The 72,089-nt window shown below is 36.0% G+C and overlaps 2 protein-coding genes across 2 annotated transcripts; both read right to left on the bottom strand.

Moving 5' to 3' along the window:
- Positions 1–25,001: 25,001 nt before the first annotated feature.
- On the bottom strand, positions 25,002–52,886 carry LOC145601415 (mediator of RNA polymerase II transcription subunit 23-like). The gene is made up of 21 exons (XM_081657431.1): positions 52,724–52,886; positions 52,602–52,636; positions 51,243–51,342; positions 50,150–51,127; positions 47,916–48,150; positions 45,216–45,433; positions 44,727–44,934; positions 42,829–43,106; positions 41,890–41,973; positions 41,567–41,661; positions 39,711–39,873; positions 39,372–39,617; positions 38,735–38,905; positions 38,430–38,543; positions 38,194–38,319; positions 37,130–37,278; positions 34,580–34,820; positions 33,714–34,485; positions 31,088–31,269; positions 25,882–25,985; positions 25,002–25,606 (listed from the first exon to the last, which is right to left on the bottom strand). The coding sequence occupies exons 1-21, from the start codon at positions 52,814–52,816 to the stop codon at positions 25,402–25,404; spliced, it is 4,797 nt and encodes a 1,598-aa protein (XP_081513557.1). The 5' UTR covers positions 52,817–52,886; the 3' UTR covers positions 25,002–25,401.
- Positions 52,887–66,121: 13,235 nt separating this feature from the next.
- On the bottom strand, positions 66,122–69,272 carry LOC145600521 (uncharacterized). Its single transcript, XM_081656405.1, has 4 exons — positions 67,351–69,272; positions 66,954–67,265; positions 66,770–66,869; positions 66,122–66,691 (listed from the first exon to the last, which is right to left on the bottom strand). Exons 1-4 carry the CDS (start codon positions 69,270–69,272, stop codon positions 66,122–66,124), a joined length of 2,904 nt encoding a protein of 967 aa, XP_081512531.1.
- Positions 69,273–72,089: the final 2,817 nt, after the last annotated feature.

The raw sequence follows: 72,089 nt of genomic DNA, 5'->3' as shown, positions 1-72,089 counted from the left end.
GGTAAAAGCATAGTTTTAATTTCAGCCCAAACATTATTTTATTTTATTGTTTTATTATTTATTTTTGGCCCGAACCTTTTATTTATCTCTTTTTAATTATTTCTTATTTTAGCCCAATTTTAATAAATCTGAAAATGGCCCGAAATTATCAATCGGCATATAAAATGCTGAACGAATTTAGTGTTGCAAATGAATTTAGACGGAAAAAGGACAAAAATGTCCCGTGTCATGGCAAATAATCCCGCGTCACGGGAATCTTTGCCGTCTGACGATACAAAATCCCGTTACGCGGGGAAACCTGCAGTGACACGGGTGCATTATGTGTCCCTTCCGCGTAAACCCTAACGCGTATTCTTCTCCCGCTTTCCAAAATTATCCCGCGTCACACAAAAGTACACCGTGTCACGGGATTCTCTCCCGTCTGACGGTGGAGTTTCCCGTGTCACAGTACATTTTGCCGTGTCAAGGGATACTGTTCTGGGGTTTCTGTCATTTTAGGGTTCCGTGTGTTCCCTCAACACATTTTTCCTATAAATAACCCCTCATTTCTGATGTACGGGGCATCAATTAACTCTCTCAATTCTCTTCTATGCTCTAGCCTAAACACTAGCCTACCTTTCTCTCTTTCAAAATACCTTCCTTAAGCACTCCAAGGAGTCCGTACTTTACCCGGGGTTCTATCCTTAAACCACGGCGTGAAAGGTAGAACTGTTTGAAGGTTTGGCCCCAAATCAATTCTCGTTTAATTTAATTTAATTCCATTTTAATTGTTGTTTAATTAATTTTCCTTGAAGTTACTAACGCGTTTATTGTTTTTATAGTAGCAAGCAAACAAAATCAAAGTAAGGAATCATGTTCCTTTTATTTCTATTATTTTTCTAACGATTTTATATCGTTGGATTTATTGTTATATTGCTTCCAATATTAATGTTTATTCTATTATTATTTATTGATCACCATATTGCATGTTAAAGGGAATATGTAATTGAAAATCACGCCTAATAAGATAATTTGGACAACCGGTTTAGGTTCCTTTTTAATCTTGTTGTTAAATCGAAGTGATCACTAATATTATAGAATTATATGTTGCATTAATATTAAACCAATTTAGCTAAATAATAGTTTGGAGCGAATTAAATACTTTGTTTGCATGCCTTTGAGATCACAGGAATACTTTTCATAATAAGAATCGAGTAGAGGCCAATACGGGCGAATGTGACTCCATGACTCACTTCGTACCATCATCCCCGATCCTCCTTTCGTGGTTCCGAACCATATGGAGTTAGTAATCTCATGGATTATGAATGGGGTGTAACCTTCACGGGTCAATCGTTGTTGCCTTTCGTTGTCCCTTAATCGTGGTTGCCTTTAATGATCCGTGAACGGTTTACAAGTTCCTTAAAAAACTTGTTGGCGGCTCCCTACTTTATTTGTCCCTAATCGTTGTCCCTAATCGTATGTGTCAATTCCCACTTCCTATGAGTGCCAAGCATATTCACACCATGCTTTAACATAGGCGCGCTTCGAACGACGCCTACAATTTGGCGACTCCACTAGGGAGGATTCTTGGCTATTTATCGATTTGAGTGATCGGTATTTAATCGAGATGAGTGGATGACACTTGAAATATTCTTGAAAAAATATTCCTGTGATTAATTTGGCATTTTTGCATAAGCATAGATGTTTTAACGTCGAATTTAGATCTGTCCCGTAGGAAAAATTGAACAACTTGATTGCGTACGAAGAAAAACAGGGCACCAGTCAGACTTTCGGACTGTCGTGTCACGGCAGAGTTTGCCGTGTCACGGTACAGTGTACCGTCTGACGGTGCACTATACCGTGACACGGGAATTTATGCCGTGTCACGGCAGTCCTAAAATCAGTCCGGTGGCTTATTTTCTTTCCTCACAGTCGACTTCCTTCGATTTTTCTGAAAAACCGTATGTGTTCTACATACGTCTTAGCCCCGGGGGATTTAAGCTCTATGAACCCAAAAACGCTCATGGCAATAAGGGTTCATCCGAGTTATTAAATCCACCCAAACTATGGAGTCGAGTTCGATTTCATCACGAACTCGCGGAGCCGCCCGTTGGCATACACCCTCAAGGGAGGCTGCCTTGCTAACGCGTCCAAACTCTTAACCATGGTACCCTTTTGACACCCAAAGCTTGACCATAGTCGAACGTAGAACTTGACCATAGGTTGAGAACTTTTTGCATCATCGTGACTAAATGCTACGTGGCTTATTTGATACTAACTCACATGTGTTTGTTCATTTTGTTTTTGGACTAATCTATGACCGAGGGTTTTTTATTTCCACTTAGTAATTAGTACGGACCATAAAATTGATTAAAATCTGGAAAAATGTCACAAAAAGGCCTGGAACTGAGCACCGCGTCACAGCAAGTCTGCCGTGACACGGTGAACAGTGCCGTGACACGGGACTTTCTACCGTCTGACGGTGGACTGTACCGTGTCACGACAGTAAGCACCGTGACACGGTGCCCAGGAAAATGTCTCGTCAGTCCATTTTTGGTTCCGTGTGCGTACGTATGTGGTTTATGTGTCCAGTTTGGTGTCATGTATAGCTGTACGGTCATAACACGTGTCCATAACCTCACATAATCACTCACAAGTCGTGTCTAGTTCACACACTTTTCCTCGAGTCATACACTACTTTGTTCGTGACCGTACATTAGGAAAGTCTTGCGTCTTTTTTCCGTTTTTTTAGGAGTAAGTCGGATGGTATCCTCCCATACATGCTTTCTTTGTTTTTAAAACTTCTTATTTTCCGGATGGGTCAAGGATAAGTCTAGTCATTAAATGTGCGTTTATTTCAATGTCACAGCACTTGGTCAAGAAGCAGGGGTAGACTGTTACGGTTTGAGTCGCTACCTCAACAACCTAAGAGGCGTACGAGAAAACCACCACAAGCATCCCCACGAAATCCATCTCCCATTTACTTTCAACCAATGGCCACTAAAGAAGATATGGAAAACATTAACCATGCCATTGACAGGTTATCTGCTATGATGGAAGCACTCACTACCAGGGTTCACACGGTAGAACAGAACAATCAAAGCAATGCCGCTGTAGCTGCGATAGACAAAATCAGAGAACAAATGAGTAAGATCTCTGAGGAGTTCACCTATGTAGAACAACCTGCCACTTCTCTGAACATAAAGGACAGGCTCCGTGAGAAGTTTTCCACTGCTGACATTCCCAAGTTCAAGCCTATTGATAACCCTATGTTTCACTTGAAAGCCTTTTCTGCAACTATGGCTCTTAAGGGGTTAGATGTGACACTCTTCCCTACTGTGTTCCCTCTTTCCCTGGAGCATGCCTGTCAACAATGGTTCTACTCTCTGGAATCCAAGCACGTTGCAACTTGGGAGGATGTTACTGAAAGTTTCATGAACCGTTACAAGTGTAACATCCAAACCAAAACTTCTGAACGTGAACTCTCCATCCTCAAACAGAAAGAGAATGAAGGCTTCACTACTTATTTAAGCAGGTGGAGGGAAACGGCTGCACTGTTGGTGGATCCTCCCAAGGAAAAAGAGATGGTTCGCCTGTGTATTGCAAATTTGACTCACAAGTATAAGCAACACTTGAAATTCCTGCCACTGAACACTTTTGAAGCTGTGTACGATATTGGTATCAATATCGAAGATGAACTAATGAAGACTGCTGGTAGCAACAACAATAGTAACAACAACACTTGGAAAAACAAGAAGAACGATAGTCCTTCTTCTTCGTCTTCCAAGCCCAATAATGCTACCAACAATGTCAATATCAATGATGTGCTGGCTCTTAATGCTGCCCCTCAGAGATTCCAAAGGCCAAGGAGGGTTTACACGCCTTTGGGAATGACTTATGATGCTGCTTTTGATCGCTTGCATAGTTAAGGATTGATTATGCCAATTGGACCTTTTCCAGAACCTCGACCAGAGAACAGAACTGCTAGCTATGACCTCAATGCTCATTGCAAATTCCATCAAGGCAAAGGTCATACTACTGAAAAGTGTTGGTAGTTGAAGGATGCGATCCAGGACTTGATTGATGCTAATCAACTTCCTGTCCCTCCAGGGGGCAAGAAGCCTAACATTCAAACAAGTCCTCTTTCTGATGCTTTGGCTATCATGGGAGATGAAGTCTCCTTTGATCCGTCAATACTCATCCAACCTGTGGATGAACCATTACCAGAAGTTGTTTATATTTCAAGCTGTGAAGAAGTTAACGGGATTTGGGATAGCGATGATGAAGACGTCTATCTCAAAGATATAGTTTGTTCATCTCTTGGCGCTGTTAATCTAAAAGATAGCGAAGATGTTTGGGGAGACCCTGAAGTCAAGGTTCTCACTAGAACTGGAAGGTTACAGCAACCCACTTCACCTACACCTCCACCGCAAGCACAACCAATAGTCGATCCCATCGACCCTGTAAGCAACGATGTGATCAAGGAATTGCAGAAAACCAAGGTGGAAATGAACGTTTGGAAGCTGTTGGCTACGTCTCATGAGCATCGGAAGGCTGTGATGAATGCTCTTGTGAAGATAGGAGTTGATAGTGACATGACTCCTCAAGGACTAGTTAGCTTTCTCACTACTGAATTGCCATGTCCTAGTAACTTGATTTCCTTTTCTGACAAGGATTTGCTCCCGGAAGGGGATCAACATAACAAAGCCCTACACCTTACTGTGGTGTGTAGGCAAATGAATATTCCCATGAGCCTAGTTGATAATGGCTCAGCAATCAATGTATGCCCGTTGCGCATTGCAAAGAAGTTGGGCATAAAAGATGAAGAATTAATTCCCTCTGCTCAGGGAATCCGAGCTTATGATAATACTCGCCGTCAAGCCGTGGGTACTATCATGTTGAATATCACTACTGGAGCCATTAAACGTCGCACCAAGTTTCAGTTGGTGGACATCAAGGCTTCTTTCAATCTATTGTTAGGTCGCCCTTGGCTTCATGAGTTGAAGGCGATCCCATCATCACTACACCAGAAAGTCAAGGCTATAGTTGGAGGGGTTCCAATCACCATTGATGCCTCTCCCATGCGTATTCAAGTCATTGATACCCCCGTCGTTCATGTCGAGCATGATGAGGAAGATGAGGACCTCTGGGGGTTTTCTCTAGAAGATGTGCTTATGATCGAGGAAGATGAGAAGTGCCACCTCGAGTTTGACCCCTTTTCTAAAGACAACATCAATGCGATTATGAAGAAACAAGGGCATTTCCCTAGGATGACCCTTGGCATCAAAAAGAGGATAGCTGAACTTTGGGGCCATCCAGGCTCATTAAAGAAGGACACCTTTGGCCTGGGATTCATACCAACAAAGGAAGATATGAAGAAAGCTGTGATCAAGATGGTTGCTCGGAAAGCAGCTCGAAAAGAGAACAAGGAGATGGCTATAAATCTCTATCCTCTCACGCTCAATGGTCAATTCGTCAAGGAAGGAGAGAACTTCCCGTGCTACGAATTTCCTGAACCTCTCATCTACAAGGGGAAACGTGAACCAGGTTTTTAGGTGTTCATGGATTGTGACTTCATTGACGAAGGTGATGTCCCCTCGACAGCTGAAGAACCAACCAGCCCAGATTCCGATGATATGAGCATTAGTCTTCTTTTCGGGTTGGAAAAGCATGAACCTAGGCCCACCAATAATGACGACTCAGCGCTCATTCAAGCGGTCGTATCAAGCAAAGATTTTGATCCTTCGGAGTTAATTGCCCCAGTTGATGGTGTTCTGAAAGGATGGAGCAAGACAGTGAAGGTTACCATGCCAAATGGAGGAAAACTTGAAGTAACCGTTGGCGAAGGCCCCATGTTTGATGAACCTGAATCGTCTCGGTCCGAGTTCAAGTTTGAGTCTGTTAATGAACCCTTAGGATCTAAGGCCGACCCCCTTTCTGCTATCGAGTCCTTTTCTATAGTTCCCTCTAGTGTTGAGCCTCTTGTTGAGTCTTCCCTTTCTAATTCTGGCGAGGTCGCAGCTGACCTTTTCCTCCTTGATGTAATAACCAATGATTTCAATCAAATGAGAACCTTTGCTTACGATTAATATTGCTTTGCTAATGATAAAAATGACAAAGAAATAATAAAAGCAATGGAAGAACATGATAATAAAACGGCAATTATCGAAGATACAGAAACAATCAATATTTCCAAATGATACGACTTCCAAAGAAGTAAAAATTGGATTAACACTAAGTCAAGAAGAACGCAAAGAGTTAATTAACTTACTTAGTGAATTTGTTGATGTATTTGCTTGGTCTTACCAAGACATGCCAGGTATTGACAGGGATATTGCACAACATACGATACCACTCATTCCAAGTATGAAGCCCGTCAAGCAAAAGTTGCGTCATATGAAGCTGGATGTGGCTCTCAAGATCAAAGAAGAAATCAGAAAGCAACTAGCTGCAGGTTTCATCAAGGTATCTAAGTATCCGGAATGGATAGCTAATGTGGTTCCAGTCCCAAAGAAAGATGGAAGGGTCAGAATGTGTGTTGATTACAGGGATCTCAACAAAGCAAGTCCCAAAGATAGGTTCCCTCTACCTCACATTGACATTCTGGTCGACAACACAACAAACCATGCACTTTTTTCCTTCATGGATGGTTACGCTGGATATAACCAAGTGCTTATGGCCGAGGAAGACATGGAGAAAACCACATTCATTACACAGTGGGGAACATATTGCTATACGGTAATGCCATTCGGGTTGAAAAACGCGGGTGCCACCTACCAAAGAGCAGCCACAGCATTGTTACATGATATGATGCACAAAGAGGTGGAAGTCTATGTTGATGATATGATCGTCAAATCAAAAGATCGCCCAGGCCACATCATTGCACTTCGCAAGTTCTATGAAAGACTCCGCAAGTACAACATGAGATTAAATCCAGCAAAGTGTGCATTCGGAGTTACATCAGGTAAATTGCTTGGCTATGTGATCAGTTCTCGAGGGATTGAAATAGATCCCACGAAAGTCAAAGCAATCATGGCCATGCCACCACCCAAGTCTGAGAAGGAGATTCGAGGCTTTATTGGAAGATTGCAATACATAAGTAGGTTCATATCCAAACTCACGGCGATATGCGAACCTATATTCAAAAAGCTCAAGAAGAATGTTCCAGTGACATGGGATGACGATTGCCAAAAAGCTTTCGACAAGATCAAAGAGTACCTGTCAAACCCACCTGTGCTAGCACCAGCAATGCCTGACTTTCCTCTTCGACTCTACCTTACGGTCACAAGAGAAACGATGGGGGCAATGCTAGCACAAGAGATTGAAAGAAAGGAGAATGCAATCTACTATTTGAGCAAGAAGCTTCAAGGATATGAGACACGATACACATTACCTGAGAAGTTGTGTCTCGCACTTGTGTGGGCTGCACAGAAATTAAGGCATTACATGCTTACTCATACAGTACATGTCGTGTCCAAGATGGATCCTCTCAAATACTTGTTCGAAAAAGCAACACTCAATGGTAGGTTGTCAAGATGGATAGTCAACCTTGCTCAGTTTGACTTAAAATTCGTACCACAAAAGGCCATCAAGGGTTCTGCAGTTTCTGACTTCCTAGCGGACTTTCCACTTGAAGAAGTTGAGAAAGAAGAAGATGAGTATGATTTCCCTGACGAAGACCTACTTATGACTGAAGACGATAGATGGACGCTGTATTTCGATGGAGCTTCAAACCAAAGAGGGTGTGGTGTAGGGGTCTTGCTCGTATCACCCAGTGAAGAGCACATCCCAATTTCCATGAAACTCGACTTTGATGTCACCAACAATGCCGCAGAGTATGAAGCATGCATGTTGGGATTAGAAACAGCGGTGGCCTTGGGAATTAAGAAGCTCAGAATTTACGGTGATTCATCACTAATCATTAACCAGATCTCTAAGAGATGGAAGGTGAGAAGTGAAAGTCTCGCTACGTATCAAGCTCATCTGGAAACTCTCACGGAGCAACTAGATGAAGTGGAATATACGTACTTGCCTAGAGAAGAAAATCAATTTGCTGACGCACTGGCAAAGTTAGCATCAATGGTGCGCATTCCAACAGACACAATCAGGATGCCACTAACTATAGAGCGAAGATATGAGCCAGTCAATGTTCATGCACTTGATGATGAACAAGAATCACAAGAAGAAGATGAAGAACCATGGTATATGGATATCCTTAACTATGTGAACAAGGGTGAATACCCTCCTAATACTGATAAAAGGGAACGCCATGCTTTGAGGCTCCTAGCCTCACAGTATGTGCTTATCAGGGGAGAACTCCACAAAAGGACTGTGCTAGGGAGAAATCTCTTGTGCATAGCTGGGAAAGAAACACATAAGACCATTGAGAACCTTCATGCCGGAATATGTGGAACACATATGAACGCTAAGATGTTAGTCCAAAAGATTCAACGACAAGGATATTATTGGACTACCATGGAGAGAGATTGTCACGAATACGTCAAGAAATGTATGAAGTGTCAAGTCTACGCAAATCTACAGCACGTTCCACCTTCGCTTCTTTACACATACACTTCCCCATGGCCTTTCTCTGCTTGGGGTATTGACATCATCGGCAAAATAACGCCGCCAGGGCAAGGAGGACATGAATTCATCCTCGTAGCAATCGACTATTTCACTAAATGGGTCGAAGCTGCCTCATATGCTAAGTTAACGGCAAAACATGTGGCTCAATTCATTGAGAAAAATATCATATGCCGCTATGGGGTACCTCACGAAATGATCAGTGACAATGGGACACACTTCCAAGCCGAGTGTGCAGAGTTACTAAAGAAATATCACATCAAGCATCACAGATCATCACCCTACAGACCACAAACAAATGGCGCAGTCGAATCGGCTAACAAAAATGTGAAAACTATCATCGAAAAGATAACGGAAAATTATAAGGATTGGCCGAGCAAGCTACATTTCGCCCTTTGGGGTTATCGAACTTCTGTTCGTACATCAACGGGGGCTACCCCATTCTCTTTGTTCGTACATCAACGGGGGCTACCCCATTCTCTTTGGCTACATCAACGGAAAATTATAAGGATTGGCCGAGCAAGCTTGAAATCCCCTCTCTACGAATTGCATTGGAAAGCCAATTAGATGAATTCGACTGGATTAGAGCGAGATATGATGAACTAGTCTTACTTGACGAAAAACGCTTGGCAGATTTGCATCATGTCCAAACCTACCAACAGCGTATGGCACGACATTTTAATAAAAAAAGTCAAGACTAGGAATATCAAGGAAGGTGATTTGGTACTTAAAGCACTTCGCAAAAACGTGCTCGATCCAAGAGGGAAATTTAGACCGAACTGGTCAGGTCCATATATTGTCAAATCTATTTTGTCTGGCGGAGCAGCACAATTGGTAGACATGGATGGTAATGGGTTCCACAACTTAACCAATTTGGATCAACTCAAGAAGTTTTATGCTTAGTTGCATGGGTTCATGACCCAATAGAGCTACGTTTGGCCTGATTCCTTTTTAAGGATACGTAGGCAACCCCTCAAGGGGGCCCGGCCACTTTAAAAACAAAAATCCCTTCTTCGTCGATTAAATATGGCGCACAAGGCAGAAAAACGCAACAAAATTACAACGGAGAATCCACCGTGACACGGTGAAATCTACCGTGACACGGCAGAACCCACCGTGACACGGCAGAAATTACCGAGTCACGGCAGAAAATACCGAGTCACGGAAAAAAATACCGCGTCACGGCAGACCTATCTTTGATTATCAACGCTGCTCCACTCAAACTGCAACCGCGACACACCAATTTTTACCGTGACACACCATGGTATACCGTGACACGACAGATTTTTTCCGTGACACGGAAATGCAGATGTTGTAAATTTTATTATTTTTGTGGCTTCTCGAATACTCTATTTGATAATTATTATTATTCTTCCATTGCGTTCGACTTCTAGACTCGGATTGAAAAAAAAAAAAAAAAAAAAAAAAAAAAAAGGGTCATTGTAATTTTTAATTAAGGCAAAAATAAATATGCTATTATTATTGAAATAAATGTGACTACAATTATTGGCATCATACGCCTTATTTAAAAATTAAACTTAAAATCATAAAAGCAAAGCAATATTGGTCTAATCCTTCTTCACTTTCGAAGCTTCATCTTTCTTGTCCACCAAGTCGGCCTTCACCATTAGTGTGTCCCTTGTAGCCCGAACCGTCACACCTCTTGTCGAACTCTCACCCCTTTCATCCCTCTTATAGTTCTTAGGTTGCTTCCCTATAAACCATCTTTTCTTTACCCTTTCCTTTCATATAAGTCTTTTTCTTAGGCATTATAGGAGTTTTAAACTCAATTCCTTGTGTTCTCGGACCAAGACGATCTTTAGGGGGTGCCTTCTTACTTCCAAGTCGTTCCTTCATATCAAATTTACGTGATCCAAACCTCTCCCTTCTACTTCGAGGATTCAACCATGCTTTGTATGCACTAGATAAGGGGGGAGGAGCTTGATCACTCGCAGAAATGGTCCACATAGGTCTTGCAATCCAATAGAGCTCATACTTGTGAACATTACTTTCATGCAATGATACTTCACGAGGACTATCATTATAGCGTGGAATTACTTGTTCAAGTCCATATTGTCGCATCACTCGAGAAGGACAATAAAAAGTCAACTTTGATATACTAGGAATACGGCAATACGGTGTATCATGCGTCCCAACCATCCTAGTAAGTCTCCACCAAGGCACCACCCATCGAATGGAAAATTCTCTCTTTGCAAAGAACACCTTCCAGTCATCATACGACATGTTTGCAGAGTAATTTTTCTTCCTTCGGACTAGATCATTGGGACCATATTTTTCAATATCGTCGGGGGCTTTAAAGAGTTCTAAACGCTCCATAAACCAAATCTGCAAAAAAAAAAAAAAAAAAAAAAGGAGTCAGTTCCGTTAAAAAAAAAAAGCAGATTTTCCACTGTGACACGACAGACTGCACCGTGTCACGGGAGAGCTTTACCGTGACACGGTGTCTGCCAAGTGTCACGGGAATTAATCCGAGGTCGTCTTTACCTGCAGCAGTACTAGAGAGCCCTTCCTGATGGCTTTCCGGTCAGATTTTGCTTCGTCAAGGCCGCGCAAAGTTTCTCCAAGGCAAGTAGGCATAGGGGATCTTCCAGATTCAACATGTTCAAGCACAGACGCTAAACAAGCATGTCCTACCCTACCGTTTGCAAATAAAAGCTTGCTAAACATGCAAAAAATATAAGCCCTTCTACGGTATACATGATATGACTCAGAGACAGGACGATTAAAATATAAATTTGCAAGCTTTTCTAGATCTACTTCATTACCGCACACAATCCTATTCAAATCAGGATCTCTCAAATTCAGATGACGTTCAAAATCCTGGTAATAGTATTCGCGCGGAGTAGCCAGGGCAACAAGATTCCTAGCAGGAAAGCCAAAGATGGCACGAAATTCCTCTGGCAGAGGGCAGAGTTCATCATAATCAAACTTAAAGCAATGAGTTTCTGGACTCCAGTAATCTAAGGCTGCCCTTAGAAAATCATGCTCAATCGCGACATGTCTCAGGGCTAATAAACCTCTCACATAAAACAACTCCAATTCTCTTTTGTCAGCAGCAGTCAAAGAATATGACCAATCACGCAATATGTTATCAAAATTCTGAGACATTATTATTGAAATATAAAATTCTAATTATTTTGTATTTTGTAATTATGCATATCATGAATTATGGGTCGTATTTTATAGGCGAAAAGGGGTCGGAACGTGGAAATATTTATCAATTTACACGCGTATAAAACGCGGCTGCATTATTTTTTATCCCCGTGACACGGGAATATCCACCGTGACACGGGAACCCTTACCGTGTCACGGGACATTTTACCGTGACACGGTACAATATTACTTGTCACGGTGCGCACACGCTTTCTATTTTTTATCCCTGACCTATTTTTCCGGATATTTTTGTTTACCGTTTATCTTCCACTCTTATTTCGAGAGTTTTATTCCCAATAAAATTCTCCCTTTTATTTTTATATTTATTCTTATTTTTTATTTACTCCATTTTTATTTTATTTGCTCTTTTTTATTTTTATTTTATTTATTTTTGGGGAAGTTGTTAAACTTGCTCCATTTCATTTCTCATTTTATTTTTGGGGAAGTTATTAAACTCGCTCCATTTTTATTCCGGGAAAGTTGTAAAATTAGCCTTTTTATTCCTTTTTTCTTTTGTTTTTTTTTCTTTTGGGAGAAGGTCGGTACCCTCCACTTACGAAAAATAACGGTTTTTTTTTTTCGCGTCGTTAATAAACACACAGTCGCACTGACAGGGTAAAGTCGTATCACCTAATCAAAAGTAATTACCTAAGTCCTCTAACTAAAGTAGATAGGGAAGTAGGGTCGAATCCACAGGGAAACTGGTCTTTCTATTCCTAATTAATTAATTATAATCTAAATTATTAAAGTAACCAATTGTTGTTGTTTAAAGGAATTATACTACGAAGAATATGAGTAGGGAGAAATAAAAGTAGGGGAAAATCAATGAATAAAGGACCTAGGGCATAGGTTCACCAATAAATAATATTTCAGGGTAAAACATATTAATCAATCATCAATGTATCAATTAATCAGATCATAAAGGGCTTTCGCTACGTATTACAATCACAGAGTTAATTTACCGGTATTAAATCTCATCTCTCGAATCTCGACTTAACCATTTATAAATTAAACTGCCTACTGAAACTAGGCCTTAATATTAATTCTCATCTCTCGAATCTCGAATCAAAATTGCGTAACTCATACAATTAAACCAGCGCTAATCTAGTTGCAGAGCATTAAATCAATCAATAGGAAATTAATTTAGCATTGACAATTAACAATAATAAATTACCTCTTCATATTATTTATGGATCCCCACAAACCCTAGAAAGAAAACTACTCACACATATTTAAAACTAAACTAAACAAAGTGGTTAAATTAAGCATGATTAAAAGCAAGAATAAGAACTTAAAGAAAATAATAATATACTTCAACTTATGATCACAAAACATGAAATTAACTACTACTAAAGAACGAAACTGATGAAGGAAACAAACAAAATTGACGAAGGAACGAAATAAAACTAATGGAATCTTAAAATTAAAACAGGAGAATTTAGAAAAAGTCAACAAGTAAAATTAATTATCCAAACTAATGATGAAAGTTGTGGGAAACGAAACTGCACTAATACTAAAACAAAAGTAATAAAAGCTGACAAAAACTAAAACTCAAGAAAACTACCTCACTTTCCTACGTACTACTACTCTATCCTTTTATAAGGAATGATGGCTAATCCCACTCACAATCAAACTCCTATCAACCAAATTTTAATCAAATTAAGACGCGTGAATTTGGAGTAAGGCCCAAGGATTTGCAGCAGCCCAATCTATACACTTGCATCCCAGTATCCCACGACCAACTTCGGCAAGCTGGGTCTTGATTTGCGGGAATTGGGCTTCGGTTTTGAGCTTTATTAACTTGAGTATACTTTGGACCTCTTTTATTTAATTGAGCCCTTAATTACCGTACTAAATTTATTTAGTACAATCTTGAGCTTTATATATTCGGTCATAAAATACGATCCGACTCTAATATCTTCGTAGTGGCTCAATAAGCTCGGGAATCGTAATAAATCTGCAGATTCCTACAAAATGATACCAACTCTACAAAAACACTAGAAAACGTATATTAGTAATACAAATGGCTCCGTAGAGCTCAAATAAGCACAATTATGACCGTGGGACGGGGAATAAAAATATATATAAAATAGACTTATCACACACACAATCAGTCTCAAGCACACACTAACATACACATTAAATAAAATCAAAAGCATAGAGTGTGAATAAAATATACAAAGTAAGTCATAGTACATAGATAGTGTCAAGTGTCATCAAACAAAGTACAAATATAAACCCTCGGTCAAAAATCTCTAGAACTACTATCAGTATCATCTCCAGCCTGAGTATCCTGAGTATACGGGGGTTGAGAACCAAAGAGTCCCTCCATCATCCGAGTGCGAGGAGTAGTGTCCCTACTAGTCCCAATAGCTCTAGTAGAAGACATGGTAAAAGCAGGGCCCGTCCAGCTGGTAAACGGCGTAGACTGACTCCAAGAAGTAGGAAGCGTCGGTGAAGTCATCGTCCTAGACAGTGGAACTGAAAACAAGCCAGGCACCGGTAAAGGTATCGCCCCGGACAATGGAGCTAAATATATGCCCCGATCCACAGGAGTGATGACTGGAGTGAACTCAGACTATGAAGGCTGCGAAAATGAATGCTGCTGCCACTGACCCTGAAAATCCTGGAATGGCTGGGAAGGCTGAGGCTGCTGCCACCGAGCCTCACGAGACGGCTGAGAAAGCGGAGTCTCTCGCTGAGACTGAGAATGCCGACGAACCTGTGGAGATCGTCTGCCATGACTAGGCTCCCCCTCGTCCGAGTCTCTATGCCTCGAGCGCGATCATGACCTCCGTCGCTCCTGAAAAACACGAAATCAAAGATGTCAATGATGCAAGATAGAACAAATGGTAAAAGTAAAAAGATGGACATACCTCAAGAACATCACTAGAACCGCCTCGACAACTCGCGCCACGCCGAAGCTTGATGATGCAATACTTCAAGGCGTCAACCAGCTTCATGAATCCCATCATCTCCGAGTGAGTAGGCTGAGAACAAAGCAAAAAAAAATCAGAAATAAGAGGTATTAAATAAGGGTGAACAATATGTCAGAAGCTTACCGGCTCAAACACGTCAGGCAAAGACTCCTGCGCCTGTCTATAACCCTCTGGCGCGTCAGCAATGTGGTCCTCAGTAATACCAATAGGTCCCGGGTAACGGACAGATTGAGGTGGCACCTCAATCCTCCCCACAGGGCGAACAGTCGTTTGAAAATACGAATAATCAGGTTATTCGACGATTTAAACAGAGACTAGTGATAAAATTCTAAAAAGAAACCATACCTCGGGAAGGCGGGGTGGAGGAGCCAAAAGGGGAAGCACGTCCCGCGAGTAATCACCCTCCATGTGCACGAGACCCTGCCAAGGGAAAGTGAACCGCTCTCCTCTGTTTATCAAATCCCTGAGCAGGCGTGAGTCCAACATCGACTCTGGTGGAGGCAAAGGCACTACAAAGCGATCATCACTATGCTGGCGAACGACACGCTCTCCAAGATACCAAACAAAGCGACCAGTACCAACAAAAACAGTACGGCGCGTCGAAAGCTGCAAGGCCTCGGGAAGGTCAGTCATCCTAGCCCAAGGCCGATACTGGACGTCAATAGCCACCTGAAAACCATAAAAGTTGCAATGAGATGTTGAAAATAACGTCAAGACAAGTCATGGATCGCTCCACGACGTCGACGAGGGGCCAATCCCGGGAAATACTCATAGAACCAAAGCTGCAATGAAAAAGTAATCTCTGAGCACATGAGTCAAACAGATTGGAACAAAACAAGAAAAGGGAAGATCATCACCTCTACGACTCTCCATAAGCCGTAAACAGTCACGAGGGACTGGTCATTCAGCTGCCTACAGCCATGACGTAGCGACAAGAGAAGATCCGCATATCCAACGCTAGCCCAGCTAAGGGATCCTATCTCGTTAATCCTGACTAAAGAAGGAAGATAGCAAACAAGCACGCGTGAACTCCTATCAGGAGTAAGAGTCATAGAAATCAAAATCAAAATGAAGATCCGCACTCGCTGCTCGGGAGACGTCTACTCCATGTCAAAACCCTAGGCCAGAACGGAAGCCAGCTCTGATCGCCCGCTCCTCTGACCACCTCGAGGTACCGGCCGAGTCCTAATATACTGAACGACCTGGCCCAACAGATCTGCCACCTCAGGCGCCCCCCAGCTAAGGTCTGGAAATTGTCGCACGGCCTGGTCGGTGAAGCGCAGACCGGTAATCATGCTGAAGTCCAGTGGGTTCACTGTCATCTCCCCCCAAGAAAAATGAAAAGTGTTGGTAGTATCCCAGAAATACTCCAACAATGCACGAACAACTGTCGGGCCGCTACCCCAGGGGCTGCGAAACCCTACGACCGCAGAATAGAAGTCCACTAAACCAGCAGATATCCACAAGGCATTCGTATCAGGATCCCTCGTGATAATCTCATGCAGTCGAGGAATCAAATCTCCAGCTTCGGATCCATGATGGCGAAGCGTGCCATCGACTATGCCGGCAAGTGGACGGTGAGAAACGTGGTTCTCACGACAGAAAACCAACTGATCGGGTGTCCATGGAGGTGGAACCCATCTACCCCTACTCGAAGAAGCGCGCGGCTCGGTATCTAGGGCATCGTCCTCCGCACCCTCAGGAACTGTGGGAGTGTCCTCCCAAAAAGCCTGACGCAGGCCACGTGTGGAAAGATCGCAATCCCGCCGTCTAGGCATGCTATTTCAAAAATAGAAATCTAAATGCTTAGCATCATTTCCTAAGTTATCTATTTATTTATTTATTCAAAAAGGCTTATCAATTATCTCCAGTTGCATTTTCTGTTATACGCTAAATTTTCACCTCAAGGCTAAAAATTAGCAAAATAATGGAATTATTATTAGTATTAAGTTTCTCCATGACAAACTAATACTACAGTTCTCCTAGCCGCATGATACTATGTTCTCCATGACAATATAGTACATACACAAAAATATACTTCGAAATTGCACAAAAACAATAGATCAACACATTGTGCCATATTCTACAAGATCTACCACCAATATTTCACCATTTCAAGTGCAAAGAAATAACATGAACAACAAGGACATCATTTCACAAGGAGTAGTGCTCAAAAATGGTGTTTTGTTCAATTCTCCACCAAATCATGCAATTTTTGTCTCCAAATTCTCACAAAAGCATACACATACATATACAAGTAAATTCATGGCAAAAATTTGAACATAAAAACTCAAAATCAAAAATCCCAAATTGATTTTTAAGGGTTTTTACATGAAATTATTCATTTGAAGCAAATTGAGGCAAAAATAAAAAGAAACTTACATGGATCCTTGTGGAGAATAGAAAATGAGGGAAGTAGCAAAAAATTAGAGCAAGATTGATGGAGATTTGAGCTCGGAAAGCTCGAAGAACCGCAACACCCTGCCGCGACACGGTCAGAAACGCCGTGACACGGTTTGCAGCTTCCGTGTCACGGTGACGCTGGCAATCGACGGAGCTCCGGCAAAAGCGGCGGTGGCTTCCCCTGGCGGCGACAATAGTAAGGAGCTTCGAACAGCAGCTGCAGCAGTACACAACAAATAAAACAAGGCAGTGCGCAGCAGCTAAAAACGCCGTGTCACGGTTTCAGGACCCGTGCAACGGTGACAGATGCCGTGCGCCGGTGAAATAAACCGGGGCGCGGGATTTTTGGAAGAATGAAAATGAAAAATGGGGAAGTATGAGCAGCAGAAATGGCGAATTGGTGAAGCAGAAAGTTGATTTTAAAGGTGAAATGTTACCGTTACGCACTCCGTTTCCCGTGCCTCGGTGACCGTTACCAGGTAACGGATACTATCTGACGTAGCGCGCAGGAATCTGCAGGTCAAACGCACAAAATTCGATGCCAATTGACCAGTTTGAATGGCAAAATTTGCCCCGTGACACGATTTAATTTCCCGTCTGACGGGATAAGTTACCGTGTCACGACATGCTGCCACGTGGCACGGTGACTCTGCGCTTGTCCTGCACACTCTTCGAAGCCGTCAGCGAATATTCTTGGCATTTTTGACTAGTTTGAACAATTTTTCCGAGGTTTTTGGACAGTTATTTTCTCACGGAAAAAGCGCCGAAGGTTCTAACTGATATTTAAAGGGGACCAAAATTACTATTTTACCCCTAGCAAGCGTCAAAGTCTATTTTTCGACATTTCTAACACCTAATATGGTCGAAAAGTCGACTTGAAGGTAAATCATCTACGGCCCACGTTCGGGGACAATCGAACCACTATTATTCCGGCGCAAGGTTCTCGATACACAGAGACTTGTAATTTCAATAGACAATTTTTCCTCAAGCATGGAAAATTGTCGGTCGTTGTCACCTCTCAACACAAAGAAGTCAACGATTATTTCATTCATAGACTTTCCTCAAGCATGGAAAGTATTCATTCATCGACTTTCCTCAAGCATGGAAAGTATTCATTCATCGACTTTCCTCAAGTATGGAAAGTATTCATCTATCGACTTTCCTCAAGCATGGAAAGTATTCATGTGTCGGTTTTCCTCAAGCATGGAAAGCATTATCACTGGATTTCTTCAAGCATAGAAAACCGCCAAAATCATCTGTCGATTTTCCTCAAGCATGGAAAATGTTATCCTGTAGATTTCTTCAGGCATAGAAAGCTACCAAAATCATCATTCGGCTTTCCTCAGGCATGGAAAGCATTTCAGCGAAACATCATCCGGTGGATTCTTTCAAACATAGGAAAATACCAAGCATCATTTGTCACCGATACACTGGTGTCAGATACGTATTCTATCCCTTTACACTTTTATCTGTAGAACTAACATTTTTCTGCAGGTATCGGCGTATACAGAGTGATTTAGGATCGCAGAACGTCTTAAATCATTCTCTGTCCCTATCAACTACTTTGACTATCGTTTTCGAAACTTACGTTTCTACAAACTCAGTCAAAGTGGGGCTTCTGTAGACACCTAAAAATGTCTCCCCAAAACCAAACCCGATGATGAACAACCTTTCACCGTCACTATTGGTCGGGTTCAGTATTTAATCCCAGGAGTGCTTAAAAATCATATTTAATTAAATTCGTATTTCTGAATAGTCCATGGATCAGTCTTGATGTTTGGTAAAAGCATAGTTTTAATTTCAGCCCAAACCTTTTTTTATTTTATTGTTTTATTATTTATTTTTGGCCCGAACCTTTTATTTATCTCTTTTTAATTATTTCTTATTTTAGCCCAATTTTAATAAATCTGAAAATGGCCCGAAATTATCAATCGGCATTTAAAATGCTGAACGAATTTAGGGTTGCAAATGAATTTAGACGGAAAAAAGGACAAAAATGTCCCGTGTCACGGCAAATAATCCTGCGTCACGGGAATCTTTTCCGTCTGACGGTACAAAATCCCGTGACACGGGGAAACCTGCAGTGACACGGGTGCATTATGTGTCCCTTCCGCGTAAACCCTAACGCGTATTCTTCCCCCGCTTTCCAAAATTATCCCGCGTCACACAAAAGTACACCGTGTCACGGGATTCTCTCCCGTCTGACGGTGGAGTTTCCCGTGTCACGGTACATTTTGCCGTGACACGAGATACTGTTCTAGGGATTCTGTCATTTTAGGGTTCCGTGTGTTCCCTCAACACATTTTTCCTATAAATAACCCCTCATTTCTGATGTACGGGGCATCAATTAACTCTCTCATTTCTCTTCTATGCTCTAGCCTAAACACTAGCCTACCTTTCTCTCTTTCAAAATACCTTCCTTAAGCACTCCAAGGAGTCCGTACTTTACCCGGGGTTCTATCCTTAAACCACGGCGTGAAAGGTAGAACTGTTTGAGGGTTTGGCCCCAAATCAATTCTCGTTTAATTTAATTTAATTCCATTTTAATTGTTGTTTAATTAATTTTCCTTGAAGTTACTAACGCGTTTATTGTTTTTATAGTAGCAAGCAAACAAAATCAAAGTAAGGAATCATGTTCCTTTTAATTCTATTATTTTTCTAACGATTTTATATCGTTGGATTTATTGTTATATTGCTTCCAATATTAATGTTTATTCTATTATTATTTATTGATCACCATATTGCATGTTAAAGGGAATATGTAATTGAAAATCACGCCTAATAAGATAATTTGGACAACCGGTTTAGGTTCCTTTTTAATCTTGTTGTTAAATCGAAGTGATCACTAATACTATAGAATTATATGTTGCATTAATATTAAACCAATTTAGCTAAATAATAGTTTGGAGCGAATCAAATACTTTGTTTGCATGCCTTTGAGATCACAGGAATACTTTTCATAATAAGAATCGAGTAGAGGTCAATACGGGCGAATGTGACTCCATGACTCACTTCGTACCATCATCCCTGATCCTCCTTTCGTGGTTCCGAACCATATGGAGTTAGTAATCTCATGGATTATGAATGGGGTGTAACCTTCACGGGTTAATCATTGTTGCCTTTCGTTGTCCCTTAATCGTGGTTGCCTTTAATTATCCGTGAACGGTTTACAAGTTCCTTAAAAAACTTGTTGGCGGCTCCCTACTTTATTTGTCCCTAATCGTTGTCCCTAATCGTATGTGTCAATTCCCACTTCCTATGAGTGCCAAGCATATTCACACCATGCTTTAACGTAGGCGCGCTTCGAACGACGCCTACAATTACCAAGTTCAAAGTCTGAAATATTATCTTTAGTAACCTTTTTTTTTTAGCATAATTATCTTTTGCCCGAGAAAATAAACTTCATTTCTGACCAAAATAATCTTAAACCTGATAAAAGAAATGTAAAATGTAATGACACATACATCTTAGTCCTCATTTCAATAATCTTATTTCTTATTGAAGCAATAGTATTCCTAACTGATGTAATTTAAATACTGACAAGAAGAACTTAATTTCTGACCAAAAATAACACATTAAAATTGTAAGCTGAATAAAACAAACTTATCCCTGACAATAATTATGTTATTCCTGATAATAGTAACCTTATTTCTGAGCATAATTATCTTTTCCCTGACAAAAATAATTTCATTTCCGACCAAAATAATCTTAATCTTGATGAAAGCAATGTAAAATGTAATGACGCATATCTTAGGCCTAATTTAAATAATCTTATTTCTGAGCATAATTATCTTTAGCCTGACAAAAATAACTTCATTTCTGACCAAAATAATCTTAATCCTGATAAAAGATATAATCTTAATCTTGATAAAAGATATATCTTATTTCAGATTGAAGCAATATAATTCATTACTGATGTAATTTCAATACTGACAAGTACTTAATTTCTGACCAGAAATATCACATTAAAATTGTAAGATGAATAAAACAATCTTATTCCTGACAATAATTATGTTATCCCTGTTAATAGTAATCTTATTTATGAGTCTAATTATCTTTTTCCTAACAAAAAGAAGTTCATTTCTGACCAATATAATCTTAATCCTGATAAAAGAAATGTAAATTGCAATTACACATATATCTTATTCCTGATTTAAGTAATCTTATTTCTAATTGAAGATATATTATTCATTAGTGATGTAATTTCAATACTGACAAGAAGAACTTAATTTTTGACCAAAATCATCTAAATCCTGACGAACATATACTATTATCAAAATAAAATAATATAATTCAAGACAATATAATATATATAATGCTAATTTGTGATAGAAAGAATATAATTCCTAACCAAATAATTGTAAATCCTAACAAAAATAATGTATTATCAAATTACAGCAATATAATTACAACAACAATAAGCTATTTCTACACAAGAATATTCTACTCAAAAACCTTAAATGCTATGTTTACTAACAACAATTTGCATTTTATCGAACACCTGGTGTGCATCTGGTAATCTAAACAAGATTTTTTCCGAATTTAAAAGTACTTATTTCGAATTGCACACCTAGCAAATCGACTTCGTTTAGAACCTGGTTTAGGACCATGCTTCTTCAATGGAGGCTGTGAATGATCCCTACCGAACGAAATAATAAATTAATAAAAAAGAATTTTTTAAAAAAAGTATAACCTAAAAATAACTGAAAAATAATTAACCTTTCAGCCATTGCAACTATCTTCTTCTGTGTTGGTGATTGTTTAGTTCGTTTCATATAAACTTTTAAAGGCGAAGAATCATTTAGAGGGGGAAGGTCAACCATTAATGGAGTTGAAAAGGACGAATATTAGGGTTTATATAAAAGAAATAAAAATTAAGTACATGCAAATAAAATAAAAGCTAGAAAATAAAGGAGTGATGCGAAATATTCGGGAAAATGGAGGTAATTCGATAGTAATGGAGTGTAACTGCAGAAAACGTGGGGAAGAAGAAGAAGGAGAAAGGCTGAACGTTGGAATGAATTTTGATTTTTTTTTTTGAAAAAAAAAATGAAAAAAAATCATTGATATTTAATGTTTAGGCTGTGCGCGGGCTGAACTGTTAATAAACGGGCCAAGCGTGGGCCGATTAATAGAACAGACTCACATGAGTCCGTTCTACATAATATTTTTCGATTTTTTTTTGTTTATTTTCTGTTTCATTCTTAATAAGATCTCTCTTTCCCTTTATAATTGATTCTTTTATTTCTTTTTCAATCATAATTGTTTTTTTCATATTCTTCTCTCTCCTCTGTTCTTTGATTTTTTCCCATTGATTTGCTGCATTTAACGTGATTGAAATCATCGAAATTCTCGAAGAGATCAATCAAGGTTAGTTATTCTGAATTCATTGTGATCAATATTGATTTAGTTTTTGTTTTTGAGATGAATTTGTGGATTTAATCCTTGTTTAATTTTATTTGAATTTCTTGAAGCTAATCCTATCGTTTTCAATCCATTATGATCGATTTCAAGCCATTATGATCGATTAATTGATATATTTGATTGTTCTCATTAATTTGATCGTCCCTATTAATTGGAATGAATTTTTATTAATTGATTGTTTCAAAATTAGCTCGCTATATGTGCCACGACTATACTTTTGAACATTTGGTAAAAAAAAATTGAACGATTGCAAATTTTGAACATTTAGTAAAAAATCCGAACTGAACATCGAAAAATTTTGTACATTTAGTAAAAATATTTAAACAATCGCAATGTACCACGCCTATACTTTTGAACATTTAGTAAAAAAAAATCTGAACAATTGTAAATTTTAAACTTTAGTAAAAATAATCTAAACTGGACATTAGATTTTTTGAACATTTAGTAAAAGTATCTGAACAATCACAATGTACCACTCCTATACATTTGAACATTTAGTAAAAAAATCTGAACGATTACAAATTTTGAACATTTAGTAAAAAAAATCCGAACTGAATATCGAAAATTTTGGACTTTTAGTAAAAATATCTAAAAAATTGCCATATATCATGCCTATACTTTTGAACCTTTGGTAAAAAAATATGAACGATTGCAAATTTTGAACATTTAGTAAAAAAAATCCGAACTGAATATCGAAAATTTTGAACATCTATTAAAGATATATGAACAATCACAATATATCACGCCTTTACTTTTGAACATTAAGTAAAAAAATCTAAAAAATTTAAAATTTTGTACTTTTAGTAAAAATTTCAAAACATCGAAAATTTTGAACATTTAGTAAAAATATCAGAACAACCACAATGTACCACTACACGCCTTGAAATCGATCGGATTAGCTTGAACAATTCATCTTCATCTCTACTTGTAGAATAATTTGTCGGGTCTCTAAAAAATGTGAAAAATGTTTTTCAATCATACACAAATTGCAAAAATTTAACTAATTAAGAAATTGAATTAACGGTTAATTGCAAATTCAAAGAAATTTTACGTTCAGAAATTTTATTTACCTTTCTGCATGGGTTTCTTGCTTTTCTTCCATGGCGATTCTCGAATTTGCAGAGGAAAAAGAAGTTTTTCAGCAATTGAAAGAGTAAATGTTCATAATAATTCTTCTTTCAGTTTTTTTGTTTCAAATAATATGTTTGTTGGAGTGGAAAGAAAGAAACGAGAGTTTGGCCGTGTAAATGTATTCTATTTGTGTTAGTGGATTGTATTTGTGCTGGTGGTCCACCTATTTTAGATGGACCAGGGTCTACAATAAACCTATTGTTATAACTACACATCACAAATTTACAATTAATGGGCCGTTTGGTTCACCCGGGGTAAACGGAATGGAATGAACAAAGGGAATGAAAGAGAATGGAATGAAAATACCTAATAATCTCTATGTTGTTTGTTTTAAAAACAAAGGGAAACAATCTCATAAGCCCACCACCACACAACCACCTTACAACCACCTAATTAATTCACTTTCCACCAAACCACTAGCCGCACCTTCTCCGCCCTTTGCCGCACCTTCGAAAAACCCTATAAACATCCCTCCCTCGAAAAACATTCTTCACTCCCTGAAAAACCCGCCGTCCGACCCTTCCCCACCCTCGAAACCCTAGGCGCTAGGGTTTCGAGGGTGGGGGAGGGATGGCCGACTGTTTTACAGTGAGGGAGAAAGTTTTTTTTATGGTTTTTACAAGGGTGGGATAGGGTGTCGGGAGTGCAGAGGGGCGGCAAGGGGAAGGAAGGCGCGGCGATGGGTGGGGGAGAGGATGCGAGCGGTGACGTGGCTGGCCGTGGTGTGGTGGTGTAGTTTCTACCCTCGAAACCCGAGGCGCTAGGGTTTCAAGGGTGGGGGAGGGATGGTCGGTCGTTTTACCATGAGGGAGAGAGTTTTTTTTATGGTTTTTACAGGGGTGGGATAGGATTTCGGGAGTGCAGAGGGGCGGCGAGGGGAAGGGAGGCGCGGCGAGGGGTGGGGTAGAGGAGGCGAGTGGTGACGTGGCTGGCCGTGGTGTGGTGGTGTGGGTTTCTGGTGATTTGGGTAGGTAGAAGGGTGTGGTATGGTAGTGTAGTGGTGGCCAAGGAATGGGAATGGAAAAATCTAGGGGGAGTGGGGAATGAACTAGAGGAATTTGGGGGAATGAAGAGGGTAAAGGAAATGGGAAAAATGGTCTAACAAAAAAACATTAAAGGGAATGAAGGCAGTTGATTCCCATGCCCTTTGATGATTAACCCCAACCAAATGGCCCCTAAGCTTATTTGTATTCTAAACATCCAGATATAGATTCATAATAATCAACAATAAAATCTACATATCCAAATTAACTCTATTACCTCTATTCTTTAAAAATTGTTACACATAATAGTGACAAACATAGTAAGGAACAAGTTATAACTAAAAAAAAATAATTATGTGATGAGGAAAGAGATAAAGCAAGAACATTACCATAAGCAACTATGTAGCTATTAATTTGAAACTTTTGAATTAGGACAATGTAGCAATTAATACAAAATACAAGATGTACATACATTGATTAATATTCCTAAATATAAACAAACAAACAAACAAACTAAAGTACATTATCATATGTACACCGTTCATTTGAGAAAGGTGTCGGTTCCCTTATTCCATCCATAACCTCATTTAGGGAATACCGCTATAAGATTAGATAACAAAAATATAGCTCAGCCAAAGAAGTTGGAGTGCTGTATCAATTTCAAATTTGAATGGGACAAGTTTTGAGTGCTGGCATCAGTTATCTCATGCATGTATCAGAAAATGGACATAGGTGATAAAATGTCACAATCCGTACAAGGCTAATCATGAAATGTAAAAGAAAGCTCACGACATCGGATTCTGGACAAGCTTTGGATGAGTAGAGGCATAGATGGAAGTATTTACATCTGTTGTTAGGTGTGATAGAAGGTGCTGTACATCTGGTCGCAAACTTTCCAATGCTCTACCAAACAGTACCAAAACCTCTGCTCTAGGCTTACTTGTGGATTGTACTGGCCCACCCTGCCCTTCATAATGCACAACATGGTGCCTGAAACCAAAAAGAGCAGTAAGTGGTTAGGAAGACAAATGTCAGGTAAGCAACCATTACAACAGATTGTTCATTTCATCTTAATAAATAGAATTGCAGGAAATCTAAACTATGACAAGTTCCATATTCCAATAAGTTCCAAAAACTAGAAATGTTGTAATAAAATTCGATAAATTCATTTAGTTCAATTCACAAATAAGTTCTGATCATTTCAAATAATTTGCTATTAATTATGATTAGCCGTATTCTGGTGAATAATGAAGCCCTATTCTTACAGGAAGTCAATCAGGTCGATTATCTCTGAAGCCTGAGCAGGCACGGATGGTTGTGCAGTCTTTCCAAAGACATCCACCATTGCACCAAGTAGAAGAGAGAGAGTCTGCAAGATTAGATTGACATATACAACAAAAGTTAGAACATAAAGGGTAATTAAGAAAACAGGTCACAAAAATCTATACGTATACTTTTCTTTCTATTTTTTTCTAGCTAAAAAACTTGCACTCAAAAACATATCACCTAGCTTGGGATGCCATTTTGGATAAAGAGTATAACCTTTGCTGTAGTGATCAAGGATGACTTATACATCATCGTCTCATCATTAATAATGATAAGCAAAAAGAACTTGTCATTCATTCTTTAAGGTATTCTTCAAAATTTGGAGCAAAAAAAATAAAAAATAATAAAAAAAATGTTTCAGAGAAAAGCACATGTAGCATATTTCCAATACCATTCCATGTCTATTACCCTCTCTTCTGCAAAAATGAGTAGTATTCAGATGTAGATAGGGAGCAGGAATAAATGTGTGTTGTTGGGCCTATTGGCCTCGGACTTATAGAGAAGGGGGGATGGTATCCTGGTGGTTATGGTGGCAAGAAGAAAAGAGGATGGTAATATATAAATATCACACTCAAAAGACGACAAAGTTGCTCCATAGTCTAATCTCACATATTTATCTTTTTATCTACTCCTCTTTTCCTTCTATTTTCTCTAAAGGGGTAGAATTACTTTTTTAAATTGTTGGTTGAAAAGAGTTGATGAGAGAGAAAAGTGGCGGGGATAAATGTAGTGATTGTTAGTGAGGGTAAAGCTATAGTTCCCCACAACAAAATATAGTATGAGTCAAACTTAAATGGACAGTCTGAAAAGGAAAATAGGTTAAGGGACAAAGGGAGTATAAGAGAAGTGTCACATAAGAGTGCCTATGTTACAAAATATTATTTACAAAAATAAATTTGTTGAGATACGACTCATAATCGAGCAATCACGCACACAAGATTAAGCATGTGTGGGTGTTTACAAGGAGACACGCCCATGCGTCATCAGATAGTTCACATTATGAAGTTCCTGCCTACTCATTTTCAGAGACACACGCTCGTGTCACTCATAGTCGTTAGTGCTCTATCGAGAAGAAGTCTTTTGTAAGCTTTTATCTCGACCTTTTAGAAGGGGCACACTTGTTTGGAGTGAAGACGGTTTTAATACAAACAAGCGAAGTGTATTTTTTATGGAATATATGGTATGTCGCTTTGGTACTCAGAGGGGGGGAAGCAATGAAGTGGTGAGTTTGGATGGAAAGGATTTGACCATGAGTGTATTTTTTAAGTATCTTGGGTCGATCATCTAGAAAAATGGTAATATTGATCAAGACGTGGCACATAGGATTAAGTCGGGGTGACTTAAATGGAGAGCGGCCACCAGAGTGTTATGTGACCGAAGCATTCCCTTATAATTGAAGGTAAAATTCTACCCGTGTTGCTCTATGGTACAGAATTTTGGGCTTCTAAGAAGGAGCACATTAAAAAGATGGAAGTTACGAAATTGCACATGTTAAGGTGGATATGTGGGAACGCTCTAAGATATAGAATAAGAAATGAGGTTATTCGCAAGAAAGTAGGTGTGGCAGGCATTAAAATAAACTAAGGGAAAATCACTTGCATTGCTTTGGGCATGTAAGACGGAGACCCGAGGGTACACCGGTTCGAAGAGTGGAAGAGTGGGACTATGAAGGGGTAAAACGAGGGATAGGGAGACCGAAAATGACTTGGTTGGAAGGAGTTATGAAAAATTAGAAGTATATGGATTTGCATGAGGATGAAGCATTGGATCGTAAGGGATGGAGGAGGAAGATTTATGTCGACTACATGGAATAATCAAATTTGGTTCATGTTAACCGACCCCACTTATGGGATTAAGGCTTTGATCGATTGATTGATTAATTGATTGAAATTTCTCCATATGACGCCTATTAGAACTATACTGGTAAGCTATGTTACTTGGACTCGGGTACCTATGTCCGACACGGATACGTGTCCAAGTGTCCGATCCGATTAAATTTTGAAAAATTTCCATGATTTTGAACTAAAATGAAGTGTCCAAGTGTCCCACCCATGTCCGAGGGTCCGACACGGGTACGTGAGGTGAAATGAAGAGTTTGAGTAACATAGCTGGTGAGGTACTTTAAGGTTCATTAGGATTTCCTAATGTTATATAAGGAACTGTTGGGTAGACAATTAGATGTGCAAATTTTAAGCCTTGTCAATTCAAGCCTCCACTTTAGATATATTGTGAGAGGGGGAGTGTAGTACATCCATCGTATAAGAGAAAAGCAAGTAAACAAATACATTAATAAGGAAAAAATGTTAAATTGTTATGGTTTAATTTTTTACATTTATTTGTCAATTTACTTTCTCTAATCCCTTCCTTATAAAGCGTGTTAAGAATATTTGTCACAACTATAAAGAAAAGGGGAAGTACTTTTTACTATTTAAGTTTTTGGATAATATGCAAAAAACACCTCTTTACAAAATGCATTTTTTTTTTTTTTGTAAGAAACCACCTTATAATTTTTTTTTTAACAACACTCCTTAGGTCTTTAAGACCATATCGTTTTTATTGATTCAATAAAGGCTTATGACAAGATGCCAAGAGAGGTACTTTGGTGGAAAATTTTAAAGAAAAGGTATCCTGCGAAGGTAATTGAACCTGGTTAAGGATATGTAGTGGGATGTGTCAACAAATGTGAGGACATGTGGGAGGTTGATAAAATATTTTCCCATCACAATTGGAATGCATCAAGGGTTTGCATTAAGCCCTTTTATTTTTGCAACAGTTCTAAATGAAGTAAACCGGCTAATTCAAGATGAGGTCTCATCGTGTATGTTGTTTGCGGATGATATCGTTTAGGTGGATGAAACTATAGATGGAGTTAATGCCAAATTGGAGCAATGGAGGCAAAGATTGGAATATCAAGGGTTTTAAGCTAAGTGAGAGTAAGACTGAATATTTGGTATGGAGCTTTGGTACACAGAAGGAGACAATCGATGATGTAGTGAGTTTGGACGAAAAGGATTTGTTTGTAATTGTTTTAAATACCTTGGGTCGATCATCCAGAAGAATAGTGACATTGATCTAAAATGTAGCCCATAGGATTAAGTCGTGGTGGTTACAATGGAGAGCGGCCAAGCAAGTGTTATGTGACCGAAGCATTCCTTTACAATGTAATGGGAAATTCTATAGTAATTCCATAAGATTAGTGTTGCTTTATGGTGTCGAACGTTGGCTTCTAAGAAGGAAAATAAAAATATAGAGGTTACAGAATTGCGCATGTTAAGATTGATGTGCGGGAACACACCTTATGCCAGAATGCGAGCATTGACCTTGTCTTCTGGCATTGACTTTGTCACGTGTGGGTCATGTGATCTCATAAAACCACTTCCTTTATACTACCTCCGTTACACATTATTTGCAACGATTTGACATAATGTAGAGAGGAAAAATGTCTTATCGTTGCAAATAATATATAACAGGTAGTATTTTTTTTTCCTCTTTTCCCTCACTACCACCACCTCACCGCCACCATCACCAACTCCACCTCTCTGCTATCCTCACCAACACCAATTCACTGCCACCACCCCCTGCCATCCTCACTAACACCATCTCACCCAATAAATCCACTCCCATGAAAATTCCACCCCTATTAATTCTCCCCCATCCACCCGAAAACCCCACCCCACCTCCACATCCCCTACCTCCATTGAAGCACAATAAAGCAAGCACATACAAAAAAAAAAAAAAAAAAGTTTTCAATTAAATACCCAAATTATAATGATAATTGCACCCATTAATTTTCCCAAAAAAATTGATGATTTCACCACCAATTACAAAGTTGAATTGTGAAGAGAGGGATAATCAAAAGTTTTAGTGGCTACATGGTACCATGGTTTGAAAATGCGGTTTCGGGAACGATCGCGATAACGGTAACGTATCGTGGAACGAAATTGATGCGGATGTGGTCACTTAATTTTAGTTTTATGATTTTATATGTTTATTAATATTATTACTCATAACTTTTAAAAAAAATAAATTTTTATATCATTTTCGTCTAATAAAAAATATATTTTTTATTTTAATAATTAATTATTATTATCTTCTAAAATAAATTGTTTTGTACAGTAAATATTGGGTAACAACCGTAACACTTAAAAGGGTAAAGACAATTTTAGTTAAAGTTAGTCAAAAGGACAAAAGGTCAAAAGCAAAACAAGTGGTATTGAAAATGACACATTGACACCTGTCCTATACCCATTTCCCTACCCCCCACCTTCACTCAATACCACCCATTTCCTGTTCCTGCCCCTCTCTCTCTCCTCCCCCTCTTTCCTACTTCACTTTGGTTTACGATGAAGTCAAAGAAAATTTCGCAAATTCAAGCGATTTTTCGGGCGATTCATGATTAAATCGTTGTACTGGCCGATTCGCTCCGAAAACTGCGGTGTATTTTAAAAACCCGCATCAAAACGCTAAATCTTGGTTCGGAAAAATTGAAAACCGCTACAACTCGCCGATACTTGATGGTGCGGCCGCATTTTTGAACCCTGCATGGTACCATAGAACCGCCAACGATGGTGGGCCACGACATGATTTCATGCTGGAAGAATAGAGGAGAAAGAAAGCGCAATTGGAGGGGAAAGTGGGGTGGTATTGAGTGAACATGTGAGAGGCACGTTGGGTAGTTAACACCGACAAACAAGGTCAAACCCTAAAATCTGGCGCAAATTTTTTTTACACGCTGCTATTGCAAAAAATAATGTGTCACCCTCAAGTGCTGCAGTTTAATGAAACGGAGGAAGTACATTCTTTTAATTTTATATAGAAAAACCAAATTATGATTAAAAATATATAGAGCGACACGAAAGGCAAGATGACGGCAAGATGACTGTTTCTCAACATGTTAAAACCAAGTTATACAACAACAACAGACTCCTAACTACTTGATTCCTAAATTTGTACTAGCCTGTATAGTTCCTCCCCCTTACTAATCCGGCTACGAAGTTAGAAATTGTAAATAAATAAAATAAAAAAATCAGAGAAAACTATATTTAGGGTCATAGGGAGCACCTGCTAGGCAAGATATATTATTTTCATGGAAAGGAAAAGGTGATGACACGAAATAGGATATACAAAAGTGCATAAAGTCCGTACCTTGTTAAAGAGAGTATGAGCATTTGCAAGTCTTGGGAGCAATGGACCCATTATACGGAAAACTATCCTAAGCATAGCCACTGAAGTTATTGGCCTGAGTTGCTTTATGATTACATGGGCTCCTTCAAGCCATTCTTGTGGAAGGTTGCTAAAGAATGAGTGGAGCAAACCGACAACATTGCCTGGAAATATTCAAAATCAAACAATATAAGAATCCTACATATTATATTATATGAAATACAGCACAGAACTGCAAAATTTATAATTTTGAGGTTTGGTAAACTATAGTTTCAGCAGCCTCTACATTGTGTCATGTAACTCATGTTAACTAAATTTCAATTACTTTTCATAGTACATTGCGCTTTGACTTAGAAACATAATGCAACCACAGAAAAATCTTAAGTTTATTGGACAATCTATTTTTTTTTTTTTTTCACAGAAAATATCTATCATTGATTGTACAATATTGTTTTTTTTTTCCTTTGATACCATGATATTGTAAACCACTCTTGTTGCTGCCTAAGCTTAACAAGTAAAAGGCTGCAATGCTATCTGTCTGTAAATAAAAAATACCTTCACTACTCATTTACAAGACATCATTAATTTTGAATGTTTACTGTACGTCCATTTGCCAAATTGTGTCTATTATCTACACTTCAAAGTGTGTGTGTCTATATATATCTACACTTCAAATTCTAGTTTGTCGATGTTGACAGTAGGGCTGGTTATTAGGGAATTTTAAATTAAATGCACCAAATAAATACAATGGAATATAAAGGGGATAATTTCTATTCCCCTATTGAAACCACCTAATCAAACAAGCCCTCAGATGTTTTTGAGTGATTTTCGCATTACTTTATCAAGAAATGGTAGTCACATAACCTCCAGATATTACCATTAGATCATCAAAACGGAACGGAGTGTTATGGATTGTAAGCACTAATGAGGTGCATTAGAGGGGGGGAAAAAAAAAAAAAAAAAAAAAAAAAAAAAAAAGGAAAGAAAAAAAAACCCCCCTTGATTAAGATCTGTTCATCCCTTCAAATTCCTATTTTTCTATTAGATTGCAACCAAGCTCCTAGATATACAACTTAAGATGAGGATAAAGAAGGCAGATGGACAAACTAACTAACTAAAATAACTTATAAGCTTAATAGTAACCCAACCCACCCTCTCAACAGTGTTAAAGTTAATTTGATACATTGACGATATTGTCCATTCATAATCTTTATATTCTTTCTTAATATGTGAGCCAAGGAGCTTGGATGCAAGTTTTTTGAATTGGAGGAAGTATATAAGAGAAGCTCAAAAAAAAAATAGGTTAAATAACAGAATTTAAGTATTCTACAATTGCACCACCCAATAACATTACAATCCTTCTTATCGGTCTTTTCTAGATTTACTTACCAGTTCAGAGTAACGAAATAAATGTCATAAGGATAGAGAATGACGTGCTAGGACCTAATTACAGAGCTGATATAATTTGGCTGTATATAAAACCCGACCATATCAACTAAATTAAGACGAAATTATTCAAGCTTAGAATTTTGACATGTTAAACTATGATACTGAGCCAATATATTTGCAAACAACAAAAAGTAATGATATGGCAGTAAAATCCCAAAAGAATCCACAAATGCAAGCTAAATATAATAATGGAAAATTTGTCTGAAAGGTATCCACAAATGCAAGTTAAATATAATAATGGAAAGTTCGTCTGAAAGGTCCTTTTAAGTGGTTGACTTTGTGAGAAAGGTCCTTGTATAAAAAAGGGTGGCAAAAAAGGTCTTTATATCCCATCCCAATTAGGTTGTAAGGAGGGATCTTTGACCGAATTCCGGCAATTGACTTTATTTTCCAGCCATTGACCATCAGTCCATCAAGTGTCCAGCACATGACATACCCCCCCCCCCTCCCCTGTTTTTGTCTTTTTCTCCCTTTCCCCTCCAAATTCCAACTGACCCTAAATCTTTCCCACCCTATTTCTCCTTTCTCTCTCTTATATAATCTGATGTAACTTGCAAAAGTCCATAAATGGCGGTGTAATAACTCAACTGGGCAATTGGAAGCCCACAAGTACACCATTTCAACGGTTTGTGTGGGGATGAAATGCTATAATTTAAAAACAACTTTTTATATTTGTAATTGGAAAATTAGAAATTGAAAAAACCATTAATCGGCATTAACAATTACATTAGTATAATTAACAAAGGGGTTTTGACCTCACTTAATGCGACTTCCCTTCAATTTGAATGGGAAGGACTAGATTTGAACTTTGTTGTAGTGAACAAGCTGCTTTGTGAAAACTAGGGTTCACAAATTAGAGAGAGAAAGGAAATAAGGGGATAAGAATCAGGGTCAACTGGAATAGGAGGGTTAAGGGAGAAAAAGAAAAAAAAAATAGGGGGGGGGGGGGGGGGGGTTTACAGTCACATGATGGTCAACACCTGGAAAATAAAGTCAATCTCCAAAATCCGGTCAAAAGGTCCCTCCTTACAGCCTAAATGGAATATAATTATATAAGGACCTTTTTCACAAAGTCGACCACTTAAAAGCACCTTTTTCATAAATGTTCGTAATTTTTTTTAACTGAATAAGCAGGAAAAAAAACAATAATAAATAATACCTATGGCTGTGGAGGTGTTGTCTTGAGCAGCCCATGTCGGATCAAGTAAAGCATAATTAACAGCTGAATCCAGCTCACTAGGGGACCTCTTCCCATCATTGAGCCACCAGGTCTCTTTAACAAGACGTGACACCTCAAGATAGAGTTGTACATGAAAATCTTGTGGAAGCTGAGCCAGTAGAAGACCACAAGCTTGAATCAATAAACACGATAGCTGTTGACACGTATAGCCACTACGAGAAACAAAATTGGACGTATTCAGTCCAGAAACTGGTGCGGTAGATCTGGTTGCATTCATAGAATCTGTGCTTCCACCAGAAGGTGATGTTGGTAACACAGAGGTTTGCCCCGAACTATTTGAAGTTCCATGCAACCCATGGCTAGACTGAATAAGCGTAGATTGGATATGGACAACGATTTGAACAAGTGATGCCACAATTTGGGAAGCAGAAACTGGAAGAGAAAGCAATTCTATTACAGCTGTTTCAAGCACCAGCTGTGTGTGTGTCCCAGGATCTTGGATCTGATAGAAAGCCTTCTGAACCTCAGAAACATTTGTTTGCCCAGATTGATTTGCAACAGGATTTTTATTCGGCGGACAGCGCGCTGAAAGGTATGAAGCATCTAAGATTGATCCTGATTTTGAGCTGCTACTAAGGGGAGGAATGACGTTATTCACTAGACCCAACAGCAGGGAAGCAAAGTAATCCGGAGGAGGGCATGAAGTATTTGTTAGGGAAATGTGTTGTGGAAACGACTCTGAAAATGGAATCTAAACCAAGATTTGCATCACAAAAGATATCAGCCACCAAGATGACAAGAATCACAATGAAATTACAGATCATGAAAACAAAGCCCTTTATTACCTTGGGTAAATCAAGCAAATTCAATATGCGGACAATTAGCTTTCCTGGAAGATGACCATAAAAATATGCTAATATGTCACGGACAAAAGTAAACCTTAAAGGATGGTAAGCTAGCAATTGTTTATACATCGCCAGAACTCTCTCGGCATGATCCATAGCATCATTTTCAATGAGTCGGTAAACAACCAAAGGAATAACAGGAAGCAAACGGGCAGCAATATCATCAAAAATCACAGGAAACCTACAAGATAAGTGAAAGAGTGATATGCTTCAGTCAATACATTATCACATAGTTAACATAAGTCAATTACATTACACCCAATGTCAGTCAAGTATTCGAAGTAAAATGGAATAGGAGTAACCCTATACTATAATTCAAAAGCTAACCTTCAAACTTCAAAGGCAAAAGCTGTTCAAGCTTCAAGAATATTATTAACTCGCTAAAAAAGGATAAAAGCATTATTAAATAAATAAATACATAAAATATGTCTTTTTACCTAAAGTACCCGTGTCAGACCTTGGAGCTTGGACAGTCCCATGCTTCAACATGGGTAGGCCATTTCAACATCATTTTAAACCAAACATAGAAAATTTTCATTAAACAGTCGAGTCAGCCACGTACGTGCTCCCTAGTCTAAGTAACATAGCCCCCCTGACAACCCACATCCCTGCTCTCCTTCATCAAACAACCACCCTCAGGTGCTGCACCCTATAATTTGTCTTCATCTTCCCCCACCCCCCCCCCCCCCACCCCCTCCCCACCCCTCCCTGCCTTCCCCATAAAAATTATTCAATAATTACTCCTTTCACTTTATTGCACAAATACTGAAGATATCCATTTTTAGAAAGGGCTACTCTAGATATCAAATAAGACCTAAGGCTACAATGCAAGGACAATGTAGAATATTCCTTGATATAACCCGCCTTGAAGCATCTGCCAAGGAGCGTAGCCAAAAATTAAAAGCTAACGGGGCCAAGGCTATTATTTTTGATGGCCAAAATATTTTTCGTGTTAGCATTGACAATATAAATTTTTCTATACAAAAATTCAAAGTTAATCATTTTACCTCAGCATTAAAACAAATTAGAGACAAATACGAAGTACTTTGTAGTAAAAGTTAAAAACAACTCTAAATCAATAACAATTAATAAAAATAAGTAGAAGCACAAACTAACAATATATAACATTTAAATTTTAGAAAGTTACGTGTTATTTGAATGTATGTCACAACATCATACAAAAGCAAACACGACTCTAATTCATTAACAATTAACAAAAACAAGTAGAAACACAAACTAGCGATATTGAACATTTAGATCTTACTTCCTCCGTTCTTTTTTACTTGACCCGCTTTGACTTTTACACTATTCACCACCCCTTCTTTGACTGTCTTTTGTGAATGATACATAAGGAAAAATATATTCATGTGAGATCTTTTATGTCTCAATAAGTACTATCATAATATACAACTTTAATAATTTTTACTTATGTAGAACTTAAGTTATTGATCGCTAAAGTTTTGCATTGGCAAGCGTGATAAAAGAAATAGGTCAAGTAAAAAAGAACAGAGGAAGTAGAAAATACATGTTTTTTGGAATGTATGTCACAACATCATACACAAGATAAGTCATGATGATCATCAATTAATAAAATTTAGACAAAGTATTATTGAATTTGAAGCATTGAATCTTCATCGTATAAGAAAAAATAAAGAGAAAAATAAAGTGTAGAAGGAAATAGAAGGGGAAAAAATTAAGAAGAGAGATTGTAAAAGAAAAAAACACCCAAATTATACAAGAAAAAATAAAAGAGAAAAAATACATAAATAAAGAAGTGGGAATATAAAAGAAAAAGAAAAAGAAATAAAGTGGGAGATCTAGGAGAATCGAACAAGTGACCATTTCTAACCATGTGTGGTATCATGTAGTACCTTTTCACCACTAAAGCAAGACCATTTATGTGATACTGGTCTTCACTTAATAATACATATACAATAAATCTACAGGGGCCAAATTAAAAAAATTATGGGCCGTGAAGCTAGGCTATCGGCCCCTACCAGCCCCCCTTGTAGCTCTGCCCAGGTTGTGGCTGCCACTGAAGATGACAGCCAATGAAGCTACTTCCACCTAGTCTCTACAACAAAAACCCCACTAGATTTGCCACATGCCCATAGTCATATGAAAGAATAATATTGATGGGTGAATGGTTTTTTCCGGTCAACCCCTTGATCTTTAAATCCTTAACTTCATTTCATATCATGGTGCTTAATCCAAGCTAGACAACCATTTTAGAATATTGTATACATTATGTTTTGAAGTGTTAATGTAGAAAACATAGAAATACTTTGCCACTTCAAGTAGAAGTGGCCAATTTACAGGGCATTCTAGATCCTCAATAGGCTGCCCTTCTAAGATGGCTACCATGAATTAATGCAGTTGAATATAACAAATAATGGCAACTGTCTTCCAAGTCTATATCCTAAACATTTATCCAAAAGAGATCTACCACAAGTCCACACCAATAAAGCATAATTTAGAAAAAAAAAATACCTTTCTTTCCAAGAGAGATGATTTCCTAATGCCTTATGCAGATCCACACGTTTAAATATTCCAGAATATAGCCAATGCTCAGGAGGTCCACGGGTCAAATAGAATAATTTCAATCTTTGCTGAAGCTCTTGCCTGTCAAGTAGACTGATCTGCAAACCATTTTTGCAAGACAACTCAATCATCAGATAACGATAAAAAAAATTTAAGACTAGGACTGCCCTTAGGAATAACTATAACAGTAAAAGAAAAGAAGGTTTAAAGAGCAACGTATGGTATATGCTACGGAAGTAAGAATAGAAAGATAGAAAGGTTTTTCTCTAGTAAGAGCTAGGGGAAGAAAGCCTATCAGTCCTGTCACCATCCCAATGGTTGTTATGTTTAAAAGCTAATAGGATATGAGTTAGGCTCCATGTAAGAGACTAACTGCATTGAGGAATCGTAAATAATGTAAAAATTGACAGCTCCTGGAGCCATAGCAGTTTTATATTTCAGTCCATCATCAAATCAAATAATTACTCTTACATCAGCAACAAGACTTATCCCTTTCAAGCAAGCTAGATTTTCATTATACCTTGTAACCTATATTAATGCACAGAAGTTTTAGTACTTGGCATAACTGTGTCTTTTCCTGTAATTTATGTGCTGTTTCAAATGAATGATATCCATTTGATCTTAAGAGATTATTGGTCATTAACCTTGGGTATTGTGCAAGGAATTACTGACACTATCTCTAGGAAACAATATGAACTTATTGAACTCGAGAACACCACTTCTTAAAGCACTAAATCTTCAAAGTCATAAGGTATAATCATAAAATCCTACATTCAATTCTCACGCTCTTGCATATGAGCAGCTATAGTCATACGGAAGAATAAACCACGGAATTTGGAATAACTATCCTTATTTCTAAAATTACAAGCTTCCTTGTAAAATAGTCTAGAAAATACCAAGACTGAAACCCACTTGAATTTGAAAACCAGAGGTCATTTGGGAAAGAAACTTGTAATAAAAAATAATGATAATAATAATATTAATAAAAAAAATAAAAAGTAAATAAAACTCACTGCAATATGTAACGCATGTGTATCATCATCACGATCAATCAATGCAAGGACTAAAATATCCAAAGGAAGCAATTCGTGAGTCCAAATAAAGAATGCCAAATTTGTAGATGCTTTCATAAGAAGATCCTGCAACGATAACCAAGATGAAATAAAAAAATAAATGAATGAATTTTCCAATTGTGAGTCAGTGAAAAGTTTCAAGATATTTATATGCTGGCAACAGCCAGCAACATCACCTGCAAAGGATGTCCACGCTGAAGTTCTACATGAATGTGATGAAGCAGAACATCAACCATGGTGTAAATATTAGCAGTGACTTCTTCAGGGGAAAAATCTCTCAACACACGTGCCTGTGCTTGATTGGATTGAAGCCTCAAATTAGAATATATCAAACAAGATTGCATAGCTTACATACACAAAAATCATTCCATCCATAATCATGTAACCATTTATAAATTGCTTTTTTTTAAAAAAAAAAAAAGAAATTCTTTTTTTATAAATAAGAAGAAAAAAATAAATACGAGCAGAAAAGGGTAGGTACCAAATTTGCGCTATTTATACTTTCAGGATGTCCATGCATAAGTATCCAAGCACCAGCACAAAGATATTGCCGGTGTTGAGGAAAGCTATGACCTAGGTAAGTCGATACATAAGAAGGATCAGCTGACGGGGATAGAAGTTGGGTGCATTGATTGATAACCGTAGTCTCTGCCTGTCACAAAAAACAACATATAGGATTAGATATCAAATCAATTATACAACTATTTTGGGCATTGGTATCCCTAAATGTCACATAAGCTCAACATACAAGTTTTATAGAGCAATTAAAAGCAATCAAGTGCCCAGCATACAATTGGGCTTCCCCCAATTATACGACTACTTTAGGTACTGGTTTGTCCATATTGCGTATAGTGTAATTAGTAAATTCTTCAGCAAAAAAATAATTAAATATATAAATAAATAATAGGTACTGATTTTAAAGTCCCTTGCTTAAGAATATCATTAAAAATTATCACAGAACACAAAGTCACAGACATATTAGATTGTAAAATCACTGAAATGGCACAACAGAGTGATTACTACAAAAGGTGTAAGCAGCCTTAAAAATCTGTAATTCAAACTTGCGGCTTTGAAGCACTGCAAGAAAATAATAATTAAAAAGGAAAATGTTAAAAAACCTGCTGCCATGCTTGAATAGCCAGTCCCCTTTTATCTGAACGGCCAGCTAAAGTTTCACGTAGAACAGGAGGAAAATAACGCAGAGTTTTGTCAGACCAAGTATGTTGACTACTCGACAATATTTGCTCCAACATCGCAGGAAGATAAAGTAAATGCTCAGACTCAGCTATTCCACGCGTCTTAATAATAATAGCAAGAGAAATGACAGCAATTCGATTCAAAGTTTCAGTGAATTCAGTAGGACCCTGCAATTTTAAAAAATGATAAAATAAAAGAATTATACCCAGAGTAAAATAAAACTGAATGAAAACAAGTAAGCATTATAAAAACCTTAACACCTTTCCTTCCTTCTTCACTGAAAAGAAATCTCTCAGGGATAAGATCAAGTTCATGCATAGATTTTCAGCCAGTCTAAATAAACGATGATCACCGCGTTTCCCTTTCAAGGCAGCAACAATTTTTGTGACATCATACATTAAGCTCTTGTTCTTTCCTTCATACCTACAATTCAAGTTATGCATCAATTTCCTTCATTCTGAAGTAGAAAATAAATAAATAAATAAAAGAGGGGGGCACAAACCAGGTGAGAACTGCTACTCAATGATAGAGAGTAAACAAGTTCAAACTATGACACAGTATTATAATAAGTAATAATTATTTCCTATTAAAACAGCTAGGGCAACTAACCCAACCAAAAAAAAAAAAGGATAATAGAGCAACTAAAAGCCCAATGTCACATAGGCTCCCTTCATCACTCTCATAGAAATATTTGATTGAAGGAGTAATTCTCCAATAGATTACACAACCCCTCACCATATACAACAGCACATAAAGACCGTACTTGTACCAAGAAACAAATTTATGAATTGAAGGGATAAGCCCCATCATTGTTGTAAATCTTGTAATCATAAGGATTTTTTTTTCAGATCACACATTTTAAAACACAAATTTCATGAGAAAGTGCTATTGTTCAAATATACGGTTTTGGTCTCCATTGCGGGAGCGGTACAGTGATGCACGAACATAAATGATGCGTTGATCTCAGACAGTTGCGTATTCATTTGAAAGTCTTTTAGGGATTTTAATAGTTGTACACTGTCATAATTAAGAGTAGACTATTAGAGGCTTAAAGCCATTATTGACGAGACGAGGAATCTTTCAAATTATATCTGAAAAGCAACTTTTGAGTGAAATACTGGTTAAACCTTCAATGCGGGTCCATTAGGGGTTAAAACATTTGATTCGAACAAGGTCAAGATCACAGGCTTTTGAGACAACTCATACGTCCTCAATACGGATTAATCAAAATGATGCAATCGTTTTTCTGTACCTCAGAAAGTGCCTTTTAGAATCTTCAGTACTTCTAAGAAAAAACTTTCTTGTGGTTCCTTAATCCCTTTTTGGTATACTCTAGTGGTTTCACCCTTCCTTTCCTTTTCCAACCTTTTTCTCTCCACTCACACACACACCCAATGACAATACACACTCTTTTCTTTCCCTCCCTCACATACATTCCCACTCTTTTTCTTTTTTTGTTCTCTTTTCTTTAGAACTACAACAACAATATTTCGCTTCTATTTATAGAAATAAATAATACTTAGGTAATTTTTCTGTTGTTATCCAGTACTTATAATTTTCTTCACAGCATAAAGTTTGGGAAGAAAGCTAGGAAATATTCCAGATCCCAATGATGTATCTTGATATCAATTCTAGTTGATAGGCAATAGTAATGAGTTTAAGTGTATAATAAATTTATAATTGCTTAATATTTAGCTGAAACTGTTAAGATTTTGGGAATCATCACCATTTTTGTTGTGCTTCATTGCCATAAATGACAACATCCAGGGTTATGGTAGATTAATAGTAAATTTTCCTTCAACTCAACTCCAATAAGAGAAAAAAGTAGAAGTTGGAGGTGAAGCAAACAACACACATGAAGCCACATAGTAGCCTTTGAGTCAAAAATCATCACAGGGGTATGGTAACCAGCATGGCAATAGCTGGTGATAGGTTTGACCAATTGATGTTCAAAATCAACAGATTGTGTTTTGTTGAATCCTTACTAATGATAATTTTGAAACGAGTGATCTAGGTTATTTTTCATGGAAAGTAGGGTTCTAATTCTTAGAATAAAATCCTCACTCTATATGAGTACACATATAAAGACAAACACACACAAACAAGTCATACTCACCGATAGAGTGGAAGCAACCGATAATTCAGAATCTCTAGAACCAAAAGTGTTGCTAGTGGCTTGCTTAGTGTGCTTGGGTTCCTTTGAGTCAAATGCTGCAACAATGAAGCAATAGACATTTACACATGACAAGCTCACAATACATAATAATTCAATTTGTAATCCTGTTGATACATTCAGAAGTTTAAGCAAATCATCTGCATCTCAAAGCCCTTAATAAAGAGTTCTCCATAACAACATATTAGTCTTTTACCTCTAATTATTATAGATAAAAACATAAAATAAACCAGCTTAAAAATCAGTCAATAGAGTAAAGAAGTTACACTGAAGTGTGAGCGAAACAATGAATATGGCGCGATGAGAAGCAACCTTGTATAGGTTTCAACCATTGCAATGCTAGGAATAACCTACACAGTAAGAACAGCTTGTTAGAGCCACAGTGTACTACTACCTCAGGTCTCAAATTTCTAAAATGCAGCGAAACTACTGTCCTAATTTTAGATCAATATTCTTACATAGTTCAGATGTCATTGTTAGCTGGGAAGCAATACAATGCTATTCATGGATTGGGTAAAATACGTAGCTTGTGAGTAGCTTATTTTTGAGTTTTTATAGGGGTAAGTAAATTGGCACACTCTTTGGTTAATGGTATACTGTAAATGCTTATATACATATGTGAGAATAGCTTACAATCATAAGATCAACTAACATCCAACGCTCCACATCTACCGGTCCACCCCGGTCAAAGTAATGGCAACATCGTAAATTTTAGATTGTATATTTATAAAAAATTGGTCCAGCTTTTTCCAGGAATAAGTATAGATGGGAGAAAAGAAAGAAAATAGACAAAAGACTGCAAATAAATAATTAAAGGCTTAGAGTATAGATGGGAAACCTTACAACAGGTTTCCCATACAACAGGCATGAATGAGCCGAATTGTAAGGCAAAAGGTCTTAAGGATGCCTTATAAAACAATATTCGAACTAAGTCATTGAAGCATTAATGCACAAAATTGTAGGAAAAATCACAGTAGGTGTAATCACGAGCAACTACAGGATATGAAAAGACAAAGAACGTAGCATATGAGCTAATCAGTAGTCAATAGTCATGGAACAAATGCCCAAGAAAGCTTCTCAAATTTACCCCTAGAAATAATTTTTTGATTCCTTTGTAAGTTTGTAGTACTACAAGTCTGCTATTAACAAGTTTGGTTGCTAAGATTTCATAAAACCAAAACACTAATGACATAATAACAGTATACCTGTCCAGAGAATAAAGAATCCTCCATTTGATAAGCAAGTTTCATGCACAAGTTAATTGAGAATCCAGATATTAGTGATATTGGTAGGGGACTTGTTTCCCGCATCATTACAAGTCTCTCATTTGACTGCATACCAGAGACCGGTAATAGTTCTGTACCAGCAGCATTAAGCCAATTCATCACCATCTCACAAGCAGGCTGTGCCATTGTGTAAGATACAACCCAAAACATTCCAATTGATCTGTCATCCATATTCATGTAATCCAGCATCCGTTCACCTGTATCAGGAAAGCATAAACTTTTGACTCCGATACACAATCAACATCTACACATTACTACATTTAGTAGGCCTTCATATTCTCAACATTCCTAAGGGAAACTCTCCTCTTTGCATCAGCACTAAACACATGCATACATTATGATACCAATGAAACTTAAAATAAATAAATAAATGGAGGATTTTTTGTCCTATTGGAATTCGTAATCCTTATTACTAAATCAGTAATTACTTATTTCTTCAAGATTTTTTGCCCTATTTCCATAACAGCTTTTTACTAGGGTAGGGGGAATAAAACAAATCATCACTATCATTGTTTTAGGAAGTAGAGGCTATTTATAAAAGAAGATGACCTAAAAAGACTGTTAAAAAAGAAAGAAGTTAACAGAGAACATTTCTTTATCGTATTGATACATTAAAAATAAATTAGTTACTGTTGTGCCTAACATGTCTCATTCAAAGTTTTAAATTTGAATGAACTATTAGTATCTAAACTCTAACAAGCTTGTCTAGAAGTTGTGCATATAAAAAAATGTGTGCATATAAATCGAATGTGTGCATGTGAGACAGAGAGAGAGTGTGCATATTGCCCTAAATTTTCTTGTATACTTTAAATATAATTATCATACAAAAAAATGATTTTATGTCACAAAAAGTTAATCTTCTCAAACTTGAAATTTGATTTTATTATCTAATTACAAGATCATACTTATCTTAAACCCCCAAAATTATCCTAAACCTTGTTTATATAAGCTTTGCCATGAGATTAAGGAGGCAACCAACTCTTAAATTTTCTCCGTATTTCACCCTACTTCCACCCAGCCATCATCCCTTCATAATTTCCCCAACCCACAAGATTTGTGGTCAATATATAAGTGGAACATCAATCTAACTAAAATTTCTTCTTTTGGATTAATGAAATCAACTATATTATGCTCCAACCTTGCACCTAGAACTGCTCAACCGTCTCTCTTGATCTTCCCTGTTCTTAACATCTAAACCAAATTTTCAAACAAAAATGGAAAAAAAAAAAAAAATCACATCATCGAACCTCCTCTGCTGGAGCACTGCTACACCAATCACCACCTCTGCTCCTATCCCCCCGTTCATCCTTGAATGTTATACTATTTATCGTATTGATAACTTTTGCTGTGCAGAGGCATATTTTGAGAAGTTATAATGACTTTGCCCTCTGTACAACGATGCCTATACTTTTTTTTTTAATGATTAATTGATCTTAGTGACCAATTAATTTTGTTAAGTATACGTAGGAATAAAATGGCTACCATGACTAGTAATTGATATAAGAGAACTCGCTTGGATTTTTTTTCAAGTACAAGTTCTATAATGCTTTTTTAATACAGTGCTGTGTCGTCACTTAATAGTAACTCTCTCGCCTTTTTCAAACTATACAAAACTTTAAGGATCAAGAAAAAAAGGATGAACATGGTTGTGCTTGTGCAAATAAAAAGAAAGGTTTTATAATAGTTAGAGAAATGAACATGTACTTCATTGTATGCATCATATAAGCTTCATATTTTGGGTGAAGTTGATTAGTCATACATCATTTATTTATTCCTGATAAAGTAACAGGTATCATTACAATATAATTGATGGTTACCTTTGCTCACTTGCCTCCACCACTCATCTATTTGCTTTCCTTTCTGAAGCTGCTCATTATTCAAGTGATCTCTATGTAGTGTGTTCAAAGACCATATTCTCAAGTTCTGGCAGCTGCTTATAAAGTCAAGCAGTATACTTTGAGGACTATTGGGATCAGAGCTCTTATCTTCTCTATGAAATGATAAGATCTTTTTTGTTGTCTCAACCTGTATGCATAAAAGGAAAACTCGAACTTTATACAGTCAAATTATGAGATCAAAGCAAGGAAAAAGTATCGAGAGGAAGTGAAAAAAAAATCTGTACATGTTAAAAAATTATTTTGCACAACAATCATTATCACACAAAAAAATGCACTAGTCAAACTGACTAACTACTTGTAAGCCCCTATAGACTATTTTTCCGACTTGCTTTACTACATTTGAGAGGGGAGAAAAGAGGGGACAAAATTAAAGATAACAGATCTTTCAGCCATAACCAGCTGGAATACCTTTCTGGAGTCATTATTTAGAGCGTTCATAACAAGCTCAACACGAATAATCTGTGCAAGCAACCATGTAACATGATTTGTCCGAAGAATATGGCGGTCATCTTCAATCAGCCGCAAAACAAGCTTGTCCACAAAATCAACAAAGTCAATGCAGCCACTCTTCATCAGAAAGAAGAATATATCCGAAAAAATAAGCCACTCCTGCCAACAATTTGACTCTGAACATACATTAGAACACCAATTAGCTCACTATAATGGTAACTTCTCCAGACACAAATACAATGCAGTAAAGCACAATCACAGATCACGATATTTGGGATTAAAAAAAAAAATGATTAACATAAACATAGGATCAATATCTGGTACACTGATAGCCATATCAAGAGTTAAGCGATTTTTTTTTTATTTAGTTTTTTTTTTTTTTGTAAAATAAAAAATAATAGATAAAAAAAAATATAAAAAGGATGAACTAAAATTGGAACGATCTAATTCCTACCAAAAACATAAATCAGGATGCTTACGAAGTTTGGGAATATAACTATGCAAGAGTTGTGACCGGTACATTTTAACTATTGATCAGGAACTCTGAATGTCATGGAAGACTTGAAACAGTAATTTTAAAATATATATCTGTATAACAGAATACTCAGATTGTAGAGTAGCATTCTGATTGAGGCACAATTAATTTTATATTTATTAAAAATGAATATAAATAAATAAAATAAAATAAAAAAATAAAAAATAAATAAAAAATAAAAACAGCCCAGATATATCACCATCTACAGAAAAATGGTACACTTTATAACTTACCCAGATATTTTTCTACAGCTCATTACAACATGGAAATTAAAATAATATAGAAATTGATTGAGAGATGGCTAAGTGGTTGATTCTTAGATACCAGCGTGGTTCTTTGTTAAGAACTATTTTAATTAAGTCCAACAGATACATGAATTTGATCACAAGGATAGAAAGGAGGGTTTTCTTATAGAATAAGAAGACCAATTCAAAGCCATTGGAACTTCGAAGTTTTGGACCTTAATAGCTGTGATCTCTATGGATAATTTCTGCCAAAGTGTCAAGCTGAGAGAAAATACACCATTGCCAAATGCCAGAAACAGAATCAGTAACCCCATCCCTAAGAACCAGCAACATAATTTCATCTCTACGTCATATTATCTTCACCTTAAAAAAATAATATTAAGTAAAAATAATATGATGTATTTTAAAGGAGTTAAGTACACAACCACTCCCTGAACTTAGACTAAGGCCCTGTTCTCTTCACCTTAAAAAAATAATATTAAGTAAAAATAATTTTAGTTCAATAAAAATAAGTTCAGTTCAGTAAAATTAATTTCAGTTCAGTAAAAATAATTTCAATTCAGTAAAATTCAGTTTTCTGAAAGAAGAATTATAACCTAAAAACCAGTACAAAAAATTTCAGTTCAGCAAAAATAATTTCAATTCAGTAAAATTAATTTAAGTTCGGTAAAAATAATTTAAATTCAGCAAAAATAATTTTAGTTCAGTAAAAATAATTTCAGTTCAGCAAAATTAAGGTGAAGTGAACGGGGCCTAAAGTTGCAAGCTACTCACTAAACTTACAAAAGTTGCAATTTACTCACTAAAATCAGTTATGACCTACAATAACAGGTTAATTCAATAAACTCCCTAAACTTTATGACATAAAAGTTTGCAACTCCCTAAACCTCCTAACTATTTTAATAAAAATCTTTAACTATGGTTACATTTTAATTTTTACAAATATTAAACTATATTAGAAATAATTATTTTCTTACAAAAATAACCCAACCCCTCCCCACCCACCCCACCCACCACCCAACCCCTTTCCCCTACTAGCGCCCAACTCTTCACCATGGTGCGATGCCCATTTCCCTCCCCCGCCGCCACCCACCTTGACACCTTGCCCTTTTCATTTCCCACCCCTTCCTCCCATTCCTCCACGATGACTCCCACCCCCTCCCTAAAATGAACCCCCTTTTCCATGTTCCCCTCCCAAAAAGGACCCTCCTTGAAACGGCCCCTCCCCGAAGCGACCCTCTCCCTTGTTCCCCTCTTGAAAAACGACCCCCAAACCTTAAACACCCCACTCAAAACAAAACATGTTTAGGGTTTGGGGGCAATTTTCAGGGAGGGTGTTCGTTTCGAGAAGGAGATTGTTTTCATGATAAGTTATTAAGTTGCATGTAAAAAAAAAATCCCTTGCATCAACAGCAGCAGTATTTAACTGACCCGCTCTGATGACTGCAGCTCAGAGCATTTGCAGCAGATACATAACTGCTGTAGAAATGTAGAAGTTTCAGAGAGGGGTAAAAAATTGGCAGCTTTTTTGTTTCATATAGGTTATTCATATTTCATAATAGATTTCCAAGCAACTATGCTAAGAGGTGGTGGTGAAAATATTTTTTATTCTACTTTTTTTTTAGGTAGGGGGGAGGGGGTTAAAGGAAGGAAAATTAAAGGGAAAGTTTGAGGGAGGGAGCACTTAGTGAATTGTATTGCTTCAAATGAGAAAGGAGACAGCAATGTGTTTATAAGCCAAATTTAAAAGCTTTTAAGTTTACCAAATAACCCAGAATAGCTCATCTCATATTTCACCCTAAACTTTATCACCATATGTTCCCATGTATAGATGTTTGACTAGGAAAAAAAAATGAGAAATGGCTAGAAGCTTCTTGCCTGAATTTGTCAGCTTCAATAGTTCAACAATTCTGTCAACAGTTGCCTCACAAATCATGTCCCATGTGAAAACAGCTCCAGGAGAGGATACATTAGGTTGTGGCCGGTAACAGGGGGCAACAAGCAACACACGTTTCCACCAATCTGGAGAGGGAGTTGTACGCAGAGCATGTCTAATACACCGTAAAGCTCTATCCCAGTCCAAAGTACCCTTCTGGATACAAACTGCCAAATCCTGCAACAAAGTATAAAAAGAAACCAAAAGGATTAACTCAAGAATAGACATCACAGAGACTTATGAATGTATCAAAGACAAACAAGAAGCATCTATTAACAGAAAATTACAAGTACATGTGTTCAATAGAAACTACTTTATTTATATAAACAACAGAATCGGATTATCTAAAATCCATTGTAAGGACTATGAAGCAAAAGGCAAATGAGTAAACTTGCTGGAATTCCCAATTCTCCCTCATATCTTTCCAACCACTCCATCTCAAGAATTTATAAAAGGCTTATCTTTACCAGCCACTTTATATACATGATTTCAGCACCCTTAATCAACCTCACAATTATCTTCTCATCAATTAATGCATGCTGTGTCAACCTCAACCCATAAACAGATTGTTTACAAGAAAATTCAGAAAGAAGATGAAGAAAATTTGATGTTTTGTTGATCTGCACTGACTTTGGAGTATTTTAGGAGGTTGCAAAATGTTTGATGAAAAGGACAGCCAATGAAATGATGAGTAAAGAACACAAAACCCAAATTGTTTTGAGCAATATAGATGAAAAAATGCTTGTTAAGCATCTTCTGGCCTCTTTTCGTTGGTTTTTTTTTCTCTTTAGCACTTCCTACTAGCCTTGTTTTAGGCTTGAATAAGTGGCAAAACAACAATTTCAAGGGTACAGGTTCTGTTCTTTGAGGCAATTGTATAGCTGGAGTCAAATGACAAGACCTTACTATTTGCATTTTCTTATCGCAAAGTTAAAATTATGAAAATAACTTTTGGAAAATACATTAAGAAAACTCCAACTAGACCCCTCTTGATAATGCTTTTTCTTATAAATTTGCATACATATAAGGTCAAATCTCAGTCAAGCCAGGAGATAAGATCTGACCCAACCATGCCAGAAATTTCAGACAAAACCTATCTGACTAAAAATTTCAAACCAAAACAAATATCAGGTGAAGAGAACATAGCCTTAGTGTGCTAAATGTTAAAGAGTGAGTTCTAAACAACAAACATAGCTAAGCTGGCTTAGGTAGGATTTTTGTATCCTATATTAACCCTAGAAGACACTCACAGAGTCACAGTATACATAAGCAGCTAATAGGTATCTATGGTTATCTATGTTTATACTCAGTCCTTGTTTTTTTCCCTTTTGTTGAACTCAGACCATCTTATCCTCGATAGTTTTATTTATTTTAACCTATTTTCCATTTCCGATATTTTAGTAAGGAAAATGTAAACAAGAGAGAGTATTCTCTTTTTTTTTTTGTTTTTAACTAGAATTGAAAAGAAACCAAAATGAAGTGTAAGGTTGGAAAAAAGAAATAGTAAGAGAAAAGGTCAAAGAAAAGGTGTAAATAAATGTAGAGGAAAGTTTCTTGTAAAAGTAAGTGACTAAGAGTGCAAAAAGCCTTAAAAATAATATGAAATGGATTGGGTTAGCAGTCAAACATAACTGAAATTCATAGCAACATTAAGAAGAGTTGGCAATCCTAAAGGAATTGAAATCTAATTCAGATATGACATTTAAAAAAAAATGGAGGATACCTAAAGTGTGAAAGGAAATCAAGCGAAAACAGCAGCAAGGATAGCAACACACAAAGAAAAAAAAATTGCAGGTATTGACAAAGCCAAAAACATGCAACTTACATAAGTGAACAGCTTATGTTAAGTTAGATATTCAGACAAGTTGCATTGATTCCAGTACACATGCAGGAACTATAAATTCAACTGACAATAAGGTCACACCTCACAGGAGTCTCGGCAGTAAATAAAATAAAGACAATACAGCTGAAGCATGTCAAGAACTATCCTTCAGGCAGATTGATTTACCACAGACAAATCTATAGTTTCTCACTATATAATCCAAATTATATTCTTGATGACAACTAATTAATAGTCGCTGTAAGTTGAAACATGATTTTAAGCCAAACTTTCATAATTAAGCATAAAAATGTGTTGTAAGAGAAATTAAACTTATAATAGCGTTGACATGGTCACCTCTCCATGCAATGGTTCTCCCAAAACACTTGGATATGTGATAGGTGAATACCGCAAATTTGTTATTGCTTCACCTCCAAAATGAGGAGTGGCTAGAGGTAAAAATCGTTGGGTACCAAAAGTTGGACAGTGTAAGTGTTGGTCTAACATTTGCATATGCATAGCCATCATGTCCCGTCGTCGGTGAATCTCCATTATAAGTGTAAACAAGGATTCATCATCTGGTATGTTTTCAATAAATTGTAATCCACTGCGTAATAACTCATAAAATGGTACTCGACATTTGTCCTCCTTGACTAACAGCCAAATAACATCCAGACACCTATGAAGCCAGTCAATGAGAGCCTTGTCAAGTCTCCAAGATTTTGCAACATCAGATTCATCATTGAATTGATGTCTTTGATCCCAATTGACCAGCCAAGTTTGCATATGAGATAGTATCTCAGCATGTGTGGCAGGTTTCAAAGTAGACTCTAGACTTAATAGAATAATTTTACAGCAGAGCTGACGCAGACTACTTATGGCACTATCCCTTATTGCTGAACTGACCATCAGGGATGACTGTTGGTGGTTGCTAGATATCTCATTCAGCTTTACTGGAGATGAAGTTATAGCAGATGATGGTTCATTAACAGATTGAGCAGGGGATCCTATATTTTGAGCAGAGATTAATGGTGATGCAGGGTTTGACTGAAAAGTAGAGGATACTGATATGGTGTTTGTGGTTGGCAACATCCCAGTTTGAGATACTGTTAAGGTGGCTGCAGGTGTAGCTTGACTACCTTGACCAAATGACATCTCTGCAGAGGACACTGCACTGAGAAGTGATGGTAAAAAAGTATCCCATTTTATATGCTCAATACTGCACAAGCTTCTCAAAGCAAACAGAAGAAATTCTGCTCGTGGAGAATGGCTACAACACTGAACAACTAGAGAAATCAGAACAGCTTCTGTTACCAAACGCAGTTGCTCTTGATCCTGAGACAATTGTCACAGATACATAAGGTCAAAGTTGAAAGTAAGAAATAAAAAGTGAATAAAACATATCAAATGTGAACATATCTTAGATCAGACATCCAAAGCTGAAACTCACAGGAAATTGCCTCAGAACTTGTTCAAAATCAGAAACAAACTGCTCATTTGGAGGAGGAAGATCTCTGTTTAGCGCTGTTACACGCTTTTGTGCTTTATTCCTAGAGACAATAAACCAATTATCTTATCAATTTTTAATACCACAGTATACATATATGACATTCAATTTATTTCGAATCAGATACATTTTAGTATACCTTTCCTCTTCTTTTTAGTCATTCAACAACAACGACAACAACAAAGCCTTAGTCCCAAAATGATTAGGGGTCCGCTAACAAGAATCGTCATAAGGAACTGTTCGTAAAGGAAATAGAGTATAGCAAGAAAATTGATCGAAGATTTAGATAAATCACCACAAGTGATGGGGATACAAGATTTATATAATGCAGTAACTGATTTTTCAAACTTTTAACTGATGAGTTAATAAGTTATTCACCAAGGAACATGGGTATTGATCTTTAATGACCCAAGAGTGTTACTTATGGCTAAGTACTAATATGTGTAACTGGATAACAACAATGAGTTTGTTTATAACTTAATAAATTATGAGACGTCCGAAATCAACGACCATAGCAATACCACACAAACCCAATAACATTGCCCTCTGAGCCGCCACCCCCCCCCCCCCCCCCCAAATGGAAATCAGCTAGGGTTTAATCATCTACGCTTCTAAATAAAGGTTGTTTAAGCCCACGACACCAATTCCCCCGTCAATCACCATATTTGCCAATAGCTAGATAGTTTATTAAAGACAGCAACCTGAATTAATTTCTGCATTCATACATTTTTAGCTTTGTTCAAACTCATTACCATATTCATACTATCTCCGAACAATTGAATCATTAGCTTTTGTGATCTTAAAGATTAAGAATAAAAAAATTTGAAACAATGAGCTTCCAGCTAGGAATTAATCATCTATGCTTCGCCCTAATCATAGGATTGTTCAATTCACCAATTAACTGACCACTTTCACCATCAATCACCAAAAGCGGTATATCGTTACTCAATAGATACCAACATGAGCTTTCAAAGTGTTCGTACTTTTTTCCACTTTATCGACAATGACGGTCGTCAATTTAATCGTTTTAAAAAGATATTCCAATACACTTAAAAAATACAGATTGAATAACTTAAAAGAAACAAACTATACCCGTTTTTAAGTTCTCCATAATATACCAAATCAACTAACAAACACAGCAGAATATTTACGAATACTAAACAATGATTAAACAAATTCCATAACATACAACACAATTATAAACAAATAAATTCATTACAAAATGAGTAAAACAAATAAAAATAAAATCAATGGGCATAAATTAAATTGGGCGAGAACTGAACAACTGAGAACGAAACTTACGGTGTTTGTTCATCAGATTTTTGGCGCGAAATTCTCTGCAATGATGAAAAGAAACAAGAAATTGAAGTATAAAAAAACCAGATTAGAGAAAACTACAAAAATTGCAGGAATTGGTGAATTACCCCTAAATAAAGGTTGAAGAGATCAGTGATAACTGATTTAGCTGGGTGTAATTGATAAGATCTTGAAGAAGATGGTCTTTGATTTTGCTCCATTTCAATTTGATTGTTCTTCAGTTCTTGAAGCAGCTTCAATTGGGAAGTGAAATGAAGGTGAAGGGTGAGAATTGAGAAAGAACGAATAGCAAGAGTATTTCAAAAAAATATATATACACATAACCTCTAGTCTAGAGTGGCTAGCTTTTAAAAGGTTTTTGTGACCATAGAGTATGTTCGGAGTTGTTTGAACTAGAGTCGTTGGCTAACATTATTTGACCAATGAGTCCTATAAGAGCGATCATTCCCATCGTATTTACATCATCTAAGAAAAAAACCGCTACTTCAAGTGGCGGTTTATGAAATAAAAACCGCTACTTCAAGAAGCATGGGATAAACCGTTACTCAAGTAGCAGTGTTCTAGCATGAACTGCTACTTCAAGTAGCAGATTTTGTTGTTATTTTTTTAAACAAAATATTATTACATCAATTAAAAATCTTGCAATCACGATATCAACACAACCACCACAAATAACAAAATTATGAACTTAAATATTCTAATCCATGGAAGTCTAAATTCTATTAGGTTGTGTTTGTCAAAAATAAAATAAAAAAAAAAACTATAAGGTTGTGTTTGGATATACTTAATTCATTTCAAATTAAAGATTTCAATTTCAAAATTTAAATTTTTATAATTCAAATCCAAAATAATCGTTTGGGAGATAGTAGAATTTCAATTCATAGATTTCAAATTCCCTATAATGTATGAAGAGGAATACATTTTCTGCAGATAGATATATGCAGAGTAATTAAACATTGAAAAACTGAAATTATTTAATTGATAAATGGATAATTTTAAATTGAAGGATCAAACAAAATTAATTAAGAGAACAACTTATCTTTAGCAACATGATTAGTTCATTGTTGGGAGGAAATGAACCCAAAACTCAATAGTCAATACTAAAACATCTCATCTGAAACAAAAAAAATATGAAAACTTTGAAATGATATGATTGATGACTGATTTATAAATGTACTGACTATCAATCTAAAATAATTATTGTCAATTTCTTCTAAAAAAATCAATTTTATGCTATTTTTTTAATGGTGTCTCTTTTTTATAATTAAAATTGCATTTTGACTTATTTATGTGAATCCAAAATCAAAGCTTCTATTTAAGATTATAAACTCTAATTTTTTCCTCGAATTTGATTATTAGAATGAAAATCATGAATTTACCTTCCAAATTATTAAAGAAGTAGCTTAATTTAGATGAAACTAAAAGGTTTATAAAACTTGAATCGTGCTTCAATCAAGCAAAACAATCTTGTAAGCAGCAAGATTTGTATCAAAACTGTTCAAATAATGATATTTTTGGGGAGGTCGACGACGGCTCTGCTACATTAATGGTTGTGACGGAGGAGGTGGCGTTGTAATGGCATCTGGTGATTGGACGTGATGATTGAAGAATTTAAGCAATGGTGGAGAAGGAGAATCGTGGTAGCAAGAGAGCTGTGATAGTTAAGGGCAATTGTGGTGAGAGAAACAAGTATTTGAATTTACGTCAATTATATTATAGTTTCAAATTCTTAACGCAACAGTTATGTTTTTAAGGGTTTGGATTTGGGCTAAATACACATCTAAATTCTTAAGTTATCCAAACAACTTATTTGGCCCAATTTTAAGATTTCAAATGAAATCTTAAATCCAAACAGAGAATTATGGTATTTAAAGAGCAGTATCAAATACTTATTAAATGATAAAATATAATAAAGTGTCAAATACCAATCAATCAACATTTGCAAAATAGCATATGTCAATGCTACTGTAGACACCCAATTGTGTCTCCCCAAAACAAAACCTAGTGATGAATATCTTTCACGTCATTTGATTATCAAATGAAGTGAAAGTGTGAAAAGTCTGGTGTTGCAGTAGTTTTTATTTAAAATCCTTCTTTCTGTTTTCGAAAACCTGCTTTATTTATGAAAATAGCCAGTCCAATAATAGTGTAGTTGTATTGGGGTCGAAAAGAGCTTAATAACAATATATTATAAGCCCAATTCCGATGAATAATGAGGAAGTTATGACCAAAATACTAAGTTGAGCCCAAACCGGATTTTACCTACGGCCCAATGATCATGTGGAGGGTCCAAGGGTTTAATCCTATTCCTAAACTAATTAGGATTGATTAGAAGCTTTTATGAGTTTCTAAAAGATCTTAATTATCCTTTTTGAAAAGATAAGATCATAGAATTTGAAATTGAATAAAAACTTTTCTTTTTAAAAACTTTCTTTTTTTAAGTCCTAATTCTATTCGAATTTAAAAAAGTTCAAAGACAGTCAGATATTATTTTTGTGCCTCATAATCTTTATCCAAATTTTATATAGTTGGATAGATCATGAAATTATCTTTCCAATGATATATTATAATATTAATTCCGAACTATAACGAAAAAGATAAGAAAGAAATATGAAACTTTAACCAAAACTGACACCGTCCCACTATTACGGCCATATCTTTTTATCTAAAGAATTTTTTAATCTTATTCCAATTGGGTTTGAAAGTAGACTTCAAGAGCTTTCTAACGAAATATTATATGCCTTATTTGGACTTCTAGATCAAAAGATATGATAAAAACAAAATTTGCAAAAACTGTTGTCCGTCGAGTTTATTTCGATTCGGATTCTTTTCTTATTCTTCGACCCTCTTTTTTTTATCTATAAATAGAAGTCATATCTCCCTTTTTTCAATCATCATCAACTCTCATCAAGAATTCTTTAATTCTCTCTCCTCTCTCTTGACCAATATAGTTTTCTCTCTCTCTCTCTCTCTTTTTCTAAACTTGCATTTTTATAAACACCATACCGCATTCACGAGATCTAGACACACCTAGCCAAGTTTGAAGTTGCCTTCACCCTAGACATGAAAGGTTGATACTTTGGACCTCTAATCCAGTTTCTAAACTCTTTACTTATTTAATTTATTTATTTGATTTATTATTTCATTGAAGTTTTTAACGCTTGTATTTTGTTATTAGAAAGAGGCACGAGGAATCAAAGTATGTAATCTTATTGCTCTATTCTTGTAGAAAGCATGTTTAGATTTGATTAATTCCCAGTATCATCTTAAGATGTTATAATTGCTTTCTAGTATCATATTTAGGATGCCTCCTATTTTTAATATCTTGTTAGTATCATGTTAGGGCTAAAGCTTTTATCTTTATTGTTTGGTGACATGCTAGGAATTTGTTATTAATCATGTTAGTATCATGCCTAGGATCTTGCTATTATTATTAAGCTTTGTCAATATGATGATTGTTGAGTTCATAATTAATATCATGTTGCTTAATATAATAATTGTTATTGCTTGATCACGCCTTTTATGCAGTTTTAAAGGGAATTTGTACTTGAAATCACGCCTAATAAGATAATTAATAATTTGATTTAGGCTAATATGATTTTAATTCAAGTGATCGCCAATAATAGATTTATTTGTGCGTTAATATCAACCAACATAGATTAAACAGGTTTAGGGCTTACCTAATGATTGCATGTTAGTTAGAAAGCGCAAATGAATACGAGAAGAATAAAGTATAGACCTATTTTATAGGGCGAGTTCGATCTCTTTTAGGTTGGATTCGTACCTTCATCCCCGAATATCCAGTCGTGGTTCTAGACCTATGGAGTTAGCGATCTCTAGGATCGTGAAGGGGTGTAACCTTCACCCTGTGAACGGTTTACAAGTTCCTAAAACTTATTGACGACTCTTTTGCTCTTGTTTCCTTCCCTTTGGACGCCACCATACTTAAGTGTATGATCACAGTGGAAATTAAGTTTGTAATGCTTGAAATATTCCCTACAGCTACCAAACTATACACCTAGCTCATATGTCGCTTCTTCCCATGAAGTGATGATGAAGATGATGTAGTAGTCCTGTAGGGAATATTTCAAGCATCATAACCCCAAGCTTGAACCCCCACTGTGATCATACATTTAAGTATGGTGGCGTCCAAAGGGAAGGAAAAGAGAGCAAAAGAGTCGCCAACAAGTTTTAGGAACTTATTAACGATCCATGAGATCGTCAACTCCATAAGGTCTTGAACCAAATAGGGTTTGGGGATGAGGTACGAATCCAATCTACAAAAAGAAAGGACGACCCGCCCTATAAAATAGGGCTTACTTTGTTCTACTCGTATTCATGTGCGCTTTTTGACTAACATTCAAACATTAGGTTAACCCTAAACCTGTTTAATCTATGTTGGTTGAATATTAATGCACAAATAAAACTATTATTGGCGATCACTTAAATTAAAATCATATTAGCCTAAACCAAATTATTAATTATCTTATTAAGCGTGATTTCAAGTACAAATTCCCTTTAAACAAGCATAAAAGGCGTGATCAAGCAATAACAATAATAATATAACAAGCAACATAATAATAATAATGATTATTGATAATCAAAACCATGTTAATAATAAAGCTTAAATATAATAGCAAGATCCTAGGCATAATACTAACAAGATTAATAACAAACCCTAGCATGTCACTAAGCAATAAAGATTAAAGATTTAAACCTAACATGGTACTAACATGCTAACATGATATTAGAAATAATAAGAGACACCCTAAACATGATTCTAGAAAGCATTAAAAAACCTCCTAACATGATATTAGGAATTGAACAAATTTAAGCATGCTTTCTACATTGAAAGAGAGTAAACTAATTACTTACTTTGAAGCCTCGTACCTCTTTCTAATAACAAAATACACACTTTAGTAAACTTCAACAAAATAAAGAAAATTAAAGAATTAAATTAAATAATTAAAAGAAAGAGTTAAAAAGTTTAGACTGGATTTGGGACCTGTAGACACCTAAAAATGTCTCCCCAAAACCAAATCCGATGATGAACAGCCTTTCACCGCCATTATTGGTCGGGTTGAGTATTTAATCTTTAGAGTGCTTAAATCCATGTTCTATCTAATAAATTTCATAAACCAACCCAATTCCTAGCCTATTTCCCCAAACCATAACTTATTTTCCTCTTTTCGTGCCTTTAAACCCAAAATAATTCATTTCGTATCCTTTTTATAAAAATGTTTAAACCAGTTTACTTTGGTCCATAATCTGGGTCTAATTATTGAATGGTTGGATGGGGCTTGAAAAGAGCTTTCCAACGATATATCATAAGCCCAAATCCGAGTTATAACGAATAAATTATGGCCAAAATACTAAACTGAATCCAAACCGAACCTAAGCCCACCTTACCTACGACCCAATGATCATGTGGAGGGTCCAAAGGATTCAATCTCATTCCTAAACCAATTAGGATTAATCAGAAGCTTCTATGAGTTTCTAAAATATCTTAATTATCCTTTTTGAAAAGATAAGATTAAAGCATTTGAAATTGAATAAAACTTTTCTTTTTGAAAGTCCTAATTCTATTCGAATTGAAAGACGTTCAAAGATTGTCATATATTATTTTCGTGCTTCATAGTTTTTATCTAATTCTTATATGGTTGGATATCTCTTGAAATTATCTTTCCAATGATATATTATAATATTAATTTCGAGCTATAACAAAAAAGATATGATTGAAATACGAAACTCTATCCAAAACTGACACCGTCCCACTATTTCGGTCATATATTTTATTCTAAAAAATATTTTAATCTGACTTTAATTGGGTTAGAAATTAGACTTCAAGAGATTTCCAACGATATCTTATTTATCTTATTCCAATTTTTAGATCAAAAGATATGATAAAAACAAAAACCGTAAAAATTGATGTCTATCGCAAGAGTTTTATTCCGATTCGAACTCGATCTTATCCTAATTCTTCGACCCCTTTTTTTCCCTATAAATAGAGGTCATATCACCCATTTTTTAATCATCAACAAACTTGATCATCAAATCTTTCTCTCTTCCTTTTTTCTACACCAAAAATCATTCTCTCTCCCTACACCAAAAATATTCTCTCCTCTCTCTCTTGCTCTAGCCTAAACCCTAGCCACCCTATTCTCTCATTTTATATCCCTTAAGCACTCTAAGGAGTCCATACAATACCCGAAGTTCTATACTTAAACCAAGGCGTGAAAGGTAGAATTAACTGAGGGTTTAGACCAAATCAACTCTACTTTTTATTTAATTTAGTTCCCATTTGATTTTTATTTTTATTGAAGTTACTAACAATTTATTCATGATGTAGCAATTTAAAGGAACGTGCGGAATGTAAGTAATTAATTCACTTAATTACTCTTATTATTTTATTATATTGCTAGTATCATGATCAGGATTATTTTTATTTGATTCTGACTAACACTATTATTGTTGAATTGCTTCCAATATTGATGTTATTCTATTCATTTGTTGATCACCATATTGCATGTTAAAGGGAATATGTAATTGAAAATCACGCCTAATAAAATAATTAGGACGACCAGTTTAGGTTCTTTTTTAATCTTGTTATTATATCAAAGTGATCACGATATTTTAGAACTATATATATGTTGCATTAATATTCAACCAATTTAGCATAATAATAGTTTGGAGCAAATTGAATCTTCGTTTGGATGCCTTTGAGATCCCAGGAATACCTTTCACAATAAGAATCGAGTAGAGGCTAATACGGGCGAATGTGACTCCATGACTCACTTCGTACCATCATCCCCGATCCTCCTTTCGTGGTTCCGAACCATATGGAGTTAGTAATCTCATGGATTATGAATGGGGTGTAACCTTCACGGGTCAATCGTTGTTGCCTATCGTTGTCTCTTTTCGTGGTTGCCTTTTATGATCGAACAGTTTACAAGTTCCTTAAAAACTTGTTGGCGGCTCCTTACTTTCCTTGTCCCTAATCGTATATGTCAATTCCCACTTCCTATGAGTGCCAAGCATATTCACTACATGCTTACGTAGGCGCACCTCGAGCGACGCCTACAGGACCAAACCCTCAGAAAAGTATAAACCTTTCACGTCTAGGGCAAAGGCAACTTCGAACTTGGCTAGATGTTTCAAGATCTTGTGAATGCGGTATTGTGTTTGTAAAAGCTAGTTTAGAAAAACAAGAGGGAAAGAATAAGCTATATTGCTTAGAGAGAGAATAGAGAGAATTATGATGGTTGTTGATTGTAGATTATTGATTTGAAAAAGGGGATATATGACCTCTATTTATAGGAAAAAAGGGGGTCGAAAAATTAAGAAAAGAATCCAAATTCGAATCGAAATAAAACTCGTAGACAGCAGTTTTTGCGAATTTTGTTTTTATCATATCTTTTGATCTAGAAGTTCAAATAAGTCATATAATATGTCGTTGGAAAGATCTTAAAGTCTAATTTCCAATGCAATTAGAATCAGATTAAAATATTTTGTAGATAAAAAGATATAGTCGAAATAGTAGGACGGTGTCAGTTTTGGATAGAGTTTCGTATTTCTTTCATATATTTTTCGTTATAGCTCAGAATTAATATTATAATATATCATTGGAAAGATAATTTCAAGATCTATCCAACCATATAAAATTTGGATAAAAAATATGAGGCACGAAAATAAAATCTGACTGTCATTGAACATATTTAAATTCGAATAGAATTAGGACTTTAAAAAAGGAAAGTTTATATTTAAATCAAATTCCTTAATCTTATCTTTTCAAAAAAGGATAATTAAGATATTTTAGAAACTTATAGAAGATTTTAATCAATCCTAATTAGTTTAGGAATAGGATTAAACCTTTGGAGTCTCCTCATGATCATTGAGTTGTAGGTAAAATTCGGTTTGGGCCCAGTTTAGTATTTTGGCCATAACTTCTTCATCATTCATCGGAATTGGGCGTATAATATATCGTTGGAAAGTTATTTTTAAACCCTATCCAACTACACTATTATTGGGCCCTTATCATGGACCAAACTAAACTGGATTGGACGTTTTTATAAAATAGAGCAGGTTTTCAAAAACAGAAAGAAGGATTTTAATAAAAACTAACCGCAACACTTGACTTTTCACACTTACACTTCATTCGATTATGGTTCGACGCGAAAGGTATTCATCACTGGGTTTGGTTTTGGGGAGACACAAATGGGTGTCTACAAGTCCCGTCCTCCGGAATGTCATGTAGGCCAACTCCAACTCCAAGCTAGCTAAGACTCACTAGCACCATGTCGTGAACTCTTTAATACTAGCATTGCACTAGTAGAGAAGATGTGGCGATAATATGTTGATGAGTAATAGCTAGAGTCTGTGGCGGAGGAAGAGGAAGGGGTGTAGGAGGTGGAAAAGGGGAAGCAGAAGTAACAACTAGATGTCGAACTATGGGAGAAGGAGAAGGAGCATGTAAGGGAGAAAGGAAGGAGTATGCAAGAGAGAGCGAGTGGGAGCATGAAAGGGAGAGCGAATGGTTTGATCGATCGACCGAGTGTGCACAACAAAAGCAGAAAAAGATAGTGAAGTAGACACTTGAGGCTTCACAATAAGGTACGAATGTCCCACCCTAGACAAGGTCTGATCACAAAATGATGCAAGTCTCTATATCGTTTGTATGGCAAAAGGTAGAGCCTTGTCTGGTAGCAAATCAAAGATGGTCTCAGACTCTCGGTAGCTCCCAATAGCTTTGCGTGCAAAATAGCAACTACATGGGCCTACATTAAATTTTAGTTTTAGTGGTATGTACAATGAATTCAAAACGAAATAATTGAATCATAATTGAAATGAGATGAATGAAGTTCATACAAGTATTAGGTTAGAGCTAAATGGTTGGTAATGACTCGGGGGGCGTAGCTGGAAAAGTGGAGTAATGATCATCCTCGTTGTAACACCTCTAAATCTCCCTCTACGAAAATACTAGCATAATACGTATAATTATACCATAGAGATAGACTAAGGTGTATTACCGCTGCGTGATTACACAAGGCTACTTTAACACTTAACTTAATAACGAACTTGCAGCGGACAACTCAACTCTTCTTTTATTAATACTTATAGAAATAGTAATTCTTACGAGTACTTAAAATAAAGACAAAAACAACCAACATTCCTAAACTAGGTGAAGCGAATCCCAAGACTCTCATATGCTCAATCATAATTCCACCTAGCACTACAAGAATAATGCACTATTGCGACTGACCTAAATAGTCGCAAAATGCCTTATATTAGTCGCTAAAATTGTTTAGCGACTATCAGCAACCGACTTTGTGTTAGTCGCTAAAACCTTAGTCGCAAATACACGTCTGCGACCATTATTTTATTGGTCGCTAAAACAGCGACTACTTAGCAACTATGTAGCGACCAACGTTGTAGCGACTACGTATTAATTATTGCGACTGAATAGTAAGTTAGTCGCAATTTATTTGCGTCTGCACAGCGACTATGGCAACCAACATTTTAGCGACTACCAATTAAAATTTGCGACCATGGTCAATGATGGTCGATTTTTCTTTTGCGACTAAGTAGCAACTATGGAGACTGTTATTTTAGCGACTACAAATTTAAATTTGCGACCAATGTTAAAGGCGGTCGCATTTGTTGCGACTTAGTAGCAACCATGGATACCGAATTTTTAGAGACTATATATATGACTTTTTACGACCAATTTGAATGTAAGTCACATTATTTTGCGACTAGTTGTGACTATAGAGACTAACAATAAGCGACTACAAGCTGGTCGCTAACCTCAAGGAGTCTATTCATCAACATTCTAAATTAATATAGCTCTTGCAATGAGATTACAACACACTACATTAATTTAATACTTCATAAACAAAAATCACCAATTTTACATTAACTAAATAAAAATAAATCTATTAATAATCCAAGTAAAAAATTCCTAAACCAAATCATCAATAAATTCAAAATAATCATCAACATCATTATTCTAAATATGCAAAAACCATATCTATCTAGACATGGAATGAACTGAACAAATTTCTACCATGGCAAGGAAAGAAAAATTCTATCAGACAAAGCATCCCTAAGTGGCACATGAAGAACCTCCTCCTGATGGGTCACGAGGATCACGAAAACTCGGAGGGATAGAAGAATTACAAGAGCTCTTGACAAATGTTGATATCTGAGAAAGAGTCATACGCATTTCAGTTTGATACTCTTCTTTCTCCTTCATCCACATTTCCTTTTCCCTCTCGAATTTCTCTTCAGTTGCTTGAGCTAATTTAAGGCTTTCTGTTGCTATTTTATTGCTTTCCTCTACCGTCTTCTTACATTCTTGAAGTTGAGAACTTAACTGAGTAAACATGGAAGGAGTAGGAGATGATCCAGTGGGAGGAGAAAGAAGATTATTCTTGAAGAACATTTGCGAAGCACTCCCCAAACCATAAACATTACCTTTCTTTTTCCCACCAACAACCTCCAAGTACACTTCATCTGGATTTTTTGCGATACCTTTTTTTTTATAATCCTCAAGTTTCTCATTATATTCCGTCTGCAATAAATAGTTATATAATAAGTAAATATCTCAATATCACAACATACAAAATATATAAATAAATTATTTCAAATCAAACCACACATAATTTAACATAAATTTAAAAATTTTATAGTGAAAATTTTGACAGAGTATCCTTTCTATATTGGACTATACCTCCAATAGAAGGATGTGGCGTCAAACAAAAGCTGCATTAAATCACAAATTAAAATTGTATATCATTCAATACCATAATAACTTTATCTTGATAACCAAATTAGCTAAAGACTTTAAAAGAGAACATAAGTTAATTAGTTTCATTTTATATCATAACACTCCACTAAGCTCAAATTAAGCACTTTCTTTAGGCAAGTTGCTAGCAGGTCACATATACTTAACACTTTTGTCCAATATAAAATACGAAGTACAATCTTCTTTTGTCCTATTAGTTGTACTTACTAGTATAAATTTAATCTCAATCAACCACTAATACAACAAAATGCTCATTATAATAAGGTTCTAATTATAACTTTGCTTTCGCTCGTACTTATTTAATTTTCATAGAAAAATTCGTCACATTCTAGATAATTTTCTATCTTAAATTGATTATTCTTGATAAGATAGCCATGAGTTATAACATTTAAATGTCTACCTAGTTATATAGTACTAGGTGCACTATCTCATTCAAGAAAGTAAAAGAGAAAAATAGAATTGTTCATATATTAAGAGGGCATAGATATACGCCCCAAGCCTTAATAAAAAAAAAAAAAAAAAACTTTCTGATAGCCTAAAAAAATTTTTGCACTACTCATAATCAATTACACCAAAGTTACCAGAGTTGCTCTTCAAAAAGTTATATATATATATATATATATATATATATATATATATATATATATATATATATATATATATATATTACATGTGTACAAGAAAACCTATATGTTTATAGTAAATTAAGGTGAAATAGAAGTACTGATTATCTCTCGAGCGTCCAATGTTCAGTATTATACATTCCTATATCATCATCAACTTTAATGAGATTTATAGGCATATATACTTATTAGTCAATAAAATACTAAAGCTATCCAAATTAAACTTATAAACTTATTTGACTACTAGTAACAATAGCATCAGATAACATGCCAATTAGATAACATGTCAATTAGTTATAATAAATTACCCTCCAAAAACTAGTTGAAGCAAAACATATAAAATATCAAGTTTACGTTGGATTTCACACAAAATCATAAACCCACTAGACAAACATATCCTAAGAGGAAAAATGTTTATACTTATAGTTGTTAGGCACTTACCAAGGTGTCATTTGGCTTGTCACCTATCAACAATGTCTCTCCATCAGCTAGTTCAACTGAATGTGTCTTCTCATAGACATCAACAGCAGTAGGTAAAACTCCATTATTCATACTTGCCTTCAATTAAATATAATCATAAGAATTCAAAATTATTATAAGAATGTTAATGTTAAAGAGGAAATCAAAGTGGACAAGGGGAATATATATTAAACTCACCAATCGTTCGGCAAACTCAACTGTGGAAATGCTACCTTGGCGATGGCCAGGGTCGAACTTTTCTAGAGTTTGCCCAGATAAACGATTAGCCCTAGCTTGATCAGATCGAAGCACAAACTCCTTGTCTTTACGCTTGTTGATAAAATCAGCCCGAACGGTGTCAGACATCCATTTGATTTGCTGATGAGGAGGTATCTTGGCAGCCTTGTTCAATGTGTCCTTAAGTCGAGACATACCTTTCTTTTCATAATCTATCCTTGCCTTAGAATCATACTCTTTTTTTCCATGTAAATGTACGCTGCATATAATCATACAACTATAATTTTCATAAAAATCTTTACAACTTGTTTTTGTACAAAAGTTAATAGATAAAGACATTATAGTTAGCAATATCATAAAATTAATTACACTTATAACCAAAATTAATAAACAAATTACTGTCAAAAGTAAATGACATAAATAAACAACAAAGCGATTTAGAAATGAAAAGTTACCTTGAATTCTGTGAACCAACGATCCCTTACAGCAATTGGCACTTCTGACCAATTCATGTGAGGGTGGTTATAATGAGCCTTAAAAGATTTTGAGACATATTTAACCACCTCATGATTACTAAACCTGGTGCATGTAAAGAAGATTAAAAATTCTAGGTGGTAACCAATAAAAATCATAATCACATAGAACAAATTATGACTCACCATAATACACCAGGTTTAAGCTCGATCTTTCCTGAGCTTGAGGAAGCATTACCATCCTGATGCGGTTGCGCTTGCTCTTGTTCATCTTGAATAGGTTGATCTTGGGTCATGTCTTGATCAACTTCTACGTGATTTTCATCTACACGTGGGACACTAGATGTGGGCTGTGTAGCACCACGACCAACACCGCGACCATTGCCTTTTGCATTTCTCATGAACCCTTTCATTTTAAAAAGAACTAAACATGTATTTGCTACACAGTCATGTTAGAGCTCACAATTCAATTTCTTAATGCCAAATGAGGATAATAATATTAAAGTAAGAAAATAAAGTTTTAATTTATTAACAACAAAGTTAAACCAGTAGAAAAAGAAAATCAATCCATAATAATAAAAAAAACTCATATGAAGCACACATTATAAACTACAATAAAAACATGGTAAATCCTTCGACAAATTAAAATTAAAAAAGGTAAATTGGCTTTTTCATCATCTCTGTGTTTCTTCATCATAACCATCATCATCATCATTATCATCTCTGTATTTCTTTATGATAATTATCATCATCATCATCATCATCATCTCTTAACTCTTCATTTTCTTCTTCTGATGATTCACTCTCTTCCCACTCTTCTTCTACTTCTTCCTCCTCTTCTTCCTCCTCCTCATCCTCCTCCTCCTCCTCTCCTAAATTATCCTCCTCCTCCTCCTCTCCTAAATTGTCCTACTCCATGTCATTCTCATCTTTGTCCTCATCGTCATCTGGATCACAAAGTGTGGGGGTCTCAACATCTTCAACCTGATAAAATGACTCGTCAATTGGAGCATCCACACTTGATCGAGCTTTAGTCTTAAAAACAGCCCACCACTGACTTTTATCATTTTTTAAGCTTGGATATGAGGTAAAATACACTTGATAAACTTGGTGTGCTAGCACAAAAGGATCATAAATGGGGTATTTCTTTGTATGGTTAACTTCAATCAGCCTATATTGTTCATGGATGTTCATACCATTCCATGAATCCATCCATTTACATTTAAACAATATTGTTTTATAGACATTTTGGGTGCCTAAGTATACTAATTCAATAACTTCCTCTAGGATGCCAAAATAGTCAATCTCCTCCTCACTTTGAACACTCACCCCATAATTCATAGTAGCCTTGTGCTTTCCATACTCAAAGGTGTGAAACCTGAAGCCGTTGATGTGAAATTGTCTCCATGTTTTAACTTGCCTCGACGGACCCATGGCAAGTGCACGAACTACTTCATCAGTTTCATTAGAATCAATAACCTAATTTGAAAATTGGAGTTTTAGTAAAATATTTTATACAATTGTATATTTATAAAAGAATAAGTATCAAAATGTTACATTATCCTGTAACCACTTGGAAAACTGAAGTGCATGCTTGCTCCATATATCATGTAGGTCGATACCAGGATAGGTTTGCATCATCACCTCCTCAAACTTCCTACAAACCTCCTAATATTAATTACATCATTTTATTAAATTTAAAATAATATCACTGGTTAATACTAATTGTATAAATTTTTACCTTTCATACTCTCCTAGCACCCCAGAATTCGAAAGTACATAATAGTGGGCATGCTTAATTTCTTTGTCATCTAGATACCTCGTATGACTACCTATGCCACGACCTTCATTAAATTTGAATAATTCGGGTAGAGTTGGATCTATTTCAACATCAATAACCATATTGCGTCCAAGATCTCTAGCTTTTCTATCAACGTGGGGTTGAAAATACAGAGTACAAAAGTTAGAAATCTCTTCAGTCAAATAAGCCTTACATATTGAACCTTCAACCCGTGCCTTATTACCAATTTTTTGTTTCAAGTGATTAAGAAATCTACAAAAGAAAATGTCAATGTGACAAATTATTATTTTATAATTTATTTTCATATAGAGAAACTTATAACAAAAAAAATTATTACCTCTTGAATGGATACATCCATCTATATTGAACCGGACCACCAACCTTTACCTCATATGGCAAATGTACCGGTAGATGTTCCATTGAATTAAAGAAGGCTGGAGGAAATATCTTCTCTAATTTGCATAAAATTTCGGGGATGTTCTTTTCAAGGCGGGTCACATCATCAGTTTTCATGGTGTAAGAGCATAAATCTCGAAAAAACTGGCTAATTTCAGTGATCGCTTTCCAAACATTGTTTGGAAGTAGCTCTTTCATTGCAACAGGAAACAATCTCTCCATGAACACATGACAATCATGACTTTTTATCCCATACAACTTATAAGCTTGCATATCAACACATCTACCCAAATCAGAAGCATATCCATCAGGGAACTTAAGACCTTTTATCCATTCACATATCACTTTGCGTTGTTCTTTATCTAGTGTGTATGGTGCTTTGGGAATGGTCCATTTCTCATCTCCACATTTAATGAGCTCCAAATTTCTCCTTTTACAATACAACTTTATGTCTTTACGAGAAGCTTCTGTATCAACTTTTCCCTTCTCATTCATTATGGTATTGATGAGTTGATCAAAAAAGTTCTTCTCAATGTGCATGACATCTAAATTATGCCGAATCAACAAATCCTTCCAATATGGAAGCTCCCAAAAGATACTTTGCTTATACCAGCCTTTCTTACCCTTTTTTGAACCCATTGAAGGGACGTTTGGCTCAAAGGTTTTCGGAATATTTCTCACTTGATTCAATAGTTGATGGCCCGTCAATATAGGGGGAGGAAGTCCGCTTTCTATCCTATTCTTGAAAAATGCTGTGCGATTTTTTCGAAAAGGATGATTATGGGGAAGAAATTGACGATGACTATCAAACCATGATACTTTGGAGCCATTCTTGAGCCAAAAGGATTTATTTTTGTCCATGCAATACGGACAAGCCAACTTTCCTGAAGTACACCAACCAGATAACATCCCATATGCAGGAAAATCACTAATGGTCCACAAAAGAGCAGCTCGTAGCTTAAAATTCTGCTTCTTAGACACATCATATGTCATTGCACCCACTGCCCATAAAGATTTCAATTCCTCGATCAAGGGTTGCATGTACACATCCAAGTTCCCTTTTGGATTTTTAGGACTAGGAATGAGCAATGCTAAGAACATAAATGGTTTTTTCATACACAACCACGGTGGCAAGTTGTATGGAGTAATGATAACTGGCCAACAAGAGTACTGACCCCCGAATTTACCATGTGCTGCGAAGCCATCTGTGCATAAACCCAATCGAACGTTACGAGGCTCGGTTGCAAAGTCCTTGTATGTTTCATCAAAATGTTTCCAAGCTTCACCGTCACTTGGATGAGCTAATGTTCCAGGAACTTTAGGGTTTTTTGAATGCCATTGCATATCTTGTGCAAGATTTGTCGTAGCATAGAGTCTTTGTAACCTTGGTGTGATCGGAAAATAGGTCAACACTTTAGCTGGCACACGTTTTCCTTGAGAAGTCAACTTGTAGCGTTGCCCCCCGCATTTCAAACACTTTTCAAGGTGCGCCTTATCCCTCCAAAATAACATCCAGCCCTTAGGGCATGCATGTATCTTCTCATGAGGAAGTTCAAGGCCCTTAACAACCTTTTTGGTTTCATAATATGTCTTCGTCATGGAATTTTTATTAGGAATTACTTCACTAATGAGAGATGCAAACTCATCAACACATCTATGGGGAAAGTTATACTCACACTTCAAGTTGGTTATCCTTGAAGCCATCTCTAAAACAGATAACCTACTTCCTTCATACAAAGGTTCTTGTGCTACCCTTAACATCTCAAAAAACTTGCTAGCTTGTGGATTGGGTTCTTCTTCAATATGCTCAAGCTCATCAGGAATTTCATCACAATCAATTGGCCCAAAAGCATCCATCACCATATCAACATAAGGATCTGTTGCATCATTTGTTTGTTCTAAACAAGCAAAATCTTCCCCATGGCAAACCCATTCAAATTAATCATCCATGAATCCTTTTTTGTACAAATGCTCTCTAACACTATCAACATCTAAATATGTCATATTTTTGCACTTAACGCATGGACATCTAATCTTTGTAGAACCTTGATAATCTTGGTGGTTCTTAGCAAAATCAATAAACCCCCGCACGCCATTTATAAATTCTTTCTTTAGTAATCTAGCTTCACATCTCTCATACATCCATTTTCGATTCGACCTATCCATGACCCTAACATTAAAATATTATGAGAATAAATCACAAAATGTTATTCAAGTAATAAATTCATTATATTAAATATTACTACATTTAGTGTATATATTTGTTAATTTCCTAAGTCCAAGCAATGATTTGTTGCAAGAAAACAAATTGTATGAGATTGTCACTCTAATGATAAGTAATAACTTTTGCCGTCAATATAATTCACAAAGTATAATAGTTGAATAAAATTCTTAAATCTAGAATAATGTATAGTATGCTATAATTCAGTAGTTGATCACAAGTACAATAAAACTACTAGAGTTTCAATACTAAATTAGAGTTTCAAACTTTCAATATATATACTATAAATAAAAACAAAGACAATGGATTTATTTCCTGCACAAAATTTAAAAGTAGGTTTCTTATGTAATATTGGAGACCATGTAAACTTCAATCATAAGCCAAAGCACGAGGGTATTACCTTAATCGTCTAGAGGCGAATAAAAAACACAGAAGTGCAGAATATGTGAATTAAGCTCCACGATCCACCAGGTTATCTTATTCTTGACCTCCTTCGATTATCACCCCGTACAATACGACCTACGTATAAACATAAATGAGAAAATGGTATAGAGTATAACAATCCATTTAGAATTATAGAATAAGTGTGCAATAATTTATGTAATTAAGAGGTTGAACCAAGATTGAGATGGGGTTATAAAAAAAGTCAAAAGATCATTATGTGTCACAGATAGAGTAAGATTAATCTTGATCAATAAATCGATCATATATAATATATAGATATAAAAAATTCTAAAAGTCTAGAAAAAGACATTTAACATAAAGCCTTAATTATATCCCACCAAAAAGAAAACGCAAGAAATTAAACATCATTATATCACTATATCAGCAGTAGCGTACTCGTGTACAATGCAAACAGAGATGATCACAATATTCACAATTACAAGAACAAGAGTCAATTTCAATACTTGCATATATAAATTTTATAACTAAAATTATAATATGTAAACTACAAACAATCACAATCTAAATAACTAGGGTTTAAATTTGGTTTTTTTATATTGTTTTTTTCTTAACAAAATTAATAAAACCACAACAATCAAAGATTGTAGATTGAACTCTAATCAAACAACACAAGGAGCAATAAATAACATAAAAAAACAAAAAAATTAAAAATACTTAGGGCACTGGGCACTGGGCACTTACTTCTTGTAGTTATTGAATTGTAACTATTGTATGTTCTCTTATTAAGTTGAGAAGAAAAAATAAGAGAGATTGCATAGGGATTGAGAAGCGAGAGGATGATGATGCTCAACGATGGTGAAAAAAAGCTCTAGGCACAGTACAATGCACGAAACACGGGAGTGAAACTGCAAGCACGCAACCACGACTCCACTAGATAGAAGAATTTGAAAACAACGACTGAGGAATAAAACGTGGAAGAAAAGAAAAGAAATAAATTGTGAAAAAAAAGGGCTTAAACCAGCTTTTTTTTTTATTAAAAAAATAATGATTGGTCAATACATTAAATTGTCATTCATTAATTTATTTTAATGTAAAGAAACCTTAAAATATTTTACTTAATATGAGAAGAATTTCTATAAAAAAAATTCAATATAAAAAAAAATTATCTGATTACAATTCTATAATAATACTAGCTTAATAAAAAAAAGTAAAAAGATATTTGTATTGGATTCGTATTTAATGCTATTAATTTGGCATTCAAAGTATATCTCTTCATATAAAATAATACGGAGTATAAGACTTTTTTTTCTTTGATTATATAAGGTGATCTTGTATTAACTTTTAGAACTTTAGTCTAGATATATCTATTCTGGTCCATAAATATCCATCATTCTACAAATATAGAATATAAGTAAAATATAATTATGTGAGATCTACTTATTATATGTATACCAATCTATATTTTTCAAAATGTCTAGTTCTTACATTTTTTAGAGATACAAAACATTAAATATAGGTAAATTTTTATATGTGGTTACGTTGTCCACACCGTGTGGCTAGTTTTACTCGATCGAGTTTCTTGGTTAAGAGTTACTCGAGTTACTCGGTTATGGGTTACTTTAGGGGTTCGGTCAGGAGTTACTCAAGTTACTCGGTTAGAGGTTGCTTGAGGGGTTCGGTCATTGTGTTGTAATGAAATTGTATCTTAACTATTTTTTAAACTTACCATCTTGTATAGGGATGGCAATGCGTCTTTTATTATTTTGAAGTAGTAGTTAGTTATAAAGTTATAGTATATATACAAAATTATAAAAAATTAATAAAAATCATAGTTAGACCCGACCCAGGCCCGACCAATTGTCATCCCTAATCTTGTACATATAGGTCTGGCAAGAGTAGGGTGGGGAAATAGTTAAAGCTAGCCTAATTATATTGGTTTCAACATATGTTAATGTCTCCATGCAATCAATAGCTTTTGGACACTCCATATACTTCGTATCTTTCAGCAAGTATATAATCTATTCCTAATAAATCACAACAATAAGTATGTAGAA

Source organism: Chenopodium album, chromosome 21 (genome assembly GCF_948465745.1).
Source record: "Chenopodium album chromosome 21, dcCheAlbu1.1, whole genome shotgun sequence".
NCBI classification, from domain to species: Eukaryota; Viridiplantae; Streptophyta; class Magnoliopsida; order Caryophyllales; family Amaranthaceae; genus Chenopodium; species Chenopodium album.
The sequence above is the reverse complement of the archived record's forward strand: the minus strand, read 5'-3'. Positions and strand labels throughout refer to the sequence as shown.

What these genes read in the sequence shown, in the direction of transcription:
- LOC145601415 (XM_081657431.1), bottom strand. Translation starts at nt 52,816, where the DNA reads ATGGAGCAAAATCAAAGACCATCTTCTTCAAGATCTTATCAATTACAC. An exon ending in AAGTTCTGAGGCAATTTCCT is followed by an intron (nt 51,128 to 51,242) that starts GTGAGTTTCAGC and finishes CAATTGTCTCAG; the next exon opens with GATCAAGAGCAACTGCGTTT. An exon ending in ATTGAAGCTGACAAATTCAG is followed by an intron (nt 45,434 to 47,915) that starts GCAAGAAGCTTC and finishes ATGTATGTTCAG; the next exon opens with AGTCAAATTGTTGGCAGGAG.
- LOC145600521 (XM_081656405.1), bottom strand. Translation starts at nt 69,272, where the DNA reads ATGGTGATGGATGCTTTTGGGCCAATTGATTGTGATGAAATTCCTGAT. An exon ending in TGGATGTATCCATTCAAGAG is followed by an intron (nt 67,266 to 67,350) that starts GTAATAATTTTT and finishes TTTCTTTTGTAG; the next exon opens with ATTTCTTAATCACTTGAAAC. An exon ending in CCAAGTGGTTACAGGATAAT is followed by an intron (nt 66,692 to 66,769) that starts GTAACATTTTGA and finishes TTTTCAAATTAG; the next exon opens with GTTATTGATTCTAATGAAAC.